This window comes from Myzus persicae, unplaced genomic scaffold (genome assembly GCF_001856785.1).
Source record: "Myzus persicae strain clone G006 unplaced genomic scaffold, MPER_G0061.0, whole genome shotgun sequence".
Classification (NCBI taxonomy): domain Eukaryota; kingdom Metazoa; phylum Arthropoda; class Insecta; order Hemiptera; family Aphididae; genus Myzus; species Myzus persicae.
The window spans coordinates 31,599-103,687 of NW_019103056.1; the positions used below are offsets into that span (position 1 = coordinate 31,599).

Sequence of the window (72,089 nt, forward strand, 5' to 3'; positions counted from 1 at the left end):
CGCTGGTCAATCAATACCTTTTTCAATAAATTATAGGCACGCAATCGAATACATCGTTCGGATTACGTATCTTAAAAGTACCAATATGGCAATATGGCTATGTGTACTTTTTTCTTAAACCTAATATGAATTATATACCTCTAAAACATAATATATATGAGTGACATAGAGAAGATGCTATTATTATTATTGTGCAGTATATATAATATATTACAATATATTATTGTCGCTCCATCTCATATACAAGTATTTTAGTTCTCATCACTGGTAAACAAATACGACTACCGTGCGTGTGTACACACGTTAAACCAGCTAGCCATAATATCTGTAATCGTATCTCCGGCCGATTGTATATTATAATATGCGTTTACATAATAATCCATTCTTCTTTTTATTTTTTTAATGTGCGTGTGCCGTGCCCACGCGGTTTCCTAGTTTCGCAACCTGCGGCCATTATATTATTATTATTATTATTATTATTATTATATTAAGACCATAGTACAGGTACCCGAACGAGCACACACACTCGTGGCACTCGTGCAATTCCGCCTAATTAATTATGCTTTTTAATGTGTGTACATATAGATATATACGTAGTTGTTGTTATATTACGTGAAGTCTTCTCATTATAGACCATATAATATACAGTACCTAACTATATAATACTGTTTACAGCCGTGTAGGTATAATTTTTAATAAGACTATAATATTAGGTATATGGGTTAAACAAAGAGCCATGTGCTGCAGGTTGTGGCCACAACTGCTCAGTTGTGTGTGTGTTTGTGTTAAAAAACATATAAACTGCACGCGCGAATTAATGGATGGTAATTTGATGTGTACCACAATTATAAACGATAACGATATAATGAAGACAATAATATGATATAATATATATTATAATGCAATAAATTTTTGGCGAGCGAGTGTAGGTATAGGCCGTGACTGAAACCATACAGGTTGAGAAATATTTTTCGAGATTACACCGTACAATTTTCGTATCCATTACGACATCCGATGACGACGGCGTTTTATTTTCATAACTTAATATTAATTATCAAATATTATACACACGTATGTTTTTCTATTGTTATACATGTGTAATTGTGTGTGTGTGTGTGTGCTTTTTTTGTTTTGTTTTAAGATTTAAACATGAGTAGCTGCGTAGTTTAAATATTATATCATGTAGGGGTTGAATAATAATAATGTAATACGATTTAATTTAGTATTCGAACTATAATCTAATCTGTTTGTATTGCAATATGCGCTCATCGCAAGAGATTTAACGCAACGACAATACAATATATAATTAGTATATACATATATTTTTTTATCGTTCTTAATTACATCTTAAGAACAATTAAATATATGCAATTCTACGGTAGGGAGTTGTGTTGAGATACTTATCTTCTAACTAGGTTCATTATTAGGTCGGTTTTGCTTAAGAATAAGTTGATCATGTAGTTGATGTCTTCCATGTTGGGATCTAAAGCCACGTCTAAGTAGGGAGGGATATTGAGTTTTTTTGCGTCTTCTTCAAATTTATGGCAATCAGTTATGAAGTGCTTAACTGTTATAAGTAGACGCCGCTGGTTGAGCATTGAGGCGGTTCATCTTTAGCCATTAGGAACTCATGGGTTATCCTTGTGTGACCTATCCGAAGACGATTGACAACCATTTTTTTTTTCTGTTGAGATTATGATTTGGCCATTGATATATTGTATTTTTGATTTCATGGATTCTGGTACGTTGTCTCAAAAAATTGCATAAAATTCATTGTGCTGATTTTTTCCCCAACCTCTTTTCCAACGTGACTTATAACGTCGTTATTAGCGGTACATCTAATATAATATATAATATTATATATACATTTTTATTACGAATAAGTGGGTAGTATATGCATTTATATGCCATATAACATATTATGTAATACATGTATGTATATCTAATATATTATAATATGGTGTTTGTTGGCCCAACAGTTATATTTAGTAATTAGTATATATTACGAGTACGTACATTCAAAGGCTTGTGTCAACTGCAGCTGTTTTTTGCCTGCAATGAGACAAACGTACATTTGTGACCCTCCTGTATAAACTCAAAGTGCTTATGCAAATTTAATTCGTAGAGCTTTTTTTACATAATTTTATGAACAAACGCACCTATCTAAAATATAAACATATTAAATAACATTAAAAAAAAAAAAAATAGTAATAATATTATTATTATCATAAATATATGCGCTTGTTAATAATATTAGAGTATAAAAGTCTTTTATCCGGGTATTATGTGGGTCTCGAATTCGTTTATACAATAATAGCAGTTAGAGTTATAAAAGTTAACTCATGTGTATAATGCGCATGACAATAATCTTTTATGCATGCGAATCATCAAAGCGTCGACTGCGTGTATATAGGTATACTGCAACAAATAAAAAAAAAATTATAACATCCCGGAGTCGTTGGCGAAGTCTCGATGTGTATGGATAATTTTTAAGTTTAGTAATTTATAGGTTATTTAATAATGACCATCAAAACAAAGACAATAAAGTAAAAAAATACAATTTATACCATACGTATAAGTACATACCTTACCTATCAACATTGTTTTCATAACATTTATGAAGGAAAACATATTTTGATTTCGATTACCACTTCAGAGTGTTCATTTAACTCGTGTGTTTACGATTAGTTATACAGTGTACAATATATATGCGTATTGACATATTGTATATAAGTACTACATTATAATATTATAATATAGTCAATTCTAAACTCGTGTTTCTTAGAAATATGTATACTTACATAACGGTTCCCGGTATAGACGATAAGTCTATAAGCATAAATTATTTATGTTCATATCCGAGTATGTATATAGGTGCCCTAGCTGCAAACCGCCCATCGCGTAGCGTTCATGACATATTTTCTAGAAAGTCTACGCGTCGTCGGGCGTTACCAAAGTTCGAACACAATTCCAAGAACTAGTCTGCATAATATCATTTTATTTTAACCATACACATAAAACTTTCGAGTAACTTAGGAGAGACAATAATTATAGTCGAAACAATCACCATACAAGACGAATAAATCAAAGTCACGTACAAACTTTTTCAACCCGTCTCAAAAACGCATTATTTTACCGGGTCGAAATTGCTTGGCGTAAAAAAGATAAAAGCGCAGTACGGCGAGCTGCAGTTGATTAAGTTTCTGTCGTTTTCTGTGTCGCCGTTTGCGCTCTCTCCATCAATGTAACCGTCTGCAAAATACACTGCAAAATTTAATATTTTATGTATTAAATTTATATATTTTATATATTTTATACACATTTTAATTATTCTGTTTCCTCTCTGTACTCATACACCTATAGTATGCACGCATTCGGACGCAGTGCATACAATATATGTCATTGTGCGTACGATGTGTGACGACGTACAAAAAACAAAAACCACTTGCGACTAGCTGTCGGTGTTGCATAATATTGTTCAGCGCCATTGTGGTGCAGGTCCAAAAATCTAATTTTCACACTCACACGCTCTCAAAAGTCCCGATCAAGTGCTTTCGCCCGTAATAAAACTCTGACGTCGGCGCGGTTCGTATATTTTTCGTTCCATTCGCTTTTCTATATTTTCTATAATATTACATGCGTATATGGACACGGGACCACTGGCCACCGCCGTTCGCGCGTTTTTTCGACAACCCTCGGTCGAATTATTTTCCCCCTAGGAACCAGAAAGAAAAAAAAAACATTATAAAGCTGTCGCTCAGCGGTGGAAAAACACACGCATTTCGCCGACGACGACGTGTGTGCGATTAAACGACCAGATATACGAACGCGCACCGGACGGGTTTTCACTAAACCGGTGTTTAGTGTTTACGAGGCCGGAAAGATGGTCGGCCGTCGATAACGCGAGGCACCGCACAGCTATATAATATAATACTATATATTATAATATGGTAAAATAATACATATTATTATGGGCAGTAGGCACCCATTCTATAGTACTGCAGCGCTGTACCTATATTGACATATTGTACGTTTGTATACTGGGGGTATAGGTTGGTTTGGGGTGGGGTGGTGATTCACCCCCCCCCCCTTCCCGTTCGAAAGGTCCTGCTTTCTGTCTGGTGAACACAACTATTGCACCCCCGCGTGTATTATAATACTATACTTACAATAAATGGCAGCTATAGCTATATGTATATATACATATACAACCACTGCACACTAAAAGGCTAATTATCGGATTCTTATCGCGCATTATGCATACATTGCGCCGCCCTGGTACCACCGTCGAGTTTTGTTTCGCACCAAAACTCGTCGTTACCACACCGCACGTTATCGTCACATTACGTGTATATATTTTTATTTTTTAGTTTATTATATAATATTATATGTACAGGGTAATTCACCGAGTATGCTCACCCCCCCCCCTCCCTGTAATAATGAATTTATTCAAATTATGATTTTTCTAATTTCAAAATTATTATATAAATATACTCAAAGACCATATTTTCAAATTCTTAAATTTTTTTTACTACTTAAGGTTAGGTTATCATGTGGTAATACAAACTTCTATTCCCCATTTTACTATAAATTAATTAGTGTTTTAGTTATTAAAATGATTGCATTAAGGATAATAGTCCTTAAAAATGGTTTTTGGTAAAAAAGTAAAATAAATATATAAATGAACATAAATAGTCGTAAAATTAGATTTAGTAGTTATTGTACTCAGGCCATTTTAGCAAATTATCAATATCAGTAGATTAATATTAATTACTACAATTTTCAAATCACCATAGGCCCCCAAATCTTATCAACTCATTACTATGGACATTTTATACTTAGAACTCAAAGTTAAATAACTCAAAAGCGACTCGTACGAAATTTTGATTTTTATAAGTCAAAAATTTCAGAAAAATTATTTAGGTACTGTATAATTTATAGTTGAATAGGGGTGTTCTCATTTGAAAAATAGAAGTTTATGTCTCCACGGGGCACTCCTTCAGTAGTACCAAAAAATCTCAAGAATTAGAAAATATGGTCTTAAAGTATATTTAAAAATTAAAAAAATCATAATTTGAAAAACTGCATTATTGAAGGAAAAAAAGGGAGTGAGAATGCTTGATGAATCATCCTGTATAATTTAACATTATCTACTAATACTTTTATTCTTAAAGGATAACATTAACACAGCATAATATTAAGGTGTGTGTGTGTGTGTGTGTGTGTGTATAGCATAACTGTACAAGCCGTGGCTCAAACTATATATAATAATAAAGACTATAACAAACGCTACAGTGTAATATATAATATAATAACAATAATAATAATAATAATAATAATAATAATAATAATAATATGTGACCACTGGCAGTTTGCTCTTGTACGAAAACGGGTTGTGATGATGATATTCTCGGGCGCGTATACAATACGAGTATATTATTATATTATATAAAGTGTTATTGTTCACGCAGCGGCGCCAAAGTAATATATCATAAAGATGTATCTGTGGGCATGCGTGTATAGCCGCAGAAAAATGTGTGTGTATAATGTGATATAATACATAATATTATACGAGTCAGCGCTCACTCGTATCAACTATTACGATTCACAACACTATTATGATATTATAGCAGCCGACTGTCGGACGATTGTCAATATATTGAAGAAATAAATATTTGTCATTACCTGCACGCGTATTACCCATAATGACTAATTTATAAATTAGCCAATCGGCATTCAACCGCCCATTAAAATCAGTTGCAGGCTTCGGAGCATAATAATTTAGTTATAACTTTTACTCTGTAGATGCTTGTGTTTAATATTATATAACAATTATAAAGTGAAGATAGTACCGCAATACACCTATAATAGGTAGGTACCTGAATATTATATAATATATTGTTTTTTTTAGACCAAGTAAGACAATAAATTGGTTTTGAAAATTACATGGAGTGAAAATGAATTAGAAGAATTCAAATAATACCTACAACAAATTAAATAGTTAAGTTTGTATACAAACGATTAAGGATAAAATATAGAAGCAGCACATTTCGTTGCTTGCAGGCGGACATATTATGTATAGAATATTGAGGGGGGTGTTATAGAATAGTTAAAAATATTTATAGTAATAGCGGGTAACTGATATTTGGTTTCTAAAAGTCGTATTTGAATTGCTTAAAACCAAAAAAGTAGTTACAATTAACTTAAATACTAAATTCTATTATTAGTTATTACTTAATACATTTTGTCAACCGTTTTTTTTTTTATTACTGCATGGTCAATGCCAATATGCCACGAGGTACACATATATTATTTTATATTTTAAAGTAATAAATGAACAAAGTTCGCGGGAGTACTACAGACTTAGATTAAATGTTAATGAAGACTTATACAATTTAAGTAGTTTTTAATCCAGCACGAGGAGAAACAAATGTGATAAATCGCCAACGACCGAGAAGAATGGTGGCGGTCTGTTAATGCATTAAACGGAAATATGTTAGCAATTTTGGTATAGGTACTGAAATGACATAACAACAGCAGAAACAAATTTACATTATAATAATGTTTTACTTCGATTAATGTATCAGTAGTAACTAGTAAGTACTCTATATTAGTATCAGATGAACTATTAAAAACGTAAGTCAAAATGAAATTACCTTTTAACTAATTTATAAATATTCAGTATATATAACAATTACAACATGTACACATGTCGGTAGGGACTTGGCATACAAGAAAAGCACTTATACCCACCACAGTTTTTCAAAGCAGTAAGAATTGGCACATTATTGTTCACTCAAGTCTATCGGCAAAAGTCTACTGTAGCAGTTGTGTCTCAATAATTAACTTATTTTTCAATATACGCATCATATGCACTATTATAGTAAATCATGATAAATATATGTAATGTATTTAATATTTATGTGTATTGTATTTTTTCCATCATTATTCATGATGCTTTATACAATATTCTATACCTGTCTGCCACCCAATGTCATCGATAAATCGTCAATTTAAAACCGTCACTCTTTTTTTCATGTCAAGGCAATAATAAGGTTAATCATAATAACCAACAGCCAAAGTGGTTAAATTTATGTACATAGGCAAGTTTAAAACATCTAATTTAGATTTTAAACACAACCAGCAAAATTTTCATTGTGTAATATAATTATTCACTTAATTTAATGCAATCAAATTATGTACAAAAACGCTCAATCAACAATTCAATGAAAAATAAAACGAGAGAAACTCTCTGCTAGACTAAATATTTTTAAAATGGTTGAAGAATACAATTTTATAACGTATTTGAATATCCAATCTTTTGTCAAAATTTGAATTTCATTCATTCATAAAATATACATTATTTAAGCTAATAATTTTTTATAATTTCCAGTAAGTAGTAAAAACTCATGACTCATGAGGAATCTTGAATTGAAATATTTATATATTAAAATGTTAGTGTTAAGTTAAATGTTCAGCACTTAAACCTATGAATTTTAAACTAAAGCTTTATTTACACATTGCATAGTTTTTTTTTTAAATTGAACTTTTAACGCTTATAAAAAAATCGTTACCATGTATTTACCAATTTTTTTAATTAATTGCTGTTAGAATAAATATTATGAGGAACATTGCTTTTCATTTTCAGGCTATAAGTATTACTCACTAATAAACATTTTATCATACATAGGTGCTTAAGTCAAAAAAATTAAAAAGACTCAATCATTTCATGTCTTTATAAATACTACGAAAAGGCCCAACACATTATAATTTAAAATTTTACCATAAACATATATTTAGAAATTTTAAAAAAACTGAAGTCTCTACAATTACTTATTTGTGAGTCAATTAAACTGAATTTGTCTCATTATTTATAAGTTATACGTTATTATAACATATTTTAGACAGTTGGTAAAATATTTCTGAGTTACTGAGTGCCTTATGTTAAAATTAAAAAATCATTTATTTTGACATCGACTAGTATTATAGTATAGCAAATAAGCTTGTCTTGAAGCTGTGTATAAAACAAACACGAATCTAAAAACATTTTCTTTTTTTCTTTTAATTATACATTTGACCTACACCTACACATACCAATCAGCCCTGATGTATTTACTATGGCATTTATTAACACAGATACAACAATACTATATGTTTATAAATAAATATAATCAAGTTTTGTTTTATAGAACAAAAATAACCAAAGTTGTATACCAACCATGATAATATTTGGCAGAACATCATCGTGATGATATTATTATATTATATTTTCGTAATTTTATTTTCCGTTTTAAATTACCATTTGTAGGGACTTTCTATCAATGTTATGTCATATTGGTACACTACTTTCGCGTATGGTAAGTGTTCACTCTATTTTAGTGGAACTATGGTATAAACAATATTATATAAATTAGCTTGATCATGTTTTTCTCTGCTTTTCAGAACTTTTTTTATCGAATTTTCGTAATTAAATTATTGTTATTTTTATTACTGAACTTTCAGCTAGTTTTTATTTCTCCACCATATACCACATTCTCGTTATGTGGTTTTTATGTAAAAATACGCCAGTGGAACGATTTTATGGCCATGTTAAGTTGCGTTGAAAATTCGTTCGTATCGTTAAGCACGTAACTGAATACAGATACCATCCTACATTACGCAGGACTATAACTGATTTACAACTTTTTTTTAAAAGGCCGTTTCCCATCTAATAGACGTATAATAAATGGAAACACAATAAATAAAACAGAATCTAAAGCAAACCTCCATACAGCTTTTAAAAAGAAAAAGTATATCATAATAAAATGTGTAGGCGGTATATACGTGTTTTTTTAAAAATATTTCTTCATATATGTATGCATGTGCAAACTAGAAAATGTCAGATGATCGTTTGACTTTTTAGGTTTTGCAAGAATTTATCTGCAAAGTGAATAATTACATTATATTTATTAATCATTACAATAATTTTAATTGAAATGTATGTATATAGTGTATACCTACCTCGTATATATATGCGTAATAATATATGTTCATATTATACATATTAGTAATATTATTTTTTTTTTGTTGAATATGATATACCTACTTCACAGCGTGGACTATAATAATATTATCTGCCGGATCTGGGTTATTGCTACACGTTGGTCGAATCGTATGCATGTAATTAATAATACATAAACAGAAAAACTGTGTTAAATTTTCTCCTGTTAGTGTGTACATAGTAATATAATAATTAACAATATTACGTTATTTGTAGATAACAATGTTAGAGATGTGAATAATTTATATTGTATTATCTCATTGTGTGTATTATAAAAAACTGATCATTAAAATATGCGCAAATTAATTGCAAAGTTATTTATGTAATAACAAACCAAATATTCTTGTCGGTTTTCTTTATGTGATGGTACGCGGTGTACTATTATTATTATTTATGTATTTAAACTAAAAAACTGCTCGAGCATATGTTTTATGTATATTTAAACCTATATTTATTACTGCTGTTGAGTATCCAAATGAGACGCGTTGTCCATAATAATATACAATAATAAATAGATTTGTTCACTATTCATGTTTATATAGATAGGTAGGTCCAAATAAGTAAGGATGACCTAACAACTGGGTATTGCGGTTTATTATAAAATCCCAAACATTATTCATTTGATTGCGTTATTTAACTATACGTATAGGTATTTTACGAATATATGTTGAATATGATCGTACATTATAAATATCATATTATAATGTATAACATATAATTACAAAACCAGCAAATTGTATTTTTTTTCTTGTACCGTGTGTAATATTATTTAAGATATTAAGCTGTAATGCTCCATTAGTTCGAAAAAAGTTCTATTAAAACTAAATTTAAAAACCCGTAGATCGTTCAATTATACATAATAGTATAATACACACTGTGGTTGTTTTAATGATATAGGTTTATCCTGACAATTTTTAAACATTTATTAATTTTTCAATCGCTGCAATTCCTGTATTTCTCCTACTATTTAATCTGGTTAGAGATATGTGTAATGTATATAAGTATATAAATATAATGTGTTGAATAGTGAATACTGTATTTCATTGTTGTATTGATTTTTAATTTTTGGTCGTTTTATTTTTTTGTACATTTTATGACACATTATGTACGTTTTATTTTATCAATATAAGTATTTTTTCCGTCGTCCGTTATTCATGTTGCTCATATATTATACTATTTTTTGTTGATACCAACGTGTAATTGAAGTCTATAAGTTTAAAGTTCAATACACTAATATATTATAGGTATCCCCGGACCCTGAAAACAGGCATATAACATATTGTTTAACCGAACCATATATAATATTATTATCTGTCGATGGGTGACCGCCGCTGTCGTACGAATTATATTTTATAATTTATACTTCTCCAGAAAAGCATAACATATATTATGTTATATGTTATGTTATTATATACTGGCCGGAGAGTGACATACTATTATTTCGCGTGTAATGTCATGTGGGCGCGTGGCTGATTTTATGTAATTTCGTTTAAATACAATGACGTGCATTTGAGTACATATTTATTATATTACATGCCAATATAATAATACGCATAATTCCTTATTTAAATATAGATATATGTGCACGTATGATGACATACGTGTACATTTATGATAGTAAAAATATATTATAATATCCTATCACCGATGGCCCGTGGGAAGTTCACATTAGATACAACGGAAAACATTGGATCGCACGAGTTCCATAATACCTGCGTATTTATACGAATTATACGTTTATATATATGTACTATATTATTGTAATATGGTTTATTTTACGAAAATTGTTATTAGGTACCACCGTGTCGTTTTCGCTGTAAAATATTGTCCGGGCATAACGCAAATGTGGTATAAACTCGATACGTATATACCTATATACCATTGGGTCGTGACTGAAATGTTATTTTGGCGGACGAAGAGTAGTACCTAACACCTATACATATAGGTAGGTCCTTCCTATAATACATTGTGCGAGCTCATATAATTTGTTTTCCATTTTTCCTACACCAAAATTATACCCAAACGGCCATTATTATTTTAACGCTATCGGATAAAACATAAACACGTGTATTATATATGTATGTATAATATTATGCGCTATACAGTTATAATACTCATAATATGTGTGTAGTGTGTGTAGATGTGGTGGTATACGACCATTGTTTGAAATCAAAATTACGATTGTTGTCGCCGCCGCCGTGCTACCGAGGTCAATGCTATATTTTGGGCATTGATTCGTCAATTTAATGTTGCATATTACTGTGTTTAGGTACCTACCAACAAAATACAAAAATTAATCGTAGGAAGTTATGTGCGATCACACGACCTGCGGCCGAAAAACATGTCATTATTATTGAATTATGATGTATTATACTATTATATTATAACATGTGAACTTACCTATAATTATTATATGGTATACTTTAATATTTCGTATGTATTCATCAAATGCGTGGGCTCGTCCTGTGTTTTATGATATATAGTTCCAATAAGGTTTTTTAATTCATTCTGCGCAGTATAAAGTCAATTTGTAAATATAATATACATTCACTTCATTGTATATTTTTTTTTATTTAAAAAAAAATAACCCATGAAAAACAACATGCAACACATTTTTAAAAATTTTTTTTTATTTGAATTTAGCCTCGGTAACTATGGCCATTGGCGACAAAGAGTTAAACTCTAAATTATTTACATGTTATACAAGTTACATATTAAATACTATTGATGAGGTTGAACTTAGTAATAAATAAGGTTATCATGTGTCTTATGTTGTCTGGGTGAAGGGCTTCTGACAAAATGTTTGAAATGCCTGCTTCTTGTCTATCCGTTTCATATGAAAGGCATTCAGTTATGATGTGTTTGATTGAGAGAGGAGTACCACAGCTGGCACATAGGGGTGGGTCTTCCTTTTTCATCAGATACTGGTAGGTCATCGATGTATGTCCTATACGAATTCTGTTGATTGAGGTTTCCATTTTCCTTGAGAAGTCTGGTGGAGAGGGCCATGTATGGATGGTATTTTTAATTTCGTTTAATTTTGAGATACCTTGTTTCCGCATGTCCGTTGCCATATGTTGTTTGATAGTATTCTAATTATGAATTTGGCGTCGTGTAGGGTAAAACAATTAAGTCTAATGGCATTAGTGGAGGTTATTGCTTGGCGTGCTTTTTCGTCAGCTCTTTCATTTCCCGGAATTTGATTGTGACTGGGTATCCATATTAAGGTAATTGAGTAGCCGGTGTGTGTAAGGTTGTAGATATGGTTCTGGATTTTTCTGGCCATCTCATTTGGATTGAAAATGTTTTCAATACTCCTACTAAGTGAGTCGCTAAGGATTACTACTTTGTGTATGCAATTTGTTTTAGTGAGGTTTAGGGCAAATGATATTGCCATTGCTTCGGCTGTGTATATTGAGCAAAAATTAGGTAGTCTCAGCATGATGGAAACGTGGTCTTGGACTACTGCAACACATTTATTGAACATCTACTGCTGCAGTATGCCCGTATATATATATAAACTAATCGAATTGTGTCTTTAGCCCATATAGTAATATAATTGAAGTCTCCTCTCACACTTTTGACACTTCAATATTTTGGTTTATCCATCATTACACCACCAGGTACCGAAATTAATTGTTTTCTTTGTGTTTAGATTCATCTGTATATATTATAATATAATGTATTTTGTCACTTATAAATACCGTCATTTGTATTTTAAAACTTCGAACAATTAGTATTTTTACAATATCGGAAAAGTAAATTAAATAACTGCAATAACTTAAATATTTCTTTTTATGACGTAGTTGACCTGTACAGTCTTATACGAAAGTTTATTTAATAAATTATTACTTCGTTATGATGAAAATAAGGTGGGTAGATAATTCAATACATTCCTTCAAATTTACCTGGGCATATAATATATTTAAACAATTTTTTTTACGTGCCTTTATAACAGGTAGATGGGTTATAATAGTGATTTTATATATTTTAAATTGTGTATACGCTTATTTATTTATTGTCATATTGTTAAATTCCAAGAATTATATTTTTAAAAAAAAGCAGTACAGGTAACTTAATCATTCATTTTATAACCATGCAGACAATTAATTTGGATTAAAGTTTTTTTTTTTACTGTTCACAATAGTTACGTAGTCATTTATGCACAAAGGTTGTAAGGGTGTATTGTGCAGACTAAATAATAATAATAATAATAATAGTAATAATAAAAAAAATAGAACGTATAAATAATTCATTATTAACACCTTTCCCGGACGTAGCGCTCATCTGAGACGTGACTACCGAAAACCATTTGAATTTTTGGGACCCCATATGTTTGCCTCGTTTATTTATTCAACCCCTTTCGTCTTATTATGCGTATATATGCAATATGTGAACCCACAACTGTAGTAAATATTAAGTGTTTTGACGGGTTTTTTTACCCTTTTTAGTGGTCACTGATTTCCATCGATCACATTTAATATATACGCCAATATTTATGTATAAACGACTATATTTACTTGTAATACACTACGACATTATATTATTATTTACTGCGTGTACTATGATGTGTTGTTATGGAGTTGGGTCAAGTACAATAATATTTAATACATACTGTGCTGAACTATATATATAACTAATATACGATTAAACGAATGTATATTATGTATAGATAAAAATATCTACGTCAAAAATGGTGATGGAAATTATTTTTAGGAACAAAAAAATGTCGATATATCAAAATTAAATATCTGAAAAAAATATCGCCAAAATATAAAGGTGATTCAGAGAAAAAAATTATAAAGAAAAATCTATTAGGCCTAACTATAGTATATAAATGATAGTAAAATAATAATATAGTAGGTATAGGTGTATGAGTGTTTCTGTAGGTACCTATATAATATATCCCTATGATATGTTGCTCTACCATAATCTATTTGAAAATTATATGCAATTCTTAACTCACATTATAATACACATTATACTGTATAATATAGCAATAGGTGAGGATCAAAAAATATTTGATTAATTCAAACCAAATGCATATCAATAAATTGTTAAAAGATTTTAGTATATCTGATAAAAATAATAATATGTAAATTATAGTATATACAATAAATGGCTAGTATATAGTTGTCATAGTTAAAATTAAAATATTTAAATCACCTAATTCTAGACGAGTAAATCATATAATTATATTCAAAGTACTCACAACAGGCAATAAATAAAAATAGAATTTTATATAATATTATACTGCAAAAGAAATAGAAATAGTAGGTAGTATTATATATAGCACACAACATAATTATTATTATCACAAAGAAATAGTGGATATTTATCATTGATAATAATGGAATTAAAATAGCATACAAATCTATTTGTAGGTATATTTATGTATTGATTTTTTTTTTCAAATATTAAACCAAATATTTTATAAGTTATGACATTTTTTTTATTGTTCGAGCGATCACATTTTATGAATATTTACCTATCTATTTTCTATTCTCCAGTTTTAAAATCGGTACATTCATAATATCCGAATTAAAATTATACTTTTACTAAAATATGTTCAGAATACAAAATCTAAATGTAGTAAAGCATTTTTTTTAAACCAAATCTTGAAGGACGCACTTGGAATTCTTTATTATTTTAATAAATATATTATTATTATTTATTATATATATATAAAGAAACTAGCTACAAAATCAAACTCCAAGACTCATAATATTAAGTGTTCTGAATAATCATAGGTTACTGTAGTATGCATATGTAATACCATAACTAAATATTCTATTGGTCATATTTTCTTCTGGCCAAATTAGTACTTGGGCATATCTTAAAACTTGCATATATAAATATTTTATATGTCAGTACTAGCTTGTTCGGAAATTCCTGTTCTTGGCCAATTTTGCCAAAAAAAACCTGAAGAGCATAACATTTACTTAACCTATACATGTATATACTGACAACCAAATAATACAGTAATCGATAAAATATTGTACAGACCAAAGTCGAGTCTAAAAATTTACAATTTAATTAAGCATAATATGTTTTTTCATCCCCTCTTCGAAGTTTGAACAGCAATGTCAAAACACATTAAGTTTATGTTCTTCAAGATGATTCATCAAACGTGTGTATCCTCATTTTTTACTTTAATAAATAATAATGGATTTATTCGAATTCCGATTTTTGGAATTTTTAAATATACTTAGAAACCATATTTTCATATCCTAGAGATTTTGACACTACTTAAGAAATGTCCCCTGTTTTTAATAAAATATAGTTAGTGGATATTTATTTTGAAAATGTTGACGCACCTATAGTTCAAAATTCTAACGAATATTTCAGTTATTAAACTGTTTATATCTATCGAGGATACTTATAATATAGTCCTTAAAAATTGTTACGATTTATATATATATAACATAGAATCAGTAGACCTCTAGTATAGGTAATCATAATATTTAAACCATTTTTATAAATTATAAATTTTAATTAATTAATATTAATGACTACAATTTTCAAACCATAATGTAAGCCTCTATACCTTTAAAATCGATTATTATCATTGACCGCTATTAGGTACTCTTAGTGTACAAAGTTAAGTAATTCAAAAACCACTGGTTCGAATATTGATTTTGATATGTCATTATTTTCAGAATTATAATCAGCTAAAAAATTTCCATTAGAAAAGTGGGAGGGGTTTCCATTTGAAAAACAGAAGTCCACTCCTTTAGATTAGATTAACCCTGAAACTCCTTACGTCATACGAAAAGTCTCAAGAATTTAAAAACATTTTCATTGTAGGTACATTTAAAAATTCCAAAAAATTTGATTTTGAATAATTGCGCATTACTAGAGGAAAAAATGCAGTGCTCAGCAAATGTTAGCACGCTTAGTAAATGTTAAGTAAACCTACGCGATAAGTTGTATTTTACGTTTTAATCGTGACACTCAAAAATTCTAATAATTACAATGGTTTCATTCATGCCACAACAGTTAAATTGGAATCCAAATTAACTTTTTTCGGAACCTCCGTCAAAAAGTAAGACCGCATCACTATAAATATTATAATGAATTCAATATACCTATTACTGTAAACTGGAACTGTTGTACGGGAACATATAACATAATATAGTAAGTAACAATTATATAAAACACGTCTTCATCTTGGGTAACATAATATTTTATACTTTAATATTAATGTTATGTACTTTTGTGGCAGTAGGTGCGTGATTTCAACATCTAAGATTGTTATTGCTCAGATTTCAATTGAAATAGATATTAGTATAATATACTTTCAGCCACATAGGTGTATAAATCAACTCATTTTTATAAAGGCATATTTTATACCTATACGATTTATAGGTGTACGTATCTCCGTCCGTATAAAAAACATTAATGTTGACGCAATATTTATAAATTATAATATTATAGTATAATATATGGTGTTTTGTATTGATCTTATGATAGGGCACGATGTTTTTGGTGGGCACATAATATATTTCCACGTAAATTGTGTTTTGTTGTAAAATGCATTTATTTTTTCTTACTACTTTCGGTAAAACGCTGTACAGTATTATGATAATATTATGAATATTTTATTACTCACTGTATTTTCTATATATATTTATAGTATTTTGACAAACTCTAACACGTTTACGCTTTCATAAGATTTATGAATTTATAAACAATACCACGCGGTGCGAAATGCTGGAATACGTTTATGTCATTCATCCATTATTTTCGATATGCGCATAGGTACCTATACCTACGTAATTTCGGTCTCAACCATTAGAAAATTGGACGTTTTAAACTTGATGACCCTCAATAGTACACTGGGAAATTAATTTCCTTGACTCGTTATAGTGTTTAAATTCAGTTTAGGTGTCAGTCGTTCGTGACGACAAAAGCGGTGTGAAACTCGAAAAACTGTCTAAACAGATTGTCTATTCCGAGGGTTAATAGGTTGAATATTTTTTATGATTTTTTTTTTTTGTTCAACACTCACCGTGACTAGTTCTATAATTTAACATTCACCGTTTTGTTGACAAAATATTTTTTTCTTACATTTTTAAGATTTGGTTACCCCGAAAACCACTAAAGTCCTATTAGCGTAGGTATAGATATATGTATATATATAAAATATAGCGCTGCACGTCTTGCGGCGGTTATTAATTATAATTACGTCGTTCAAAAATAAATATCCATGAAAAATAACTAAATAAATAACTAGATATATCAATACCTGGGTAGGTATATACCTATACTATGAACATCGATTGGCACTTTTAAGACTTAATAGAGAATTCGCAATTCACTTTCTATATTATGCTATATTTTATACCCATCATGAAACAATGATTATTTTTACAAAACAAGTAATTTGTTTGTATATGCATACTTATAGATGTATAAATACAGGTATAATTTTGTTTTGCTATGATTTCAGCATTAGAAACAACAAAAAAACTATGCACGAATAAACGTGACAGCATTAGAAAATCAGCAGCTATATAATACTTGAAATGTTAATTCTTGGAGTTTCTTTAAAAGTCGTTTTCTAGAACGTCATCGAAAAAGAAAAATCAAATTTCCGCGTACCAACCTTTACTCGTACATAATACATAATATATGATGTATATTTATAAAATATTTGTCCAGCAGGAACCAACGGACCGTTCACATCCGACAGGAAGTTCTCGGTATGTGTGTATGCTGTATAGACAGTGTAAGTACTTTACATACCTACTTTTAGGTGCTGTATATACCTAATGGATATCATGTATACCTATAATATATTATATTATATTGCATTACCTAATTGTCGGCCTAATGGCATGATTTTATTTATATCAAACCACATTTAATGTGGGAAGCTTAAGATTAAATGACAATTTCGTTACGAAATTAATTTTAGAAACATTAATTTGCAATAATATCAAATAAAATAATCTAAACGTCAAAGTCTGTAAAGATAGCCAATATGGTTGTACCAATGTATACCTGTAAATTATAAGTTGTTCGACTTTCAAAATGTAATTATATAGCTACACTGCTACAGTTTATACACTATAGTTGATATAAACGCATTGATAAATACGTAATATTGTATATCTATGCACATACATATATCCATTAATTTAGAAAAAAAACATATATATAATATATCTGTATCATTTTACACGCAGTAAGAATATTGCGTAAGTTAAACATATTTTAACAAAACTATATGTTTTGTGAAAGAAGCCGCCCCCACTGATGACACATTAAATTGTATGTACTTGAATATATATGGGTAATATTATTGTTATGATATAATTTTCATGTGATAATAATACTAAAACTGATTACATTTAAATATGTTTATGATTTATGAATAACTGATGTTATATGGTACCACTCTATATAGGTATTTATACAAATACCTATATACCTTTTTTATACAAATACCTACAATTATAGAATATAACGTCAAATAAGACATGAATATATATTATATTATATATATTTTGACTTGTGAGAAAAGCGTCTTCTCGTTTAATGTCACATGACATATTATATATATCTTTGTATTACATATCATGACGTCATGATTTGGCTGAATAAACTGCAATAATATATTTATGAACTTAAACAAAAGGGAACGCCTACAATTTTGTAGATCATCCAATTATGTAGTAAACTATGTGACTGGGACACATGTACACATATTCACATCACGCGCGTGCGCGTGGTTGCGTTTTGTAGAATATAAGTGGATATTTTCGTAACTATTATGCATTTATACTTGTGTCACGCGATTCGGCTTTTCATAAAAACATTTTATTTTTAAACAAGTCATAATTTTGTCGTGAGTAATTCTTTCACTGCGATTGTTTGCAAAACAAAGCTGTGATTTACTTGCGATTTAAGTTAAATAAACAGAGATATTATTATTGCGTAGACACGCAGTAATTATGTTTATTAACAGTCAGTAATTACAAGGTACTTGAGAGTTTCAATGTTACATAACAAAATTCAAAGTGGCACTAATTGTAACACATTGCATCGAATTTATTTTTTTTTTTTAGTTTCAAGCTAATTAGTTTTATAATTAATAGGTACTATATCGTTCAAATTTGTAATATTAAAATATAATATGAAATGTAACTATTTTAGTATTGTTATAAAAGTGTAATTTACAATTTATATTTTAATAATTTTAACTCAGCTTACGATATACGTATGGTTTTTTATTAATAAAAATTATTATTTTATAGAACTTTAAATTATTAAACATTTAAATCTTGGTTTATATCGTATATGCAATATTTATTCTATTATTTTCAAATAAACACAAATAATTGGATTATTTTTATTATTATTTCAATGGATAAATTCATACAGTTATACCTCCAATGTTTGAAATGTGCACAACTGCAATTATATATCATTATATATGTATATATATTATATTATATACAGTATACACAAATAGGACCACGAGTACATGAAGTGTCCATTATTTGGCTAAAATATCTATGTACATTATGTAATGCACCCTGTTATAGCGACGGGGCAGATGGCAACACGTGGTTACTTATTTCTGAATGCATGTATATAGGTATGCGTATACACTGATCAGTAGTTGTGATGGGGTGGGGTAGTTGAAACTTAAATCGGTTACGACTTGCGACGAGAATATGGAAGATTTACATATCTATGTACACAATATCTATGCGTATTACAGCGACGCGTGAGCGATAGGATGCGTCCGACTGTATAATAAACGAGGGAAAAGAGAAATATCCAGGTTATCACGTCCATATATAATACATATATACCACTTATTATATCGTTATTATTATTATTTTTATTATAGAGCATAGACCAATAACGTCCGACTCGAAGTGCATAGGATATAATACGTATATATATTATGCATAATGTGTGCCAGTGTAGTTCGGTAATTACCTGTAATTACGCGCCGGCGAAAACGAAAAAACAATATAAATAGCTATTCGACGGCGACGTGTTTTAGTCTACCGCATATTATTATTATACAATATATATATATATAAATAGCTACGTGTTATTATTATACAGTCGGTACGATATACCTGCGCTCGTAACCACCCCCGCGGTCGTTGTCCGCAAACGGGTGTTTTAAGAATTTTATCGAAATCGAATCGCAGTTCTCTTTAGCTCCTCCTCCCGTCGTAGTACTCACTCACTATTCTGTGTTATATTACATTATATATATATATGTACTTACAAGTTTTATTGTATATTATTTGTGTATATATATAATATATGTAGGCCGCATTTATATGCGTAGGTATCTACTTTTATCCAATAATACGCCACAAATAAATGTGCTCACGTCTCCTCCTATTCTCTCCCAACCCCCTCTCTCTTTGATATAATACTGTATTATGTCGTGTTTATTCCGGACATAATATATTATAGATAGTTTTGTATACACGGCTTGTGTGCCCATATATACGTTCTGTAAAACAGTTATAATAATAGTAGTATAATATATTAATTCACAGGTACATAAATATATATTTTATATACCCACATAATGAGACTATAAATATATATGATGTGGGGAATGGCTGTTTTCGCCGCCTCTATATCAGACTCGCGCGTTGGTATATTATACATCAATATAGCTGCATAGTATCATATACCTAAGCACAACACGTATCTACGTACGCATAGGTATAGGTACATAATATATATCTGTCGGGACGTCGTGTCCGCTGGTAATGAGAACCAGAGAGGTCGTGATCCGATGGTCGTGATCCGAATTAATTGGCCAATCGCAGTCTACCCAACACGGTATATACACATAAACGCACGTATAAGCGCGCTTAAAAAATATAATAACATATTATGTCCAGCTAATACATACTTAGGTGTATATAAAAAAGTTGTGTGTGTGTGCGCGCGCCACGCCGTGTTGACGATAAAGCGAAGGCGGCTCACGGCTGCGGTGCTGCAGCAATACATTACAGGTATGTATATAGGTGTCTATATATATATATATATATATACGATAATATTATATGAGATCGTGTACTTACATCGGCGGCCATTTTCCCCATTTTTATTCCCGATATTTATAATTCGCCGCGTGTATGGTGCTGTTGAATATAATAATAATAATATCTAATATCGTGTACGCGCAACTAGGTATACCCTTATAGCTATATATTCATTATTATAATGCGCGTAGGCGGTGAACGAGGTGCACCGCGACGTTGTTTTTGCTTTGGAGAAGCGTAAATGCCGCTCTGCAGCAGTTGTTCTCGTCGAATCGTGATACGAGCTCGTCCTGCACCGTGGTCGTACATATACTTATATCTACTCATAACTGCAGGTATACCTCACACCTACCCACACCCATCCTCGAATATATATTTGAATATATATGTGTGTATATAATGTGGGCGTACATATGTATACCGCATGGTATTGTGAGTTTGTGACCCAGAAGCACCTTTATATATTATTATAGACGCACAATTCTACAGGTGGTGGGAGAGGGGATGTAAGTGAATACAGTCTAAAAAAAAAATTGATGCAAGCAATATATATATATGATAATAATAGTGACAGCTGTGTATAAATAATATTTATCATAGGAAGCCTTTAAAATTGTGAAAATTTGGTGGAAGTGAGATGAGAGCTGAGCATATAGCTGCATTGTGTATAATATATTGAGACGTATACTTTATATACTACAGCGTTATTATAATTATCAGCTATTTGAGCTATTACTTACATTATTGGTGCTGCCTGCTGATTCGAGTTATTTATGGTTATATGATGTGAAACGGCATATTTAGAGGTAACAAAAACATGTACAGCCCATACGAAAAAATACTTTAAAGTTTAAACTTGACATATAAAGTAATTACATATTGGTTTAGTCATAAAATACGTCTTATAAAAGGTTTTTCGTGTTCATTATTCCAATATGTGTTTTCTGAAAGTGATATTATTGTGTTAAGATTAAAAATAAACAATTTATACAACTCTTATTCAATTTTATGAAAATTAATTTTAAAAAAATGATAGTATGGACATTATTGCATAATGTATGCATTACCTGTAGGTAATTTGAACACCTAAAGCTGTATACTGTATGTATCACTGCAAAAACTTATAATTAATAATGTGTTAGTTATAATGCTAAAACTGGTATTGATTCAAATATTTAATCAACCCATTTTTTTATAATGAAATGGTTCTTATTTGGGCCAAAAATTGGACATACGATGTAGGAATTGAAAGCCATTATAGCTATCCATGGATACCTATATATGTACTATAATAATGTTGAACATAACATCGTTGAGGTTACCCGCGGTACTAAATTTTGGAATATTATATAGTTTTAATTTTATTTCGATCAGTCGATTATATAATAACGCATACTTATAGGCACCTATATACAATAATATAATATTTGATACATATTGATGTGACAGTATAGAACATAAATAACTTAAGCATAATATGCGAGTATAAATAAATACAATAATTACGCATTATTTGTTATGCGATTGCCATACATTATAAACAATTTTATAAATTGTAAGAATCTCAAAAAAAAAAAAACAATCATAAAACGATATATGCGCTATAAATCAAAAATAATGTAGTTACGAAAATAATTTATAGGTATAATATACATCATCAACATTCGAAACTCGTCATCTCTATACCTATACTGGCGCATTTATAGTCGAAGAAATTTAATTCTTATATATTACACTACATTGTTTAAGACCCCCCACGAGTGTTTTATAAGTAATTTAGAAGTGTCTGAGAAGTGTATAATATATATACAGGTGCAATATATAATATTGTGTACAATAACCCAGAGTGAACAGAAATAAATATACGTTGCTACCGATACGGTATACGAGTAACACGATACTGGTAAACTTCAATATTGCGTGCAAAAGGGATAATGGGGATTGCCTTATCGTTTTGCACTGTCGTAATATATTATTATATATAGATACATTCCAATGAAACACTTCTCGTGTATATAGGTATATTGAAATCCTTTTCATCCTATCTATGATCCCACGAATAATAATCAACATTTTATACCTAATCCCGAATTGCCGAATGCATTTTAATTAATCTAGTTTAACGACATGCGATATCATTGAATGCAAGTTACTGCAGTTACGCAGTCTACGTTTTACTGTTGCAACCAAGTATAATATATGTATGCACTATGGGCTGATTCGTATTCGCGAACCTAAATCCAGTTAATTCTATTACATGTCAACATTATATTATTGTTTACAATTGTTTTTCTTTAATTGCGTATACGTTTTGAAACTATTACTTACCAAATTGTTTTTTTTTTATGACGGTTTTAAAGTATCAGCCAGATAGGATATGTCGGCAAGCGATAATGCACAATATTTGACAGCTATCACGTCATGCCCCAAATCCCAACTGGAATGCATTTGATACTTTTATCATAGAAAATTTGTCAAACATTATTTACTCATAAACTATAATGCATCATGCTTATATATACATATATATATACTATATAGGTATTATTATAGTTATTATAATGATATGCTGGGAAATTGCAATACCAACCTTAGGGCTGATTACCGAAAGAAGAATGACAAGCTATTCTATATTTTTCATTATACTTGTATATATAGTAATATAGTATGTAAAATAATTATAGTCTTTAAAATGTTGTTATAATATAATTAATACGAACAACAATTAGCCATATACTCGTAAGTACGTGTATGGTATTATATCTGAATGTTTATATTATATTCTATTATCTTAAAACATTATTTTAAATTCAGGTCCGTTATTTTCAATTGATAACTTGATATACTATTTTGAACAAATGTATTGGTATTGAAAAATTATATCAGTCGTCATATGAATAAACAAAATAAATTATATAGTATCAACAATGCAAAAATACATTTAATTAAAAAACAAATTAAAAATATTTTCTATAATATTATGATTGCTATTCATGCCATAAAAAATCGCATGCATCTATTTCCTTTTTATATATAGTACAACTTCGGTGCCTATTTATATTATGATTCTAATCTATGGTATAATTATAAACGATACAAAACTGTTTCAAAATATATTAATCCATCGTGCAATGGTGCGATTCGAATAGAACATCAATCTATAAATAGGTAATATAAATATAGTATAATATGTGTCCATATGTATACCAAAATTATATATTAAATATAGTAAATAGGCGTACCTATACAGATAGTATACAGGCGTATGGTATAGCCGGTATACTGTTATTACCGCAATGGAATTTACGGGCAATTCCGTTTGGTGGAAAAAATCTCAATGAGAAAAACTTCGCTGTTCTACACGCCGTGTGTGCACGTACCTATATAAAATATCGTAGTATCAATAGCGTATCATAGACGTATAGTATCGTTATACACAAAACGTATAATTATATTTTCTGTTTAATATCTTAAAAATAAATGACTAGTATTACCTGCACTTGCTATAATATAGTCTATTAACTATATTATGTATGACGTAGGTATAACATAAATAACAGATGTATTCATCGATATTGCAAACGTTTTAATTTCCCTTAAATATATTATGTTGTGGGTATAGTTTATCATTTACCCACTATACACCTGTACATAAATTATGCACCTAATATTATATTTAGGTGTACATATTATTATTATTTATTTCGATTACGCGTCCATTACGCAGCTGTATAAGTATATAAATGCGATTATTGTAGGTATGTAGGTATAGGTATTTAGAATTAAATTTACAATTATGTACAAACTCCGCGCAGGTACCCGACTTAATAACGAAATAATGGTGTACACAGAAAACTTAGGTACCTATATATATGCGATAAATAATAATATAATTGTTATTCCGTACGCGTGTACATACATAATTTGCAACTGAAAACAATAAAGGTATTAATAAGCGGTCAAGGATTTCTCACGCACTCAATATTGAGCGTTTTGAAGTATTAATCTGTATGCACAGAGGCGGTAAATATTTCTATTTATGGAAATTTGATTTTTTTCTTTTTGATATTGTTATTGCTCCGAGGAACTGTTTTGAATTGTTCTAACGCACATTTCGTACAAAGCAAATAACAATAATCACGCTCGTCGCTCAGGTATAATATACTATATCATTATTCAGTATGCAACAAGGTATATTCTCTATGTCTATACAATAATATATCTACCGATAATGTAAAACAAAGATAAATCTTACAACAGGATAATATAGAATTATTGTCAAACACAATTCGTGTACTTAATTTACTCAGATCGTACAATTTAGTTTTCAATTATTATATACTGCTTAAAAAATATATTTAGAATATTTATTGTACTTTTCAAAGTATCTACGCTTTTTTTTCAGTATCCGGGCACTTTTTAATTTAGTAAAAATCAGTACCTATATAGGTGCGACAACGAGTCATATCTAGTCATATCTATACATATCTATAGTTTATACATTAATTATACTAAAAATAGTATTGTCATCTGGATATAATCATGTACTGCATATAGCGGTTCACTAATAGTCATCCCCATTATTATCGGCCATGTGGTCTCGGTATTATAGTCCTCCACAAGTCCTGTACAGATATATTATTGTTATTATTAATGTGTATATGTTTGTATAATACCCGCGGGTGTGTTGCCAAGACCGATTTTACAAGTTTTATGCGCATCGAACGATGCACTTAAAAAATCACTGCAGCGCGCCCGCTCTAATTGGTTATTTAAATCCAAGGATTATTCCGTACAATTATTGTTGACAAACAAATCCATTATGATTGCGCTATATTTCTGTAACAATGCCAGTGTGCATTCGTGTACGCACACACACACACACACACACACACACACACACACACACACACACACACAAACACATATACCGGCACTTAATTCAATTATACGAACTGTAATATAAACGAAAATTGCCTGATTCGCTAGCTCACGGTATGTTAATTTATATAAGTAACTTTGTTAGTCGCCTTGTGTTCTAGACTCATCTGTATAAGTATATACCCATGGTGTACAATAATATTGCCAACGAACACTGCACAAATTAATCGTGGGATAAATTTCGCCATTTCGGGAGCAAAATAATTCATTGGATAAATTACAATTTATACCTAATATATATATTTATATATTTTTTTATATCGTGCGAGTTATATTGAAATGCACAAATAATTTAGTTGTAGGTATACCAGCTACTATTTTCATACATTTCATTATTTTCATTGCAAGGGAGTAAAAACAAAATGCTTTCGTGCGTAAGAGATACGCAAAAAGCGGAATCCTTGAATGCGTCATCATTTTTAATATATTCAAGTAATTGCGACTAGAAACATTAAAAATAAATAAACAACCCGATCAATAAGATTTAATTATTCATTTATGATTAAATCACAAAGAAAAATTAGTAGGTAGTGCATTAAGTGCGAGTTATAATTTAACATCAATTAAAATTTATCATAAATTAGTATTTCTCTGTGGTCTTTTTTAATAATTCAAAACTATTAATAACTTTATTATACTAAAAAAACATATTGAGTTTAAAAACGCTATTATTAATCAAAATAATTATTTATTAAAATGTTATTTGAAATAAAAACATATTTTGTTGAAGTGTATAGTAAATATATTGTAAAAATGTTATAAATACAGATATATATACCTGCAATGTCTTATATTCCTATATATTATATCATATTTAATTAAGAAACATTTAATTTTTTTAGCTGAGCTCATCTCATCGTGTTTCTACTCATCTCCCGATAACTTTACACAAATTATTATTGTTTAAAACTCATTTGCAAATGTATGTTTGTTTAATTGGACGATGGCCTCATTTGTTGTATTTACTAAACACGATAAAAATAATGATTTGCATCAGGTAAATTAAAAAATTTAATTAATGTGCCTATACACATTATCTTGTGTAAAACGTTTAATGAATGATAACATATGGAAAATAAGAATAAACTTTTGTTCCTGATATCTTTTTGTCGTTGGCATACAATGTTCAAATAAAAGAAAAATTGTATAGTAAAAAATAAAAATTGAATTATATAAGTGTGTTGACAATCGGTTAAGACACGCAAGAAAATGATTCGAAATTCAATTTTTCTTTTGAAAACCAATGTTTACATTGTTCATCAATGTTATAGCAGGGTGGGGGCTTGACGGTTGGCATTTTAACCATCGACAAGCTTGTAAGTTACTATAATTATAGGTATGTATATGTTCAAAACATGAATTATGCAAATCAATAATATTTTTTTCCGTTATAATATGTCCATGTGCATATAGTCGATTGAATATAATATAACTTTTATTCATTAAAAAAAAAATACTTATAAAATACCTTTTATTTATTTATATAATCCAATGGTGATTCTTCCGTATTTATTTATTTACCTTTATAGGCTTTTATAGTCTTTAAGTATAAAAACATTATAATATATACAGAAATGGACACGTGTGATTAAAAAAAAACTCAACAATAATAAACAAATATTATTTACGGTAGTTGCACATGCTGCTATATACACAATATATATATATAATATATACCTAACATATAATATAGATTACCACTTTTTTTTCCTAAGTGAGCGTAAATTATGGGAAAATTATTATTATAGATAGTTTATGCGAGTTTACTTACAAAATATATACCTTATAATATCGTCACCCATTATTGGTCTGTGTATAATCATTATACATGTATTATTACGCGATTAATTACCATGCATTTACACTATATACTTATTATCACCCAACTATACCCAAGCATAATTCTAAAATATAAAACAACTACATTTATGTAAAAATATATTAATTTGATATTGCAGTTATATATACATATTATGTATATTATATAGTCTCTGGGTTAAACAGATTTTTGCAGTTCCTATAATGGCTAAAGAGCGACTTCAGTGCTCAACCTATATTATATTGTTTTTGAGCATCAACATCATACTCGTAATACTATGAATATTAGCTTACCTATTTTAAGTCATTCATATAAGATTAATTTATATAGGAATAATGCGTTTATAAATACTATTTAACTATTTAACTATTTATGCATGGTAGAACCTTGTGTTTCAACTGTATACCTATATATATCTACCTTATTAATTTGTATGTTATTGACCCGAAGATATTATATTATACATTGAATGCATTTGTTTATAATATATAGATTAATAAACTTGCAAGTATCATAATTTAAAAAACTATAACTCATTTTTTATTATATACTATAAAATTGCTGTAAATCGATTTTCAATTTATTGTGCAACCTATTAGCCCGTAGCCGTCATCAGTTGTACCTAATCATCTATTACGAGTATTACGACAGAGACATTTACAAAAATACTTTTATACCTGCAGCAGTCCCAATACTGTCATATTACAGTATATAATAAGCCATAACAAATTACTATTATTGACGTTATTATATATTATACCAATTAACATTTAGGTACCTATATCACAAATATATAAATACCTTTGGATTTAGCAGCTGTTAGCTCTGTATTATAGTTATAGAAATCTGAAAAATTAAAATGTTTTTCCATAAAGCGAGTGAGTTTGAGTAAATATATACTAGTATATATTACTTACCTGTATAATATTAAAATGTCGCATCTAACTGGCACATAAATACCGATATTATATTATAATATATATTATAATTAGACGGGTTTGGGTATCTGTATATGGAGAGCTGATAATGATATTATAAGAAAAGCAGTAACGGAGACCATACTTAAGAAAATACCAATAGGCAGACCACGAACGAGATGGAAAGATGCGGTAGAGAAAGATAATATATTGGAATGATGGGAAGAAATGTGTCAGTTGATCTGGCATTGAACAGGGAAAGATGGAGATAATTGCTCGTGGCTGCTCAGCTCCTATACTGCATGGACCGTTCAGCTAAAAGAAGAAGAAGAAGAAGAAGAAGAAGAAGTATATAACATATAGTATAAATAGGTGTACTGCAGTATGAGAACGGAAAATGTGATTTGAGGTTTGAATTACAATAGACGTGTAATAATAATATATTGTGATGTATACCTTTATATTATATACCTAAATAGCTTTGTGGCGAGTATTTATATGTGCTCATCGTTTATATAGGTCATAAATAATAGTATGTATGTATAAATACATTACATATTGAAGTTGTATGTAAATATACTCTATATAATATAGTAATATATCCATCTATAGTATATGTCTGTATAACATTTATATATATATATATATTAGCATATGGTTTACGAGAAAGGATATGTTAAAAGACTTAAAGTATAATCTAAAGGGCGAGAGCGGCATTAATGTGCGCTATATGTGCACCTCGCTATGTGGCCGAAAAAGAAAAACAATCTCCGAATAATGTGTACCGGCGATACGCGCACTCCTCTCGTAGCGCCGTTCGATCGGGCGCGGTGATAAATTGTAAACTTTATAGGTATTTCCGCGAGGTGCAGATGTGCGCGGGCGCGCGCCCGAAAGAGAGAAAGAGACAGTGAACGGCGAGTGATAGACGCGCGGCAAAAATAAGAGCGATCGGGCAGCGACATGGCGGGGAGACGCTTGGCGGCGGTGCAGGAACGTTAAACTGTACGGGAGGCGGCGCGGTGGACGCGATCGCCCTGGCGGTGTGGTCGTTTTGGCTGGTCGTGTCGGATGGGCTCGTGTGCGGTGCGCCGAGGTTGGGAGAAGTGGTCGCGGGGAGTGATAATCCGGTTATGCCATATACGTGCGTACGCGCGCGGCGGGCAGGCAGGCGGGCGGAGGTCATCTCCGGTTGGACGACTCCTCCCACCGATGGGCGGTAGTCTCCCACCGACGCGGGCCGCCGCCGTCACCGCCGCCGTTAACAGTCGCTTAACCAATCGTTTAGTTAACCATCGACTGCACACCGGCGCGTACCGTTCGCCTCTCGCGCGTTTGCGTTCGCTGTTTAACGTTGTTATACTCTAAAACGCACTTACATACACACACCCGAGTGTTTATGTATTATTATTTTTGTAAACATTATTATAACATCGTATAGACTTGTGATTTTTTTTTTCGTCGTCTCAAATTTTTGGACCCGCGACCGTTCTTACGTTTATATTTTCGCGCGCGTCGTACACGTCTACTCGTATTTTGTACCTGAATAGCGGCCGAACGGCACATCGACGTTATAATTGTGTATATAAAATCATCCACGACAGCCACACGCCATATATACCACTACCACGACGGCGACACTTATCGGCGGTACGGTGCAGTCATCCGGTCGCAGCAATACGTCTTTGCTGCAGCAGTGGCCGGTCGGGCTAGCAGCTGCAGTGGCCACCGGCGGTGACGGTATCGGTAATAGCAGGACGACGACCACCGCGATGACCGTGCACGAACTCACGGCCGCATCAGCGGCTGGCACTATGCCCATGCACCATCTCGGCCGATCCCGATTCATGATCACGGACATACTGTCCGACAACGGGCGCAACAACGGCGGAGGTTCGCCTGTGTCGCCCGCTTCGTCCACAGACGGGCCACGCGACCTGTCTCTGCACGGCCGCGCGTCCTCCGGCAGCAACGGCGGAGGAGGTGGCCAGGGAGCAGGGCCCGCCGGCGTTGGCGGAGGGCCTGCCGACTCGGACCTGAGCGACGATCACGAGAGTGGCACCGATAGCGGACTGCCAGGCGACAACTCGTCAGTTTGCTCGAACGGTAAGTCATCTGCTCAACCTATGTTATGTCACAAAGTTAGGTATAATTTGTAGGTAGAAACATACCCATATTTTAGATATATATCTAAAACGTACATCAAACAATTACAATCAAAATTTTAAAAATAATTGTTAGGTATATACTATATAGTGGATAGGTCATAAAAAATAACTTAAGTAAGTGTGTAAAAAAGTGCAAGTGCATATGTCTCTGTAAAAAAATCGGAATAATATCTTTAATGCATATGTAGGTACCTATATATATATATATCAAAGATATAGCTAGGGGTAAATATAGAATTCGTAATAATGTGTTTAATACAGTCATAAAATATAAATCTTGATTCACGAACTACGATAGTCATAATATTTCGTATAAAGGTATACAGGTATCATTTAAAATATATCATCGCTTTTACCCACCTATATAATATATATTATGCTGATCAAATCTTCTATATAGTTACCCATTATGGTAAATATAGCTAGGTTATAGCTACCTATAAGAGCAAAAATACAATCTTATTTTACTACAGGCAATTCTACTATATATAGGTACATTGTGCAAAGCTATTCCTATATATACATATATTTATGTAACGACTAAAAATAATGTGTGATACAAAAAACTATTTCATTTTTTTTTAAATAATAAAAGTGGGTTGTAGGTATGTATAACCTATAACGCTAACCTATAACCTATAACCTATAGTTGTAATAATTGTTAAGTTATAATATAATGATTCATATATATTAATTTCAAAATTTTATAATTCGTTCAAAGGGAGAGTGCACAAGATAATTTATAAATAAATATTATGTACTTATACGTATATCGAATACATAATATAGTGTTGTATATATTAATTTGATTAATTTAATTTTCATTAATTTTTAAAATACGTAGTTCTTCAATGAGGCTGCATATTGGTCTTATTGAGTCATAACCTAGGAATATTTAGGCAGGTACCTACCTATACAAAATTATCACCTATAGCTATAGGTGGTATAATAATAAGACATAAATAATGCAATATAATTTTTAGATAATATATTTCTTAATTTTATATATCAGATTTATTCGAGTTTTGTTTACACATTGATATAGTTCATGTATTATATTAAATATATATAAATGTGCATCTCATATATCGCTTGTATATTATACTATATATATGTTCACTCAAGAATTTCGTTGATAGGTACATAATTGTTCAGGATGCATATAACATATAGATATATTTATGTGATTTTCCTGAGTTCCTGACAGTAGATACATCATATACATAAACCTATTGTATCTATATATATTATGAGCATACTGCAGTTGGGTCAAGGAACCTTGCTTGAAAATAACAATATATCGTCCTTTCTAAGATATAATTGATAATAAGTATTTATTACATGTATTTACGTCGTTTGCAGTAGGTATAACAGTGTATAATATATACTTATATACATAAGCTCAAGTATAGGTATTTACGTAATTTCTTATTTTACTTATTTTTTCATTAAACGACTGGTTGTGCAAACAAAAAACAATGATGTACGCTAAAATATACTACGTATGTTTGTGAGTGTATATAGGTACCTATAATATAAACATATTTAAGTATAATAATAAAAGCATAACAACACGCATAGGTTATAGGTATGTATATATAGGTACCTACTACTATATACCTACCTGTGTGCTCATTTATTCTTATAGATACCTACCACTATAAACGGACATAATATTATAAGTTCCCATCACACGAATCGCATTCCTATATTTTTTTTTTTTTTTTTGTTTTTTTATTGAATATATACAATCTGTAAATTAGTTTTACAATAAGAATATGAGCTAAAATAAGTAAGGTAAGAAGACATGATTTGCTTGATAAAAGAAGTAACCCAGCGGCTACACTTTTCATTCCTATATTTAAGTATAGTAGAATACATATTTACTATTTAGTGGATATACGTTGTAGCATTTTTCTGGACTTCCCGCAGAAATAAAATAATACCTAGCTTTAATATATATTTTGATGATTGGAAGTATAAGCAGGTAACGTCTTTTCATCGCGTTGCTATTGATATATATATTCAGGTAGAATGGCACAAATAAAATAGTAACAATAATATAATAATGGATTTTACCGGTAAAGGTAAACGGGCGAAATCAAAATAAATATAAACGTAAATAATATGTGCTGTAGGGTATAATTCGATCTGCTGCACTATAGTGTTTGGGTGAAAAATTCGTTTCGTTAAGCATGTATCTGTATAAGGCACCCATATTATTGTCACGTATAAAAATATATAGATAAATAACAGTCAGTATGAAAATAATAATCCTCTTGCAAATAAATCGATACACCTAAATTATTATTTTATTGAACACACGCTCACCATATACACGCTGCATATTATTATATGTATATTCACAGAAAGATATGTATGTATACTTTATACTATAACGAAACGCTAACTGCAATTTTGACGTTTGAATCGGCCGTGTCGGATTAACATCAACCCCCTCGCGGACAATAGGCGTAATCCGTAAGTGCGTACTCGAGATTTCCGCCCTTGTAATATTATTATATTATACTATTATTGTTGTTATAGCCGTCGGCTCCATAAATATAAGTATAATATAACAATATAATGTAAGAACTTCTACAAAATATTAAAAAAATACTAGCATTTTAAATTAAAATTTTTTTTCCTCATCCCCTGAAATCATCGATCAATCGATTGATAATAATACTCGCATTTCACAATATCAATATAGCATATGATGGTCTTCAACGAACTTCTATAAGATTCTAATAAACATTTTCCCGCATTATTACAGATAGGTATCAAAAATGTATATTTATAAGAGGTATAAGGAACGGTAAAAAAAGGAATTAACTGTACGGGGCCATGACATTTCTGAATTATTCGTCTATGGAGCTTCCGGTTTCCAGGTATAATACATTATTTGTTTTATTAAAGCACTCATTATACTGATTGAAGTTCAATGGTAATATTTCTGACCACAGCTATGTCTCTATGTATAGAAAAAGTTAAATTATATACAGTACAACTTTTATAGTTTATACCTATATAATTTATAAATACATCAGCCTTGCCTAACAGCACTGTAAATATATACATAGGATGTGTAAACGCTAAAAACTGTTTCGGTCCCGTTAAAATTGAATATTTTACGAGGTGTTTTTTTACGACGTTTTTTCACAACAACGGTCGAGTTTTTTCTTCTTAATTTCTCATGCGCAGGGCCGGGCCTTGTTATTATAAAAATATTTTACCTCTGGCGAACATATTTCACCCCTGCAGTGGAAAATTCGATACGCCTGAAGGGGAAAACCGTTTTGTCGCGACAACGTAGCACGGTGCGTTATGCAGGCAAGTTATGTTTATTCTTTAGTTTTTTTTTCTTTCCCCTTTTCGCTTATAATCAACTGCGTTGGTGGTTTTACATGCGAAACCGCCTTTGTCACGACTCTGAGCTTTAACTAATTTAGAACGCGGTTACAAGGAAAAAAATATAGGTATTATGTACGAATAGTTTAGGTTACAATATAGTGCAACTTTCCGAATGACCATATTGCCGTGAAAGTGTGCGGTCGTGGGTCTTAAACATAAATCGATTGAATCCAATTGAGGCCGCTCAAATTATTGTGAACGGTCATTTTTAAAATGAATATACACAGGTATATATAGGTACACTCAAACACACACACCTATAATATCGCGATCACGGAGTCACGCGATTTTCAAAAGTTTCGAAAAAAAATACAATAAATAAATATAATAATAGCAACAAAATGTCCAAAATTCCATTTGTTATTATTATTATGGTTTTTTTTAGTAAAACATCGTTTAAAGTCTACCCGCACATGTATAATGCCAGAACACAACAGACACCTATTGAACTGCAGAAACCAGCTATAGATATATAATATAGCATATTATATTTAACGTGCCACCACGAGCATATTACTATATAATATATAGGTTTATATATGTATTGTTTATAGTATACAATGTACATATACCTATAATAGGTATTATACATACATACATATATATGTTTTCTCATGCATTTATTATATAAATGAAGGTATTGTTATACATGCATAGGTTCGTGCTTCATGAACCTAAATCGCTACTGTGTAAGTGCCTCATAATAAATGGTGAAGTATATAGAGACGTATATACAAAGTACAGCTAATATATACTTATATGTATTATATTGTGATGACGACTACGATGAAAGAAAAAGGGATTATAATATCGTTGCTATATTAGGTATATATACGCACACACTGCACATAATGGTTAAAGTACCCATACCACTGATTACATATTATATATACGGAATACGGACATACATGTATTATAGTAATTTATAGGGGATTTCAAGTGCATATAATCATGTACGGAAGGTGTGTTTTGTCCCACTTAAATTGTTATATTTTCGAACATTATAGGTTACTCCGTTTAAACTTATTTAAAGAAATTCTTTTCGAAACAATGTAATACACCCCTAATACCTACATATATAGGTAGGTGATAATTATACTACTAATAATAATACCTATAATACTGCATAATACAATATATATATATATATATATATATATAAGTAATAATGATCAGGTATAGACGATTTCTACGCCAATGTATTTTACTGAATAAAGTTAAGTCTCTTCAGTTTTTTTTTTGCTTATATATGAAATATATATTAGTCCGATTTTCTATAAAGTGTAAATTTTGTTTTGCACTATAAATATATATTATATACGTCAATTTACTTGGTTTATACCTACCTATATACACAAATTATATTTTATGATAATATCTGATTGGCACAGCGGTGACGATTTCACCGTTCCAATTCGAAAATAATTTTTTGGGTATAACCATTCGCGTGTATTAAATATTATTTAAATTTAATGTACCTACCTATATAGGTATAATAACCTACCTCATATTCTCTACGTCATGTACGCAGTGCCTATGCCGTCCTAAAAGACCGCTGACGCCATCAATATGTTGTCGACAAGCCCGTTAATTAAACGTAACGAAAAAACGAGCAATTTATTTTTACTTTCTGTATAAGCAAGCACGCGACCGCTTTACCATTTTTTTTCAAATCGTCACAAAAGTATAATAATAATATATTGGTACAACATATTATTATCGCTTCAATGGTTTTCGTATCGCCGAGTCGCGTAGTATGTACGCGTAAAAAAAAACCACTAGAATTATTATTTTTGTCTTATGATTATTATTATGCGCTGATCGCCCGACTACACTACAACGACATTCTTATAATATATAGGTACGCGGAGACCACATAAATATTATCATACAAACATTATAAGTGACGGCAGGCAGCAGCTCTCCTCACGCTCGCGGTATAATTAACGCGTTTCCGTCCGTCCGCAAGAAGCGGTTTTTATTTTCGCCTCTTTTCCGGTGCGCGTAAAACGATATAATATAAGATATATATATATACGCATAAGCTCGTACTCACAGACACACACTTACAAATATCGTATATATATATATCTCACACTTCCAGAGTTTTCTCTTTTCAGACTGAAAGAAGTGACACGTCGTGCGGGCGGCGAAAGGGCCGCGCGGTGACAATATAATATATACATTTTATTTCCCGCCGACCGCTAATTGGCGCTAATACACACTCGGAGACGGCCGTAAATCGTCATAACGTAACAATATTATCACGTCGTCGTCGTCGTCGTCGTCGTCGTCCTATATAATTCGTGTTCTGCAGCGGCTACAAATATAATATAATATGTAGGAACTGAGCCAACAGTGCACGCTGCAGGACCGAAATTAGACGCTCATCGCGTATTGTCCTCTCTCTCTCTCTCTCTCTCTCTCTGTCGCGGTCGTCTATGGTGCGTTTTCGGTTAATATATGATGTAATAGTGTATGTGTTTATCAGTTCATTGGTAGAAAGATGGAAGCGTAAAAAGAACGCTCGGATCAATATATATTACATAGGATAAACATCCTTTTATCCTGTTACTAAGGACTACTCCGCAGCTGTGGCCTTATGCTATATATATATATACATGTCAGTTAACTATATATTTCATCGTTATAATTCATTACTACAATGATAATTTCTGTCTTATTCCTCGGTATATTCCCACCACTGTATAAAATGTGCATGAACTGGCGTATTCACATCAACTCATATACCTATAGGAAACTGTATGAAACAATTCGCTCGTGTCGCACCCCAATTATGACATGTAATAATACATTTTCGATGATTTTATACATGGATAACACAATACGAAACAAATTTATGCATAATATTTTCAGCAAATACATGATTATTATTATTATACGTGACATACCTCTAGCTATGTATCTAGTAATGCATATTATTACTTTGTCGTGTATAACAAATGACATTGTGTGCATCAATATCCATCGCCACGGGCCGTTTTTCCGAAGTACCTATGTAGATACATCGCTGCAGACACGCAGTACTCACACACTGCCCGTTTATATTATAATATATAGTATATAGAGTTATAATAAGCGAGTATTTTATAATAGGTATCTACATATATATTCGACGACGGGAAATAACAAGTCGGAAAATGTTCCAACAATCGATTTACGTGCGGTCCTGTCACGCCATCGTACAATAATAATATAATGGCTAATGTGTCGTTACGACCGCCGCCATCGATAACACCGATAATCACTTTTTAACCGACTGAATAGGGTTTTCTGGTCGCGAAACGCCGCTGTATCGCACAATGTGTATAATAATATTATAACCCATATAGTATGTGTATATATATCTATATATATTACATAGGTACGCCGTATGCTATATTCGTAAATTATTATACTATGCAGTGTGTACGAGCAGTCGTCAAGGTTATGTCCCGGCGAGATTTGTCAAGCGCACCGGTTGATTAAACTGCAGCGCGATGATGACAATAATAATAATAATAATATTATAATATCGTATTATATTGTGTGTTATGTATACCTAATATTATATACTCTTATATACATATATAGTTATTATAATATATCGTCACTACACCACATATTATACATAATATAGTATATCTCATAGTAAACATACGAATATAGTAGAATAATATGTACATACCCGAGGTGCCCAGTGTATATAAAATATTTCATACATTACATTTGCAGCACACTGTATATATGTAATATTATGTATGTACCCACGCGGAAATAAAGCGCGTGCGTGTTTGTGTGCTGTATATATACATTGTACACACTATATATACCTATGTATACGGATTCAGTAGTATAATAGCTGTGTGTGTGTGTGTGTGTGTGTGTGTGTGTGTGTGTGTGTGTTAGAAAAAGCAAGTATACAGGTTTTGCATATTTTTGCACATAGGTATATTAAATATTGCGATAACAATAATACTACCATGTGTGTAACCATATTGTATTTATATACCTTTATTTTTGATTCTATATAGGTACCTACCTAGTTAAGGTTAAAGTGATTTTTAAAAATTTGATTCGACCGCCACCGTTCAAGAGTTTTGGTGACCATACCTATGTATAATACAATTTTAGAATATCAATCTATTAATTTGACTCAGAATAATTGACATTACATGTATAATAATATATAATATTTTAAAGATAAGACGCTTCTACATTATGCGTATGGGTTTATTATTATCATTATTCGTACATTATTATTCCAATCATCACTTTATAATATATTATTGGTACTCATCCTTGGTACAATTTTATATTGTGAATATTCTATTTTAAGTATTACTGAAAAGAGTAGCTCTCTTATAGTCCCTTTAGCCTCTAGTGTCCTGACTGCCACTCCATATAAACGTGTATAGATGTCTAGCCCCCCCCCCCGGAGGGGTGGTGTACTTACATTTATATATTGCAGCAGTATATCATGTATACTATATAAGTATAATATGAATTATATATGTGACGCAAAGGTTCTAATAAACTTCACAACGGTGTACAAAGTTTAGTTCAATAATAAATTGTTGTCGTATACATGTATGTGTTATCATAAGAAACCGTTACGTTGGTGCGTATATTATCTATATATAATAATATGAGCTTCGTCGTGGAGTCCGGCGGTCGGACTCCGTTTTGTGACCCCGTCCCGACAGCGACGTGTTCGCTCGGGAAAAAAATCTATTATTAATAAAGTTAGATATATATATATATATTTATTTACCTGTGCTTGAATGTATATAAAACTGAGTATATATACGAGAGCACGCAAAGTTCTTGGCAACCGAGCCGTTTTACTGTATAAACAACACCCTTAAATAATATAATGTATTGTGTTTATGATTTTATACGTAAACCCTTCTCCTATCCGTTATATTCGCTCAGCCCTCCCGCCCTTCCGTGTCGGGCCAGAGCGCAAGGATTGACCCTTTATATACCTATACCCTTAATGGGCTATATCGGGAAACGCGCACGCCATCGCATATCGCATACACACACACACACACACACACACACACACACACACACACACTGACAAACACGAGTCCGGGAAATTCGTGCGTGTAATAAAACGAAAACAACGGACAACATAAAAGGACACCCCCACGCCCCACGCCGTGTCGACCTTTCGTGACTATTAATTTTTCGGAATCCCAGACTTTTGCTGCCCACTCAGGTATATTAAGTATATGTCTGTGCGCGTTCGTGTGTGTGTATAGACATATTAATATACTATTATATAATAATTAATAATATTATACCAATATGATGTAGGTTGGCTTGTCTGAATGGCGTTTAAAGGCAGTATAATATTCAATAAGCAAACGACGACTGCTGACATGGTAGCAGTTGTACCGCTGCCATTATTGCATGCCGAAGCTGAGGAGTGAGGATATGATGATGAATATCATGCACCGACCCACCTTTTTCTGTCGACCATATTATTATATATTATATTTCATACACATTTTTTCATGGGTGCATGAATGTATAAATTCCTCGTTAGAACCTAAGCCGCCCGCCGGCGAAATTATCATTTAATTCGCGCCCGCTAATTTATATAGATAATATTATACCGTGCTACTCCACCTTATTATACTCATATAAAAGCGATTGGTAGCTCTATGTGTAGACAATTATTATTGTTTAGCACGAGCAACCGTTTAAACGATCTACATGGCGGTGCGAGATTTATATACGCGTTTGTATCGCGAGCATTAATTCGGTTAAAGAGCGCAGCTCTCCGCCGTGTGTACCGACGTCGCGTCGTCGGGTCCATTAGCGTTTCATATAATATACACACATATACCTACAAACGGGTTGGGCGGAGACTAGAAATTTCATACGCTCACCCACTGCAGAACACTTAGATACATATATACATGTATACGCATATAAACAATTCGAGCACCATTAAATTGATATATCTGTGAGTGCGGGGCGGCCGAGAGGTGAGACTGCAGAGCGGTACACCCTGCAGCGGAGGGTGTGTTGTGAGCGCAATAACGAAATATATTCTAGGGGTGGTGGTGGGAGGCGAAAAGCCACGTCGCCGGTGGCTGCTGCGGCGGGAAAACAAGAGAGTTACACTGCGAGAGAGCTGCTGCTGGCGAACACCCTCTGGCCTCTCTCACCCCTTTTCTCCTTCACTACCACTGCCCAAACTCCTGCCACCGGTACATAGTAAAGACTCTCGTATATATTAGCGACATAGAAGGGCTGAACGGCGGCGGACCACTTAAGCCCCTCTCGCGCGCACACCGCGGCTCATTGGCTTTCGCGGCTCTTTCCCCGCCGGTCATCCCTTCCCGCCCGGCAGATTTCTTTCTTTCTTTCCCGTTTTACTCCAATTACCGTCGCCCCGTCGCCGGTAGTACACGACAATCGAGCGCGACCCCTCTCGACAGCCATTGTACGCACACACAAACAGAACCCCCCTCCAACCCCAGCTTGGGGGTAAGTCTATACACGCGGTACATTGTTCGAGGCGGCGCGTTACGATAGCGCTATTTTTTACCACTCTCATTTTTTAAACCCCGTTTTATTTTTTTAAATGCAAATTGACAGACGAATTATATTCGTTACACATATAGGTTAGGTATAATGCTACAGTGTGTCGACAACGGGTTTTTCACACCCGGCCCCAGAGACCGGAATAATAAATCCGTGGCGCGTTTGTTTTCGCCTTGCATCACAATATTATTTATTACTATATAAGTGCAGAGAATTATACATAGGTACCCTAAAAATATAAGCTCTATAAAGCAAAAGGCAAAAAAATTGAATTCCATATTGTTTTATGATATTAAATATTAAATGAGACTTTTAAAATGGGTTTATATAATATTTTATAAAAATTTGATCTTTCGTATAAGACTTCGATTGCTTCTACGCTATTGCCCAAGAAGGAACGCGGCACAATAATTCACCTATATTTTTGTCTTTGATGACGAAAAAGAGCGCAATTTAGAATCATTTAGTAGAGTTCGTGTACGACCTATTGACGTTTATGTTACAAGAGCGTTTTGTGCGATTTTTATCGTCGCTATATATTTTGCTACCGTAATGACCGGAGCGGACGGCGGCGTTTCGCGTGATATGCGTGTCCCGCCTAACCGCCGCCTTCACGACGTGCGCATTCGAGTCACCGCTGCTATTAAGCTTTATATCGCGTTTCGGATTTTATGATATTATTATATTATTATTACTGTTTTGTTTTCGTTTTTGTCACATAATGTGTTCGTGATGTCGTGTGGGCGTAACATATAATATATATAAGTACAAAACATTATAAATGTCCGGCAAACTATAATATGCAGCACCACACACACAATATATGTAATATAGGTACCCACTGCTATAACTATATGTATACTTTATAATATCAAATATATTATAGTTGCTAACTCTTTTTTTTATACATAGAATTATACCCAATACTTATATTCTGGTGTATAATATTGTATATGTTTTGTAGCTTTGTATTTACCTCGTTGTAATCGTGAATTTTCGTTTTTGTGCTGCAGGTCATAGAGACGACGATGGCCGGAATTCCGGTTCAAATCTCAGCAAGAAACAGAGAAAAGCGAGGACGGCGTTCACGGACCACCAGTTGCAGACGCTCGAAAAGAGTTTCGAGAGACAAAAGTACCTGAGCGTACAGGACCGCATGGAATTGGCAGCCAAGCTCAATCTGTCCGACACCCAAGTCAAGACCTGGTACCAAAACAGAAGGTGAGCCCAGTTTATATTATTGATATTTTGTAAATAATATGAGTATGATTAATATGGTATATAGGTACACCCTCGCGTGTGTATATTATATACAACGGGTTCAAGTGTAGTTTATTGTGCGTTGCGCTTATAACTATATTCTATAGGTGCCTAATATACAATTGCCCCTTTGCGGAGATAAGCTAGTAGCCATATTTCCAAACTATCCGTGTCCAAAACACCGCATTTGCTGGAGCTATTATATTTCCATCCGGAGCGAGCCGCTTATTATATTGTAACCTACCTACGGTGGTATTATTATAAGTTATAATAGTATACGATAATATGTACGACGAGAAAAAATAAAAATAATAACGAAACGCCAGCATGGCATAACACCAACGACAACGTTACCCTTATCGCCACCGAAAAAAGCAATAATAACAGTATACAACAAACGCGTGGAGCACGTGAACGGCGAAAATTCGGTAATAGCTGTATATTATGTATGGTTATCGGATATATAATATGTGTATGTATGTATGTGTGTGTGTGTGTGTGTGTGTGTGTGTGTGTAGTTGAAAACGGATGTGCTGCAAAAGTCGGTGGCGGGCGGGTCGTATAGCAATACGATATCGTGTCTGATATGCGTTTTCGTGTGCGGCCGCCGACGAAAATATTGTAATTATTGTCGTCGTTGCGATGAAGGATGGATGAGTGGTGGATGGGAAGGCGGGCGCAAAAGGGGGTGTGAGAAGGCGTTTTCTAAAAAATATACCGAAAGCAAGAGACAAGTGTAAAACGCTATGTAAGCTTTTTTCATCGCTCTATAATGTATACATAATATGTGCAACCGCCAACCGTGCGTAATATTATACGTTGCAAATGCAAATTCCGCCCCTTAATACTAATAATAATAGTTTTAAAAAAATGTACCCTCTTCCCTAGCGCGAGGCCGAAATACCTAGTGGAGCATAATACACGTTGTACGATTTTTATCTCTCCCCGCATATTATAATATAAAATAGGTATAACGGATTTAACGTGCCGCATATAGATATATATATATGGGTACACATACAAACGATATAAATATATTATAATATTTGTACGATTTCGGCGAAGGGTCCGAGTCAAGTATATAGGTACGTGTATAGATGCTTGAACAATCCGCGCATAAATGGGTCGTATAAAGGTGGATCGTAGCGATGAGGATGCTGTACTGTATAGCAGTTATAAACAATTTTATAGTATAATATGCCTTTCGAGAGACGTCCCGGTCATTTGTCAAGTACGTACCTATACATCTGAAACGTGGTCGGAACATAAGTGGTATACACTCGAAGAGGATCTATTATATGATATTATAGGTGTGGGTATCCGCCCGACGGGGTGCGCTCAGCACAAAAGCCGCGAGCAATAATCACAACACCGATGCGCGTGTTAACTCTTGTGTAAACGCCGTCGTGGCTAATATTCCACTTATTATTGTATTGTACACAAACGCGTATAGGTTAGGTATAATGTGCAAAGATAATATTATTGGCGGCGGTAAGGAGGGATGAGAAAAGGAGACGGGCGAAAAAAAATCCTGGCACATTTATGGATAAATCATTTGGAGTGTGAAAAATCGGCGCACACACCATTATAACAATAATATGTACCTATACCCATATGTATTGTAACAATATAATATATAATGTATAAACGACACTAATATACGATGTAATATTATATATTGTATACTTATACATATTATAATAGCTGCGGCTTGAAAAGGAGCCTCCGCGGAGGATTTCGCGTGTCATTTGGTGTGCACCGCGGGTGCGGTTAAGGAGATAATTTATCGTCCGGTAGATACGCTAGTATATATGTGTGTGTGTGTGTGTGTGTGTGTGTGTGTGTGTGTGTGTGTGTGTGTGTGTGTGTGTTTGTAGTTGTATAAACTATATATACGTATAACGTATATTATTAGCATCTGCTCGGCGACGGCAAAGGATTGGTTGGTCCTGGTGACGAGGGGGTTGGTCGCGACGAAGCGACAAACATATTATAATATACAATGTGTTGTATTGTGTAATACGCGCTCAGAAATTATTTCTTGTCGCCGCCAATGCAAAGGAAGAGCGACCAAATATTTCGGCATTTGCCATATTCAGCCTGCGTGATTATCGTCGCGTAAAATGTATACGATTTCTATGTTATGAGCTCTCGGAGGTACGTGTAATAAAATATTGCTATAAAGGGCGATCGATTATAATAAAATATATAATTGCGTATTGTTTTCAGCGTCTGTCCATGACGATTATACGTATAATAATAATACATTGCAAAAGGCGTTCTCTTATAAATACCTGTTTAAATGTCCATTTATCACGCTATGTGGACACATGCAATAATAGTTGCATTTGTCTACCTACCCATATATACGCGACTTAAGGGTTAAGAAAACTGCAGTGTATAGCCACGTGTATATACTGCGTCTTATTTTACTATATATATATATTGTCACCTCGACTATACCTACCTATATAATATTATAATATTTTCATGGTCGAAAAAGTTGATTTACTGGTGACCGTCGTCTCGGTTGATTTATATAATGTTCACTGCACGCTGCACTCGCCTTATGTATTTACTGCAATGGTCTGTCGTGGCGTTGGCGCACTAAATCAAAGGCTAAAATTAGTCGCGTCCGCACACATTATGTTGTATAGTGTTGAACAACGGTCGGGTAATCGCACGCGGACAAGATGAATACGATTCGGCCCCGACTTGTAAAGCATCACCTATATCTTTATACACACTCGTTTAAAAAACTGTTTTTCGCTCCTTTGGCAAGCCGCCTCCGTACGCATATATAGATACCGGAATTAGAATCAGTAACGACCCATTAATCGTGGCTAGCACTAATAATAATTATTATTATATTAGACAATGTATAGTGTATACCATAACACCAGCTGCAGTAGCTTTTCGTGGCTCCTTTAACGTGGCGCTTTTTAACGAGATGTTCGCATTGTTTTCCATCATCGATCATGTGTTGGAGTGGGAAGAGACTAAATAAAAAAGATTTTTATATTCAATTTTAGCCAAGATCTGAGTGCGCCGGGAAATTACACTTATTTTTATAATTCCAAATTGAAACTACTTGCATAACTCAATGTGTGAAATGTATTGGACAAATTTAAAATGACCACAAACCATGTTCATTAACCCACGTTATGACAAAGTAGATTTCTTTGAAGATCGTTCCTCTTCCGATCGAAATTCCCATCCGATCGGCGAGCACTGGTTATAACATAATAATAATAATGTGTATTATGTATACATTCGTTGAACGGTTTTTTTCGCCGATCGTTTTAATTGACACATCGCCGTCGCGCGCCGTCTATCGTGTCTCGCGGCAGCGACGTCTTCGATGAAGACGTTAAAGCGTCGTTCGCGAAACGCGGTGAAAAAATCCTTCCTATATAAGTAACAAAAACGAGTAAGATTAGAGAAAAAAATTTAACGAGAAAAATCGAGGGTGTAAAAAATCGGAGTTCCGATTGTGGCCGCGCGTGAATCGCGTGCGTGTCGAGAGACTATAATATAATAGTATTATTTTATCTACGACGAAAAAACGTAAAAAAACCATAATATTAAACGTCATATACACATATAGACTATTATGATACTATGGTATAGGTATAGGTACTATTATTGTATATTATGTACATCGTAGTCATCGGCGCGCGCGAGACTCGAGACCATATATATATATATATATTATATTAAACATGATATCGGAATTTTGTGTGTTTTCCACGGGTCGTTCGGGTCACGTTCGATGCAGCAAGTGGCGACGGTCTATTGTGTATATTATTATATCGAACAAGAACGATGATGACCGTACCCAGTCAGCTCGCTCGTGCTCGGGCACGTCGTCGTCTCATATTTAATGGAAAAACACGTCTTTTCTTCGCGGGTTTTCTTATTATTTTTCCAACCACCCCTCTCCCGGTCAATACCTACTCGGAATCACGCGTATACAATGGTTTTTTGTTTTGTTTTTTATCGTTTTCGTTCCGTATAGTAATAACACAGCAATAATAAATAGTAATAATATGAAATAAAAAATACGAGAGGCTACCTACATAATATACCGCCATCGCATCTATGTATACGCGACTATACCGATATGATGCGTAGTGTCGTACATTTCGCCGCCGGCATCAGAAAACTCATGAAACGAATCGATCGTGTGCGTGGCAGCCGCCGCCGCCGCCGCTGTTATATATACATATACATCATTGACGTTTTAATCGATGTGTCTACGCGACTCTGCGTCGGAGAAACGAAAAAAAAAATGACTAAAAAATCGTCCACGGTGCAGAGCCGTTGCAATCGCACACGAGTCCATCGTAGAATGTGTATTATTTTTTTATTGATTGGTTGATCTGATGACGATGGCCGTCTTGTCGCTGTTATTTCGATTATTCATTTCAAAACAAACTGTTATATTATTTAGTATCCGCAGTTATTATAATATTATGAGTATATTAATACGCTCAAGAGGAATAACCCGTCTTTGTCGTCGTTTGAACACCAATAATATAAACTATTATAATATAATATGTATGAGTTTATTTTACGCGACTTCTAGTTCGCTGTAAAATCGGCATTGTTTCTATATTCCAGCGGACAGTTATTATACATTTTAATGAAAACGTATTTTTCATGTATAGGTATTATAGGTGTACTTTGCGCTACATAAACGAGTGTAATGACACGTTTTTTATTTTCCATTTCCTTCCGAAATAGAATTCTATATCATTATAATAATTTGTATAATATGCGAACGCACTATAGTATACCTACACCTATAATAACATGGCCGTGGGGCATCTCTTACATAATATACAGCTAAACACGCACTAAAAATTAAGAGTTTTTTTTAAAAAATAATTTTTGGAACTAACGTACGCCCTCGAACATTGTATACGTGTTATCTGTACGACTGTGCTGCAACCAACTTTTTGCAGAACAACTAAAATATTTATAATTTGTATTAATTGTCCAACGAAATCACTCGAGTTTAGTATACTATTATGATATATTACGATGAAGACGATTTGTTTTATATACAAGCATTCGTTATTTTCTCGTCGAATGGCCTTCGTGCCCATCCGCTCACTGCACAATAATAATACATTCTTTTCAGAGTAATGTTAGTATAATATTACATCAGATAAGACGCAAAATAATAAATTATCCAAAGCTAAATAATATACACAAAATTCTACAACCCACCATACGACATTAGAGCAATTGTAACGATTATAATATAGAAAATGCACGCATATACCATAAACTGCAGTTGAAAACTGCTCTTATTATTCTACCTATATTTATACTAAACACAATAAAACTATTGGTTTGTACACTGATTCTTTTAGTAGAGAAACTCGTGGGTTCTATATATTTTTTGTTAATTTTTTAAGTAATCTGAACAGAACTATATAGATATTCCCTAACACTATATTATATTAATACAAATAATCCAATTGTTTCTTATACTTTTAAAGATATCCGTATCATTTACTTGATATACCTTTACACATATAAAGTTTATAGTTTAGAGGGTTGAAGTACTGCGGGACATTACTCATCTCGGTTGATAAACAATACCGAAATGTCGATTCTTTTGACAAAATTATGATGCGTACATTATATTTTAAGTACATTATGTGCAATTAATATGGAGCGTTTAAAATATCGTTTTCTAATCCGGTCGGTGTTGTTATGTTGCGCAGGACCAAATGGAAACGTCAGACAGCAGTGGGCCTGGAACTGTTGGCCGAGGCGGGCAACTATGCGGCGTTCCAGCGGCTTTACGGAGGGCCTCCATACGGCTGCTGGCCCTACCCGGCTGGCGCCGCGGGGGCCGCCGGTGGCGTTTCCGGCGGGGGTGGTGTGTCGGGGGCGGGCGGCGCTCCGTCCGCGGCCGACTTGTACTACCGTCAAGCGGCTGTGGCCGCGGCCGCAGTGTCCACGCTCCAGAAGCCTTTGGCCTACAGGCTGTATCCCGGCATGGCGGGCGGGCCTGGGGCCGCGGGCTCCGGCGCCGGCGCGTCCGGCCACCATCACCACCACCACCACATACCGCCTCCACCGGTGCCGCTCGCCCACCCGATGTACTACGGTGGCGTCCACCATCCGGCCACCATGCAGCCGATGCCCGGCCGCAGCCCAACGCCCGAACCACCAGGCCGATCGTCCCGCGGCTCGCCCAGATCGACGGTGGACAGCCGGCCCGGTTCGGTGGACGTCGAAGACGACAGGTCCAACTCGCCCAATGTGGACGTTTAAGCGACGACCGCGGCGCGCTGGCCTGCCGCGTGCCATAATATAATATACCATCATAGCACCGCGCACGTGACTATATATTATTATTATAGTCCGTCACTCGTTGTCGTGTTTAAGTGCAGCTGCAGTGTACGCGCGTGTCTATAATAATATTCTTATATATATACATGAGGCACTGTAAAATGCACCCTCAAACACATACACCCACCTAGTCGTCGTTTACTCTCTTTATTATTATTATTATTATTATTATTATTACATGTATATGTATATTATAATATATATTTTACGTTCCGTACCGACTCTGGCGCGAAAAATGTTTTTTGTTTACTTTACTTCATATTATTATATCGTGAGAAATTATTACTGCGGCAAACTTTATTACCACGTTTTAATTCGATTATATAATAATAATTAATATTATCATACATTTTTGTAAGAAAACCTTATACACAGAAAGATGTCATATACTCATATTATAAACTATGTTCCCCTAAAGTACAAATATTCTATTTTTAATTTATTTGTAGTTAAACCGTAATATATAATATAGTAGGTATATATTATATGGTACTGGTATAACACGTTTTTCAGTGGAGAAAAATATCCGAATTTATTCGTTAAACACACGTGTAGGTATTTGTTATTAAATTATCATTATGAACTCGTACCGAAGATTTTGTTATGAATTTGTTCAATCATTTATTTTTATTTTTTTTTTATTTCAATAAAACTATGTCGGTAAGCCAGAGACTTTAACGTACGTCAACCATCCGGTTACTCGTGAGTGAAACAATATGTGGGTACTATACATAATATAACTATCTTGTTTATTAACATACATATTGTATTGTATAACTTGTATGTCTATATACTTTTATGTAGGTATGTTTTTCATAATTTTGCTTACCACGATTGTTTCTTATCGATATTATATATTATTATTATTATTATTATTATTATTATTATTATTATTATTATTACTGTAAATATTACTTATATATTACGACAATTAGATACCAATATTGTATATATAGATACAGTGTAAGTGATAAGTATCAATAATTTATTTCGTATGTTTATTATGACGTAGTGAGTAAGCAAGTAAATAATATATAAATAATTATATTATACGAAGTCGTGCAATGTAATAATAATAATTAGACTATAAGTATTAAGTATATTCTAACATAATGTACATATATATAGACATTTTATTACTTTAAATCATAATACAATAATTGTATGTACTATTTTGTCATCAGGCTTGGTATATAACCGTATACTTTATATGCCGTATATAATGTGCGTATTGATATACGATATTTGTCATGTAACCGTCGAGTGTAGAGAACATGATCGTGCCAAAAAAATAAAAAATAAAAAAAATAGTGTACGCGATTAATAAAACAAATGAACAAAGTAGGCAAAAAAATACCGAGACGCTTCGTTTTATATATGACACACAATAATTGTATACCTAATATTTAGGAATCGTATATAATATTGTAAGCTATATTTATGTACGCGTATTCAATTATATTATATTTATAACAATATGTATAAAAGCGCTGATGTACACGATCGCGCGTTGCCGTACGATGGTTTTCCGTGTAAATAATAACTATCATTCTTGTTACATGTAAAAATATAAAAAATAAATTAACATTATTGTTTAGAGTTTAACCGAAGCGTTCGCATTATTACCTATATCTACTATATAACATACCTAAATATTATCCAAACAACACATCATGTCCGAAAGATCTCATCCTTTTCCATCACTCGCTCTCGTATACGACATGCACACAGCAGCATTGCAGTCGTCCAGAGTTTCCGAGCAGTGCTGTCGATGCTCTCTCACACACACACACACACACACACACACACACACACACACTTGTACTTTGAACGTGTGTACGATTTTCAATTGAACTCGATTCGGACCGGAGTTCCTGATCGAACACATGTCGGCCGCGGCGCGGGGTTTCGGTCCATTCGTTTCGTACAATGCCTCGTTTTTATTTCTCCCTCTCACCCCTACCAAAAAAAAAAAAAAAAAAAAAGAAAGAAAGAAAGATGTACAAGAGAAGCTCGTGTTGATTATATTATTACACATATGGATACGCATTGAAAACGGGCGTCGTAGCATTGTGCTCGTATATTATAGTATAAAATTATACAATTAATCGCGTGTTGATGGGTAGGTACCTCCTAATGTGTTATACGAGTATTTATAATGTGTAGTACCTAACTAATTGGTAAACGGCGGGTCCTCGGCGTCGACGCATCTGCAGCCGCCCCGACTGCACCGCACTGCACATTTTGTACACCCATATGCAGTGATGGGTATTACCTATGTGTTATGTGTATATGTATGTAATAGAAACTGCGGCAGCGGCTATTCCCGTGAGCAGACCGTTTTCACAATAATACACGATGTATATACAAACGGCGTATCGAAGACAAGGGCGGAGTGGCGAAATTGATACGATGCGTGTGTAGTTGGTGATATCGTATATATTAGGTACCAATGTATAATATATTATTATGACGAGCATTGAGCAGTGCGTGCGTATATACCTATACATATAATAACATTATATTCATAATATGCTCACCACGCTTGAAAGAGTAAATAATATTGACATAGGTACACCTCGAGGCAAGCACAGTGTATACTATATAGCAATATCAAATAAAAGTGAGTACCGACGTCGATTTTTTATATTACTGCACAATGTTGACAAAGCGCCCCGTCAACGTGTTAATAAGGATCATTCGGGGCACGAGGACCTGCGGCGGGTGGCCTTTTTCTGCACACTATTGTTACACCCTTCCGCACGCAGCATAAATCAAAATTGAGGTGGGTATTAGTAAAATCACAAAAATCCTCTGCAGGTATTGTTAATATCACCTATTTAAGCATTGTGAATTCTTATTCAGCGCGAAACATTGTTTAAAAAAAATGTTTAACCTTTAACAGATTCCACGATCATAATATTATATTAGGATGGGTATTAAGTACTCACATAAACATATCAACGGTGTAAAATAAAAAATTTAAAAACATTAATGTCATGGTGATGTACAAGTAGTGCAATGGTGTCTGTGTGTAACAGGTATATACATACTATGCCGGTAATATAATATATATTATTAATATAGGTAGGTTGTATGTACCTACATATAAGTACAGAACTAATAATTGCTTATTCAAAAGCTCTTTTCCTACAGCTTTGTCGCAGTGAATTGCGGTTCACAGTTTGATTAAAATCTACCTCGTGGAACGATATAATTCTTCTGCAGAACAAAACACCCTTTGAGACGATATTAAATAACATTTTGTTACTATACACTAAACACTTGCAGACTATGTGATGAGACGATTTTCAAACACTCGTTAAGATTGATATAGGTACTGTGTCGTCAGATAACAATTTATTTTTTATGAATACACATTGCCCCATACGACAGTTTAGGCTATCCGTTTACAAACATATATTATAATTATTATAATCGGTGTTTGCAAATAATTTAGTAGGTAATGACACACTCTATTAGAGCGCTCGCTGAAGTATTGAGATTATTGTGTTTTTTTTTTTTTTAATATATTGACGTGTCTTCTACGTTAACTCACTTTTTTTGCTAATTTACATAGTTTATCATACAATTGCAATTTTCGAATTGTATAGGTGCAGACTTGTCTTACAATTATACCTGTTCGTGATAGAAAGATATTTTTGTTTTATTCTTAGAAAATACTTAATTCATTATTTGTGATGGGTCCCTTAAATATATAGCTCAAGAGCTACGGTCCCGCCTATGATCCGGGTTTAATTATTGCAGATCTGCTGCCAGGTAATCGACTATATTATAATATACACCTACACTGAAACTGCCATGTTTAGATTTAGCGAAATGTTCTGTTTAACGAATATGGTTTGAGAACTAGAATCAAATATATCCAATTCTGAAACATTGACGAATTTCTATGTGACAAGAAGTTTTTTGTAGTCTGTTGAGATTCCGTATGATGTGGAAGTTTTGAAGTAATATATTGTTAATTATAATAATATTATTATGTCGTATCGATGGTACCGATTTGACCATTCGAATGGACATTGGTATATTATATAAACGGTCGCGTGACCGTCGTATAGAAATATTGTGTAAGCAGTACAAATATCATTATCGTCGTTATAATTATTTAAAATAATATATTATAATAATGACGGCAGAGGCGAGCGCGTCCACAAAATATATAATAAAAAAAAAAAAAAACTGACTGCGCTGTACACGCACACACACATAATAATATTATACGTATAATATACACGGACTACACAGGCATTACATACACACGGACAGACAAACACACACGATAATGCTCGAAAGGTTAACAGGCGAAACGAGATAAGTGAAGACGTGTACCTGTGTACATATATATAGTGTATATTACATATATATATATATATATATATATATATATATGGAGTAGGTATTAGGTATATGTTATAAAGTATATGTATGTATACACCGCCGTCGGTGGTGGCCGACGTGCGTTTTATTCGCTTCCGTTTTCCGCCGGAAGACAGACAATGGCAATGTGTAGCTGCGCGCGCGCGCGCCAGAGCACACACACACACACACAAAGACATTTCGTATAAACGCAAGAGGTTAGGTAAATGCGGTCGAGTGAAAGAGTAAAAAGCCTCCCGAAAGAATGGAAAATATTAAACTGTTTAACTATACATAATCTATGTATGTGTACCGACAATACTGCAACCCGCACGCACAGACGCTGCTTGCGTAAATGTGTGGGTACAGGGTGATATTCACACCGCGAGGGGCGCAATCATCCAATTTTTGGTATTTTGACAACCTACGAAATTCCTGCTATGAACACATCAAATCTAAAATATAATACACACATTATAATATTTAGTACACGGTAAGACTAACTTAGGTATAATAACGTCCAAAAAGATTTTCTAAATACTAGAGGAGTAGATTATGGAGGCATGGATTGGAGGGAGGCAGCGGAAAGTAGAGAAGAATGGGGAACATTTGTTCTACGGTAAGATCCACATTGTTCCTCGGACTATTTTCAAAATCGAATCTTCATATAATATTATTGTATCCTTGATTTCCACGGGTATAGGTAAATGCCTTTTTTAAATATCTATATATGTATCACAGTACATAATAACTCTGCAGAAAATCACTCGTTCGAATGTATCGATTTATAGATATTATAAATACCATTAGTATTACCATTGAGTATAATATGTTGTACAATATAGGTATAATAATATACTCAATGTGCTATTACTCACTAGATAAAAAAGTTCAGAAACTCTGCCTCTCCAACACAGTAATATACTCCTTATCCGAGAATAGGAATTCGAATATAATATTCTGCATATCATAGAATAATTAATAATTATAACGGATAAAAACTGCGCGTTTAGCGTGCAGTCGTACAGTGCGACTCGGTGCGGCGTCACCCTGCAGTATGTACCTAGGTCCTACATATATATATATATATATATATATATATATAAGTACGGTGGTCCGGATAAGTATATTATCGCTCGTGTGTTGTAGGTATATACACCTATGTATTATAACAACATGTATATAGAATATAATAATAATAATAATAATAATATGTAAACACGGACGTGAAAGACGGAGACGACGCGCACACATTATGACAGGCGCTGTTGGCGTTAAAAACCGCAATTAAATTATACACAGGTACGTGTGTGTGTGCATGTATGTTGTTTTTATTATATTATTATATTTTTTTAGCGTGTCTAATGACACACGAGATGGTACAAAACCCACACACACACACACACACACGTCACATATTGTATGAGGTCGTCAGCGTGCATTCGGCGGCGGCGGCGGCGGTGGCGGTGGTCACACAGGATAAATATATATTAACGGATGGCATTTTGTTCGGTGTTTTTTTGTTTTGTCTAATAATAATATATATATATATAATATGTTGTGCGCTTGTGTGTGTGTTTATTTATTTTTTCGTTATTTGGTAAACGCGCGTGTTATTGTGGGCTTATGATGTCGGACTCGCAGGTCGGACGACGGCAGTGTGATGAGTGCGATGACCAATGGCGATCGGTCTCCTATATATATATATATATATTGTTACTATATAAATATTATACATATATATGTATATATTAAATATATAGTAAGTCATGCCGGGGACGTGCGCGTGCGCACGAGTCGGTATCGCATCGTATACCTGTATAAAACGCGTATATATACTTAAATACGCTACGACAAATACACACGTAATATGTATTAAATTTTATATAAAATAAAGTGACCGAAAAAAAAAAATCACGTCGTAATTGGATTTAAACGTCATTGTGTCAAGTCATTTCGGATGAGGTCAGAATCCTCTATATTGGTACGTATACTGGTACTGTTGATGGTAGACGTGATGATCGCGATGCTCGTCGAATTATGTGTATAAGATAGTAATAATATGATGGCGTTGTATATTGGTGGAAAAAAACGGTAATCTCAAATTTTCCTATTCGTTTTCCGACCGCAAAAATTCGATTTAATTTCTTTTCTCGTGCCACCGCCGCACACATTATTGATACCTATATCTATTAAAAATTACATTTTGGTTTTTTTATTCCCTTTTTTGCTATTGCAACCAACATATATATATATATATATAAATATATTGTGTTTAGGTTCCTATGTAATATTATGTCGTACCTTATCGTACCGTATATATATATACCTAATAGGTGGTATATATATAGTACCCGGTACCGTTTTTTGATAGATGTTGTTTTATTGTATTACCTACTCTAGGAATTTATGTCCATCGTGTTACATCTACAGCATTATTAATTCCGTGTCATCGGCCAAAAATATATAGCAAACGCAATAGAAGAAGAATTACAATCAGTTTTTTTTCTTTTTCGGTTTACAGTCATTTTGATTGGTTCTATTATATTATTACATTGGTATATTACTATGTTATAACGCACGATCATCGACAAATTCAAATATTTTGTTTGTGATCACTCGCCGTATCTATTGTAATAATTTACAGTTTTTAAATTATTACTGCCATTATTTTATTTATTATACTCGGAGCTTAAAGCGGCGCAAAATCAAAATGGCAAGGATTGTGCAATAAGCTCCTAATATTTTGGGCGAATTCCATATGCGTGTTAACACTAAACTTAATTGTACATAATATTCTATTAGTCTTAATTATATTATGTGGAATGTGTTGTAACAACTGATAGTTACGGTCCTTGTATTGTGCCCGTTAGAACTAATGATTTCTGAATTAAATACCTCATATTAATCCTACATTTATTTTACAATTCTGCTAGACGTCGATCAAGCTTTCGACAAAATCTGGCACACTAGAGACTAGACTCCTGTTTAAATTAAAAGAACCCACTCCCTATTTCTTATTTTTCAAATCTCATCTGGAAAAACGTCACTTTGTAACTAAAATAGGTTCTGAGTTTCCGAACGCAGCACCCATCCAAAGTGCTACTCGTCTTCCATTCTTTATAACATATATGCGGCTGACCAATCACTTTCTTGTTACACCTCAGTAGTTGAATTTTCAGACGACAAAGTAGTAATGATAACTTTTTTTATCGCCAGCCAACGTTTACAAAGTAATCTTAATAACATGGAAGCAAGGTATAAATAATGAAATATCTTCACATATATCACCTTTATATTTGCAGACAACTCGGAGTCCCTTCGATCTCATTCTAATTTTTATTGAATCTTTTGTAATACTATAAGCTATACTTATTTCTAAACCTGCCCAGTACCTACCCACTATCGCTCATAAGCCCACTTCCATAATACTTATCGTTTATCAGTAAAATACCTTTCCGATATTTGTAGTTGGACACTCGGACATTCATCAGATATGTAACCTCAAACAAACAAACAAAAAAAATGTTTTTAAAACTAATTCTATCGAGTACATCAAATCATCATTATTTAAGTTATAATAAATATAAGCATGCAATCATATGATGAGGATGATAATTTTATTATATATATACGTATAATGCGCATATTCTAATAACACGTGTGACATGATATATTGTGAATTAGGATCCCCACTGGGACTGTACGTATATATTCAAATATTCACAATACACGTATGCTATTATAAAATATGACTGTCGAGGTATATAAATGTTGTATTGTAACTTCGTTTATATTTTCCGGTGATCCGAATTTGATTGGAAAACGTGTACCAATTATATAGGTATGTGCGTTCGGCGAAAACGTTCAATTTAAATATTATAATATTATTTAAGTAAAATATATTCGTGATTTTTCGAAATGTTGTGCATATGTCTACCTCTTATTTTTTTCAGCAATTGTGCAACTTTAATGCGAACACACTAATATTATAACACATAACTTGCGGTGGGTGTATAGTCTTATTAAAATGAATTGAAAATAATATTATTATTATTTTACACCTGAGTTGTAAGTATGGCATAATAATGGCTTCTGTTGTCAACGTTTAAAAAGATCGATAAAAACAATAAAAATAAATGTTTAATAATTATTATAATTTATAATACCTTATCGATATAGGTACACAGACAAATGAGGGCAGATACATTTTCTAAAAATTATGGATTAGAACAATTCACATTTCCATAGGTTTTTTTTTATACTACCTATAAACTTCTTTAATACCATATCACTCGGTATTTTGAAAATAAGTTATGTAGGTAGCCAGGTAGGTAGGTACTAGGTATAGGCAGGTGGTATAGTCACAGATTATAATAATTGTATATAATATGTGGTGTAGTACTTAATATACCTAAAAATATATTTATTCAAAGAATACAAAATATACCTACCTATTCTACTCGTATTTGTTTTATTTTAACAATTATGCTTTATAATATGCGTAGTGTACACTTGAGAAATTTTGTTCAAATTAATTCATACCGTTTTAAAGTAATTAAAGATGTATTTTGTTGTTGTTATATTCGTTGCATATAATATTGTTAATGAGAATAATAACATATTTAAAGCTCATAAAAATTATTTAAATAATAATAATGATAGGTTTACGGATCTTTTTTTTCGACCAGAACTTGATATTTATATTATATTCAAGTGCATACTCAACTAAAACACAAAATTATACACTTGATTCTTAACTCGATAATAATTAAATAAATATTATACAGTTTTTTAAAATACGTATCTCATACTTATACAGATGTATACTATCAATAAAGTGTAGGTACCTTTTAACGAGGCAATTAAAATTGTTTTAATACAACGCATCACCCGTTCCTATACTTATTTTATAATTGTATTATACTTATTAAAATAATTTATTATTCCAGGTACACTTATAGTCACTATTTAGCGAATCTCAATGATATGTAATTCGTCTAACTCGAGTCAGAGCTAAATCACGGGAGGCCGGGTTGAAAATACTGTAATATGGCAATCTTATGAAAAAATTGCTATTTAAAAATACCTAAACATAATGTGATGCATTAATTATATATTTTTCGGTATTTTTTAAAATGGACCATGGTTATAAAAAAAACACAAAAAAAAGTAGGCATCAAAATATAAAGGTTACTAATTTATTTTTTGAATTGTATGTTAAAGTATTTATTGTGCTTATATAGCGTCATCTATTGCATTGTATTAAAATACGTTTAGCAACCGCGAATTCAGCACGATTGTAGAATGAGCAATGTATATCAATAAAGTAATTATAGATATGTTATTATATATTTTACTGTCAAACTTTTATAAGGACAACGATTGACTTGATTTTTACAGATAAAATATATTCGAGAACTAACATTAATTTCTATACTCTTATTGTATGTATATATGTCCACTGCCCAATACTGATTTATTTAGTTTTTGACCTATGCGTGTAATGCAAAATTGTAAAAATATACCTATATAGCATTTATAATCGGTGATTAAACTCCCCCCCCCCCATCAAGCACTATACATAAATATATATGTCTGATATTTCAACAAAATCTTGGAAAGTATAAGATAGTCCTACTCCGTGGAATAAGCAGCATATATATATATCCCCTGTGGGAACAATGCAATACTACACTGTGAATATTATTATAATACATTCTTGCCGGCCATGTGTGTGTATTTAGTATTTACACACTACCGCAGTGACATATTTTAATCGCTTTCGTATCGTTATTAAAAAATATATAATATATTGCTGTATACATATTTATAAATATGTGTATATAACTATAATTATATGATATTTTATTTCGTTTCGTTTTTCTAAACAGGTTCATTCTTGCAGTTCAGGACGGCGGAAATGACCGTTTAGCGTGCGTACAAATTTTCCCACACTCGTCGTGTATTTTTTTCGCACTCTTTTGCACGTGGTTGATAGACCAAATATATTCAATAGCTGTGTATCTATAAACTATAATATATATATACATACAAGCCACACACATTATAATGTACCATATTATATACGTCTATATTAATATTATTATTATTATTATTATTATTATTATCGTACCGAACTGGTTGTGTTTGTGTACATGTATCTATATACCTACTGAGCATCTGCGCCTATATAATACATAAACGCGATGCATAAGTACATGATATATACATACCTGCACGGTCAAATATATAATATCATTAGATACTTATACCTTTAGCCGGACGACGACTGACCGCGAACGTTCGTTTTTCTTTTCGCACATGATGGCGCACGTAAACGCGTGAGTTACGACTATATAAATACGTACCTATATACTATATGTGCACCTACTTTACCTGCTATACATATAATATATCATAATAATTTTCTCGATCCGATGACGCGTGGGTAAGGAAGCGGTGCAGGCGAAGGGGCCGACCGCAAAATGATCAATTTCACATGTCCGTAGGTTCTTCGCTGTTGTATGTGTATAAAATGTATTATGTATAATGTACATATATCGCGTTCCGGTTGTTTGGTTTGCGGTTTTCGGGCGGTCGAGTTCTTCCAGTGATGGTTTATTGTTTTCCATTTTTAAAAACTGCAGCTACGGATTCACGAATCCGTAGGAACTATAATAATGATGCACATATAAAGCCGAGTCCATCAAGCTGCATATTATTACATTACCCTCAGCTGCAACTTACAACCTGCACAACATAAATAATAAATCACGTTGCGTTATAATGAGTCAAACACTTTAGACGATAAAATAATGCTCTTGGACGAGTATTACATTAGACACGTTCTTAGAGTTACAGTATAACATATTCTGTGATGCAGTCTCATAGAAGGTAGCATAATAGGTACCCACTCTGCAGTAAGTGAGATAAGGATATTATGAAATATCTGTTGTGGGGGTAGTTCGCTCACCGCTCTCTGAAGTCTCCAGGTTGCAACAAAATAATTGGCATTAAGTTATCCACGAGGTCTGGCTTGGTATACCATAATTGAAATATGTCAATTAAGTGATAATTCTCGAACAGTTGTTTGATAGATTATTTTAGAAAAGCAGGAATATTAAACATGTACAACTGTAGTGACACTGTGTAATAAAGACTATAGCAGGTATACTATAAAGTACACCAAATCGACTGTTTCTTAAATCTATACATACAGGTATATAGAAAGGACGTAATATTTTTGGAAAAATAATTTTCAGCTAACAGACATGTCAAAAATGTATATGAACAAGACACCACACACATCACTAAAAATCCAAAATTCATTATATGTTTGTAGCTGTCAAATTTTGTAAAACCTTCTTCGTTGCAAACAGAAAAGCATATAATCATCGTTTATTTAAAATACCTATTAGTCTTTCCCACCAAAAAATAAAATAAATTTAAATCAAAATGTTCATTCTATATAAAAGTGTCTACACGACTACACCGTATAGTATATGTATGAAGGGATGTATAATGTATATTGTATATATATAAAGTAGGTATAATTTTGATGTTATGTGCAGTTTGTATGTATACTTTCAAGTATTTATTTAATTTCAACATGATAGACATTTTTATTTTTATTTTTTTTTGATATTGCGTATAACGTTTGATTTCTCAGTTTACATTTTAATACGCTTATGTCAATCCATTATCCATATAATATAAATTATTATATACGCATACCTAAATAACTAATAAGCTTGTAATTTATACACGTTTATATATATAAATACAGTCATCGTGATCATCATATAGGTATATATAGGTACATCATAATGTAAGTTTGCCATATATATATACATATTAATATTTAATATATCATTAAAGAATTCGATTAATTCCTTACATTAGCCTCGCGCTCTTGTTCGAGTCGTTCGAGATCTCATATACATATATATATATAAATATTAAGCACACGAAAAAGCATTAAAATATCATCAGAGTCGATCTCGATTAACCGGTTATACTTATATGTGTTTTATCCAAAAACTATTGAATTTCACGGGATTAATACAGTTGTGGCGTTGTCGAGGCTGAAGTCTATATATTATGGATACGAGTCGTAAACCATGATAGTCCATGAGAAATACATTTTTACACACGAAAATATTGTACTAGGTACTTATATCAGATACGTGAAAAGACGTAAAACGGTAAAACGTTATGATAATGATAGGCTCAATGACTAAGAATTAGTTTAAATCCTAGGGAAAGTTCATCCTATGCGTATAAATGATAGGTAAATATATAATATTTTTACGGTGGTGAAGAAAACGATTTAAATGTATCCCACATCAACATTTTTTAGAAAATATCAAACACCTAATAATTAAATCATTTATTTAATGTTTTGACAGAAATATTACATATTTCCATAGTGATAATTTTGACTTTTATTATTATGATAATATTATACCTATTTTTAGTGTCCACCCTATTTACTTTACATTTAGACCTATGTGTCTCCTGAAATTTATTTTTATTTTTAACTTGCCAACGATTAGGCATATGTTTGAAAATGTTAAAAATTTGCATTTATGGCATATATTTTACCTAAACATTTTAATCAGCACACTATTGCCGGGTTGCAAGAAGAATGTATTAATTTAACAGTTCAATAAAATTTAATATACCAATCACCGCCCACTAAATCATGTTTAAGGGATCATCAGCTCACTTTTGATTTGTTAAACGTTTATAGTGGTTGTTCATGAGACTCTGTATATATCCACCTAGTTACTGACCGATTTAATATAGGTATTCGGCCACAGAGTAATAACATACATAGTTTACTGATTTGCAAAGCTTTTTCACCCTCATTTCATTAATTAATTATTCAAATACTGATTTTTTTAAATTTTTTAAGTAGCTAAGTAAATTGAATGATCGAATTTTCGCATACTTGGTTTTTTATGACATTTAATATTGATGATCATAGTATCATGGGGGTACGAAATTTTCTTTTCGAATTACTCTCATCCATATTTTACCGATGACTATTACCAGGGAGCAGGTCATTATCATTAAACGTTTTCATGTAAGTATCTCAATCATAATGCACACAAGTGGTTTCCTAGTTATATTAGACATTATGAAATAAGTGTAATTAAAAGCCACCCACTAAATCTTTAAATATCGTACATAAAAATTCCAAAAATTATAATTTGAATAATATATGCATAATGAAAGGATAAATTAGAAGAGAGCAACAGTATGTACATATTATTATAGGTCCCTGAACTTCAATTCCATATAATCATAGCCAGCTATACCTGCCAAATATAGTAGTGTAATAACCATTTGCGTAATGTATGACCGGAAATGGAAATACGAGTTTTAATATTACTTTAAATGTTTTGACAATATATAGGTATTCACAATACCGTATACTATTACCTAATACCTATAATATGTATAAGTATGTATTATGTATATTTAAACACTTTATGGACAAAATAATAATATTATTTGACTTTTAAAATAGTAACTAACATAAACTAGCTAGATACAAATTTTAAATTTAAAAAACACGAACTTTTAAATTCATTTCTCAGTTTGTGTAAGCCAAAAAATACTATAGGTGGCCAGGTAGATATATGTAATTAATAATAATAGTATTATTTAATAATTATTGTGGCCTCCAACATACGTTTTTTTTTCTATTTGCATCGTTATCACCACGATCGATCATTATATGACAGGTACATAGTTAACAATATACTCAAAATATAAACTGTCTAATTACCGTAAGCGAACAGTTTCGAGTGCCTATATTATGTATGTATAATACCGAATTATACCCATATAGATGTATGTATATATTTCAGCGAGCCATCACACGTCTACACGATTGCTAGGATATACTCATAGAACTTAACTATATTAAATGCATATAGTTGGACTATTGGCTCAATTCTATACTCTATAGCAGGGATGACAAACCTTTTGAACACTGCATGCCCAAAATTAGTAATAACCTTTTTTTTTTTTTTAGAGCATGCCATGAAAAAAAAAAATTATATTTTGTTATACTTTAATTTGATTGTATAATTAATGTATTAGTATTAAAAGGTTAGCTTAGGTTATTATAGATCCTATAATATATAATAGTAAAAATGTTTGAGTGCCCACAAAATCTTGGATTTGCCATCCCTGCTGTATAGTTTAGCAATAGCTATAGAGAGACCCCCTTGTATGTGTAGCTTTTATATACTATAGACAATAATATTATTTTAAACTAAAAAATCATAATTTTAAATTATAAAATATGAACTAATTTATAGTAAAGCACGTATAGTACCGTATAGAACGCCAGCAGCTCCTATATACTATTTTAAAATAGGGCCATAAGATAAAAAATATGTTTGTGACGTTATTGTGTTAATGATAATGACCTGCTCCCTGGTAATAGTCATCGGTAAAATATGGATGAGAGTAATTCGAAAAGAAAATTTCGTACCCCCATGATACTATGATCATCAATATTAAATGTCATAAAAAACCAAGTATGCGAAAATTCGATCATTCAATTTACTTAGCTACTTAACAGATCTGATAAATATAATTGTACCATGTAGGGAATTTGGCCTTTGGGAGCATCTGTTTTTAGAACTGTCCACACAAAATGTCCATTGTCTTCTGATAATTTGCAATCGGTACACAATAATACGTAGGTATGGTTTCATCCAAAATATAATTCATCATTATCGTGAATCACGATTCACGTAGATTGTTGACTAATAATATCAAAATTATTATAATTCAAGTTATTAAAATAGAGTTTATACTAGGTATGAGGCAGATAAATTGTAAATCAGTAGCTATATATTCAGAGATGGGTATAGGTATTTCAGTAACTTGTATTGTATGTACCTACGACCTACCTAGTTATTGTATTTCAAATAAATGTTGAAAAATATAATGTGTGTAAAGTACTTTAAACATTGGTATCTAATATTATTAATTATAATATACTTAATAAATAAAAAACCGATGATGAAACAATAATATTTTATGCGTGGAAGAATATCTAAAAATTAAACACTAGTATATACAATATAATAATTGAAATTGCAGACGCCAGACATAGATTAATTATTTATTAAATGTAGTATTACTTTCGATATTTTTTGTTTATTATTAAGTATATTTTTATGTACATAAATATTTAATACTATTTTCTTAGAACAGAAAAACTTTAATGTTGGCCTGCAGATAACATTAGGTACAACACTAGAAAACACCAAAAACGAAATAGTAAGTAGGTACTACAGAAATTCTAATAAATTCCAGAATAAAAATGGGACCGAACCTAAACAAAATGAAGACAAAGCTAAGTATTTGGTCAAATGTCCAGAGGTACAGTATCAATCATTGAAGTAGGACCAAATAATTTTGAGCATGTGGATAATTTTAGATATTTGGAAGTTAATATCAATGGCCCCTTAAATATAGACAATATAATATGTAGGTGTGAGAGCACTTACCATTGATTTTACATATTATGTGCCAATAATTATTTACCCATTATTTTGTGATTATTGAAACAGATTGTTTCATTATTTTTAAACATGGCGATTTGTAAAAATTGATCTATAATAAATGCATTTCAGCTTAATATACCTACTCAATATTTGAATTCCACCAATAAAATATATGGGCATGGCATACATATTATATATATATATATAAGTGCACTCACTATCCTTATCTGGGTAAAGGTTCGGGTAATAGAAATTATTTACTATGTTGTTAATAATGTAATACACCTATATTCATTGTTTTTCCTGTTTACTGTAAAACTATACCGTATAGACGGATTAGCTACAGTCATAGAATGCAATATATTTAGGTATGTGTGGGAGACTATAATATAATATACGCACTCTTGCAATACTAATAATCAAATTTCCTGCATTTCGAGAGGTTACGTGTAGGTACGGTTTGAGGAGTTTCGATTTCACGAAGATCGCTCGCGCACAACCACTTCCTCTGGTCCGCGATCAACCGCGCACCACATCCGCGGCGTACGCATAAATTAAGCCATACCCGTATGGCCGTATGTACACAAAATGTGTGAGTGTGCGTTTGTGCGGGTGTGTGTGTGTGTGTGTGTGTGTGTGTGTGTGTGCGTGGCGTATAAATAACAATTAAGAACACGCGGTGTAGATTTACCGTTTGCTCGCTCTTAATAATAATAATATATCGTCGATGGGGGTCCGCCGTAGTCTCGTGTAAACGTATATGTATATAATCTAATATGCATGTACATAGGTATACATTATGCGTCTACGGCACCGTCTCAAAACCGTCATACCATAAAAACCACACTGCAGAGCATAATGTGCAGTAAGCCTCTGCATTTACAATATTATGTGTGTATGTGTATATGTATATTGTAGACCTATAATAATACCCGGTAAAAGGACACCTACTACAATATACCATCTCGACGACCCGACACACGCACACACATAAAAACGTCGTCCCGGTTTCTTCCGCGCGGGGGTGAGCGCGAGCCCGCCATTTGCGTCTCGTTAGGCGCCGCCGCCGGAGGTTTTTATAGGATCCAATAACTTATAATACACGTACACCGTGCATCGTATTATACATTATATAGTGAGCATTGAGCAACGACCATGTTAATTAACCATAACTAGCAGTAAGCCGTAGCTGGATTGTTGTGGAGCAGCACTGATTATAGTTGTGTTATCATCGTCATCATTACTATTATATGTTTGTCGTGCAGTCTGCGACGCCTCTGTGTGCTAGTTTTTATTCCCCCCGTTAATGTTTTCCAACGCGCATCCAGTCCATTTTTCAACACTTTTCTGCTCGAAATGTCACAATCGTTATTATAATATATCCATTCCATAAACTAATACGTTGCATGTGTACGCGTCGCAATAGTTATATCAAATGTGTGTAGTTGACGCATGATATGTGGCTAAGTACATAAATATTATACGAACTATTAGTAACTTGTTTTTCATCACTTGTGCATAACCGGGTAAGAGATAGGTGGGTAGTGGGTACAGACGTACGTGCAACGTTGTTTAAACTTAAATATTACGTTGTAAGTTATAGTAATTTATAAACATATTTTCATATATTTTTGTAGCTTTGTATTATGAGCGTCTCAGCTAAAGATAATAATACAAAAATCGGCAAAGGTATATGTAATTATGTACCATATAACTATGGTCAGAACTTTAAAATAAAAATATATGTATTTATATTATTTATACATACGTATGTTTACTATAATCAGTAATCAGTTAAAAAAATAATTTATAAGTTCAGGGTATTATAATCATAATGCTTGACCTGTCCGTGATTTTTGTCTGATAATGAGCTTATTTGCGATGTTATGAAGACACTTGTTGATGATGATGTTGAAGATAATAATACAGGTATTATTGTTTAAAAAAAAAAAACAATAATAATATAAGACAGACAAATGTCTTCTCGAGGTGGTGACACAATGTAAAAGTAACGCGATCCGCTGCTTTCGATTATAGACTTCACTGTAGGAAAGCAGAAATTAAACGCATATAATAACCTGCAATATGTGGGCAACGTGGGGGTATATTATATAAAAATATGTGTTTTTTTATTGAAATATAATACCTCCGAGTTAAAATCTGATCACATTCGACGTGTGGTGTTTCTTTACGCGTGGTTTGCTTATTAATTTAATTTTTTATGAATGAAAGTTATATTTATTTTGCATACTTATATAGTAATCTATAAACATTATACATATTTATTATAAATTGTCTATAGTGCCAAGTTAGTCACGCGTCACAATAATTAATATAAAAAAAAAAAAAATTATAATAACAATAACTACTATAACAGTATAACGGTTATTATTATTCATTTTAACGATTATGATTTAGTAGTGATGAATAAAATTGAATATATATATATATACAGTGAGTGTAACGAACATAGTTTAGGTATAGTACCTATGTTATATATAAAAATTTATAGAATGGTTTTTTGCAAAACCGTTGACGTAAACAAAGACTATGTATTTCAAATGTATATGTATATTTTAAGCTATATAATGTTAAACGCGCAATTATTTCTCTCGTTAATTTCTCCACCGCTGAACACGTATATACATAACGATAACATAGAGCATCTATTGCGGTGTTTGAATTATATGCGCTTTATACACACATAATATATTATATTTGATGAGAACAATATTCTATTCTATAATTCAAACAGATTTATTAACAAATCTGTTAGGCTAATGCCTACCTATGTATGTTCGTATATATCATGATGTAATTTCATCGATCGGTTAAAAAAAAAAAATGAAATATTGTTGGGTAAAAATATAATGGCTGCAATTTTTGTGTGATGTATATTGTAGAATCCGGTTCGCACAGACATCATTTTAGAGGTTACGCACATACACCGAGGCCTAGACATGATACTATACACCTATATGTCTACCTCTGCATAATATATATATACATTATACATATAATACCTATCAATAATAATAATAATATATAGTACTCGCACTCAGTGCATCATATTATGTATTATGAATATTGTACACACCTGCATTTTGATGCATATTTACTTGGGTATATAATAATAATATATAATATACCTAAATATATTCACATGCAAAATTTGCGCTTGAACGTGTTAATTATTATGAAACATTATTGGATGCGCGTACACTGAGTGTCTCTGTTTAATATATGTATAACAGAAGACTCTATACATATTTTTACATACAGCACTGCAGAATACAGCGCAGCAGACATGTTATTATTGTATTACCTATATAGACACCGAGCACATAATAATATTATATATAAAATGTATAGAGAATAATAATTGAAAGACTATTTAATAAGATAATTTTTTTCGACGAAACCGTAATAATTTACACACCATGAATAATACTTATACACGATCTACCTATAAATTATTATGTATACAGACATAATATTAATTCACTCACCTATAGAGGTGTGTATCTTATATATCTATATAATACTTGTGCTACCTTATGAGCATTTATTTATTTATTTTATGGGCTCTAAAGTTTAAATACTCGCCGAGCTTCACTCGTCATATCGTTATATAAAACACAAAACCATTCCTCGGGCGCCGGATGTCTGTTACGCCATTACCAGATTACCCACTGAAAACTTCCGGATCGCCGACTATATAATAATATAATAGCGATATAAAAAAAATAAAACGAAATACGAAAGGAGTTTCCATCACCCGAGCGGCGTACCTAAATATACCTGTAGGTACCTATATACTTGATTTTTTCTGCTCGTAACACACAATTATTATTATACACATAAATTCTATACATAGGTATATGTATATATTCATACACGCACACACATACACGCACGCGCGTATTATATATCATTAAACGTATTAGGCGGTATTTGGCCCGAGGAATCTGTGCGCGCGGCGGAAAATAAGCTACCGCGTGTTATTTGTTTTGAACGTTTACGATTATTGTTATAACTTTTTTACCTTATTTCTTTTTCTGTTTGTCTCAGCTCCTGTTGAATACTATACCTATACCTATAGTGGTACCCACACACACACACACACACATATATATATTATATATATTTATTATAAATATATTACTGGCCGCAGTGCGACGACGCGCGGTTCTAATAACAGCAATTATGCAGTTGGCTTGGCTACCGGTTTTTTATTTTTCATCTTTATGTATTATATACTTAATATTTAAACACACACATATACATACCTCTATAGTACCTTCGTTTTTACAATAATAATAATAATAATAATGGACTTGTTCTTGTGGTCCTGCAAACGACTGACAAGTACCTTATATATGCAGTGCAACAGAAGCAACAACAGCGACAGTAGCACCCGAAGCTAATATAGCTTCACCTTGCGTGCTAGCATATATTAAAGGCATACACATATTATACAAAACACCAACACTTATTAACACTTTTATAAATATTATGTTATAATTTATACTCGTGTTTAACGGTGTACACATTTAGAGTATATTATACATATATATGGTACCTATATACTGTATATAAACAGGCATAACATATTTCATGTTTTCATATGATAGTAACAGAAACTGATGCTGCAGATTCAATAATATAATATATTTAATGATAAAATAATCGTACCTACATTCGTCGTGTTTCGTTATACGTAAATAATATAACTAAAAATAATAATGTGTACGTAACGATTTCCGCTTCGCAATTTGGGTATTGTTGATTAAATAAAAAAAAAAAATTAATAAATAACACAATGTACCGACATATTATACTATGTATGATATACTATTACAATTTATAAGTAATATATATGACCGTCAATTTAAATTTTTCTCCTTTTCGCTCATATACAACAGAATAATATATAATATGCGAAAAATACCTATGTACAATGTACATATATATATATAAATATATATATAATAAAACGTATTGTTATCGTGCGTATGTATAAAATATTATTACGTATATGCACGCGTGTGTATATACGTCATATGTATATATTTTATTATTTATATTTGATATACAATACATAATAATAATGTACCTATAATGTGTCAATGTGTGAACACTATAGCGACGGCGCCAACACACCGCGGCGCGACTCGATCCACCGCCGAAACGAGTCGGCAAATTAAATTGTACGGCTTTTATAATATTATTACCGTCGCCACCGCCGCCACCGCCGCTACTACGCCGCTACTAACAACGCGAGCGAGCGGCCATATTGTACTCGTTCTCGACGTGTACGCGACTACCTATAATACGCGTGTATACCTATGCTGCCGCCGCGACTATACATAATAATATTATTATAATCAAACGGTTTAATCTGGTCGCCATTGTTAAAGTGTTTACCGCGGCGACCAACATTTTATCACCATTATTTTATTGTTGCCATATGGGTAAAGATAATATTATTATGACATTGTTATCGTTATCATTATAATTTTTAACGCCGCAAAGAGTTATCGTCGGCCTCCACATAAATCATGATTAAGTAATATTATACTGTATATATATTATATTATGTATGCCTATGTACGCTGTACCCTGAAATACCATCGCTGCAGGTTATAATACTATTCGCAGTACAACGAGTGAGCTAAATGCCATTTATGTATAGGTTAGTCCGTTTGTGTACGTAACTTTGAAGGAAATATGTACCAATACAAAAGTGGTGAGATCGCGGTTGGAATCACTCTGCAGTGTAGATAAGACATTAAAGCTTTTTGGAAGGCGATCCATTTAACGACTCTTTTCTATAAATTTTAAATTAAATATTTATAAAAAATGTTGCCAGTGTATTTTTTTTATAGGCCTCGTATATAATATAGTCATATACTATACCTGCTATACCCACCTACATATGTATACATAAAAAGTGTAGACTTGTTCATCGACTTGCTTGATGATTTCAACTGTTTGAATTTTGAATAGATGGCCCAGTGTGGCGTATACAGCCAGCAAGGGAGCTGAGAGAGTTATAGCCTTCTCCGAAATATCAGGAGAAATTAATGCTTTCAGTGTTCTGTGAACGTATTATTATTCAAGACACCATATAAAACGCAACCATACATTAAAATATTGCAATTATTTGTATAAAGGTTGTTGTAAAAGTCTAAAATTGTATCACCCACTGAATCAGCGTTTACCAAACTTAAGAGTGATCCTAGGGGTAAGCTTCCCATTCTACATATATACTGTAATAATAAAATATAACAATATTATAAGCCACTATAGTAAGAAAATTCTTGGCTACGCCACTAACATGGCCAATATACTGCACAGTTTAAATATATATACACATATAGGTAGTATAGTTTAGATACCTATAAATTATAATGTACCTATTATGAATTTGTGTACAGTATAGGTAAATAATATGTTACAAATCCCCACATACTGAAAATTCGAATACATTTTTTAATTAGGTACAATATACCAATCTACTAATAATTAGATAGTTACTATATTAAATTATTCAAAGTATTTTATAGGTATTTCAATGTACGTTGATTATCTATACTTCAAAATCATACATAGGTAGATGCAGCTGCCAAATACTATTTAAATGTTTACTATACATAATTAAACAGTTCGTTATACATCAAGACATAGAGAATTTTAGAGTGTGATGCTATGTATTCGTAACGATATTTGGTTTCTGGAGAGAATACAATTCACCTATGAAGGTATCGTATACCTCTATAATATTACGTAAGAATATAGTATTAGGAATATAATGTAGTATTACTATGGTGAAGTGTACATAATAACATTTATCGAATATTATATTCATAATATTAAATTAATGGACAGTCATCTGCGTTTAAAAATGTTTGATGTTATACAGGTAGTTGATTAAAATATTGTTGAAGAACGTTATATAATTATATAATGTCATACTTAATATGTTTAATTGAATAACAAATATGAAAATAATTATTTTATTTCGACGTCATGCAATTTGAACATGTAATAATAATATAATGTCAGTTATTATAGAAAACATTTAAAGTTCCTTAACCCGTTACGGGAGCTAGCTGATGACTAATGCCGTGTTGTACAAAATATAATAACATACAGTTGGTAACAATAAGTAATGACTAATGAATAATAACTAATAATGAGTAATTATACCATCTATAATATTATACTATAAACTGTAAGCTTAGGTTGCGCAATCCGAATTGTATTATAATTAAATATAAAGGGATATAAGCAGACAGCTTAAGCGTGCTAAAGTGAAACTTGTGTTTTACATTAAATTTTGTATAATGTATATAAAAAGTATTTATAGGTTTAATGCTTAATATTGTACGTATTGTTAATTTTTTTTAAACAATTTTAAATACATCCAATTTTTAAATAAATTAATGTAAATGTTAATTAATTGGACATTAAGTTATGCGCCATAGTGAGGATCATTCTGTGATTTTTAATTTTCATTGATAATTATTTGACTCGAGTTATTATTATTTCGCTTGTTTCCTACATTTCACGGCTTTTACAGAACCGACCCAATAATACTAATAGGTATAAGCAACTCAGCTGAAACAAATATTAAATA

General features: G+C 32.3%; 1 protein-coding gene across 1 annotated transcript; it reads left to right on the plus strand.

Moving 5' to 3' along the window:
• The first annotated feature begins 30,021 nt into the window (after positions 1 to 30,021).
• LOC111033687 (homeobox protein B-H1-like) lies at positions 30,022 to 50,136 on the plus strand. Its single transcript, XM_022314557.1, has 3 exons — positions 30,022 to 30,858; positions 41,912 to 42,119; positions 47,897 to 50,136. Exons 1-3 carry the CDS (start codon positions 30,525 to 30,527, stop codon positions 48,450 to 48,452), a joined length of 1,098 nt encoding a protein of 365 aa, XP_022170249.1. The 5' UTR covers positions 30,022 to 30,524; the 3' UTR covers positions 48,453 to 50,136.
• Positions 50,137 to 72,089: the final 21,953 nt, after the last annotated feature.

What these genes read in the sequence shown, in the direction of transcription:
- LOC111033687 (XM_022314557.1), top strand. Translation starts at nt 30,525, where the DNA reads ATGACCGTGCACGAACTCACGGCCGCATCAGCGGCTGGCACTATGCCC. An exon ending in CTCGTCAGTTTGCTCGAACG is followed by an intron (nt 30,859 to 41,911) that starts GTAAGTCATCTG and finishes TTTGTGCTGCAG; the next exon opens with GTCATAGAGACGACGATGGC. An exon ending in ACCTGGTACCAAAACAGAAG is followed by an intron (nt 42,120 to 47,896) that starts GTGAGCCCAGTT and finishes TATGTTGCGCAG; the next exon opens with GACCAAATGGAAACGTCAGA.